This window comes from Lepus europaeus, chromosome 23 (assembly GCF_033115175.1).
Source record: "Lepus europaeus isolate LE1 chromosome 23, mLepTim1.pri, whole genome shotgun sequence".
NCBI classification, from domain to species: domain Eukaryota; kingdom Metazoa; phylum Chordata; class Mammalia; order Lagomorpha; family Leporidae; genus Lepus; species Lepus europaeus.
Window position 1 is genome coordinate 20,937,256 of NC_084849.1, and position 69,621 is coordinate 21,006,876.

Sequence of the window (69,621 nt, forward strand, 5' to 3'; positions counted from 1 at the left end):
CCATTTAGCTGGCAGCTTTTTTAAGGAAAAAAAAATGATTTCTGAGAAAATGCAAATGACACAGGAAAACAAGCTGTGGGTGGAGCCCGACTCCTGCCCAGGCCCCTCCCCTTCCCAGCCCCACATCTGCTCCCCTCTTGCCCGCCCCACCCTCAGCCAACCCCTTAGCATGGGGTCCCCCCAGTGTGGGGCTTGTCTGCTCTCTGGCTCCTGTCCCAGCACAAATGCTTCTCCCTTCTCCTGCTGCCCTGGCTGACTTTCACATGCATCGAGCTCTCCCCACCCCAGGGCCTTTGCACCTGACAGTTCCTCTGCCTCAAAGCAGATTGACTGTAAAAAACAGAGGAAGAGCTGCTTGAGCAGGGTTCTGAAGGCTGAGTAGGAGTTCACAGACCGGGAAAAGGCGATAGAGGCAGAAGGAGTGGGGAGTCTGTGGCCGTGTGGCCTGGCGGCTCAGGGACCACAGCTGAGCCTCACACGGCCCAGGCCTCAGCCCAGCTCGTCGGCTCATGGCGACCCTGAGATCGGTGACCTGGGAGCTACACGAGCAGGGGCGGGAAGGGAGTCGGTGGGCACAGGTTTCCACACACAGACTCGGGGAGTGAGGGGAACAGACAGAGCAAGCCAGCAGCCGGCTTGACACATTGAAGCCATGAGCTAGGGCTCAGCGGCAAGCCAGGAGCCAAGTTCCGGGAGAAAATCCAGGCTGAGAGCTGGGCCCGGACAAGGGGGGGGCTGGAGTCACCAGGCTGCTGGGCGTCTCCGCCGTGGGGCCCCGTCTTTGCCGTCCCCTCTCCCCGCTGAGGTCCTGAGCACGGGCAGCTTCTCCCGAAACCCCTGCCTATCGGCCAACCGCCACGCCTGTGCCCGCGCTGGGCTGCCCTCAGCCAGGCGGCTGCCTCCCAGCCAGACGCAGTCCTGGGGCCCTCGTGTGTGTCTTCAGGAAGTTCCTCCCGCCTGGCACACAGTAGGCGGTCGGCTGTCATTTGTGGAATGAATGAATGAATGAATGGGCAGGCACCTGGTCTGCAGGGCTCAGGGAGCCGACCCCACCCCCAGGACGTCTCTGACCTCCGATCCCAGGTTCAGGGTGGTCCTAGCGGGACCACCTCTGGTTTTGTCTGAGGCTCTGCCACTCTCTGGCCTCAGTGTCCCCCTGGGTAAGAGAAGCAGCACCCCAGGACCAGGACCAGCACCCTGAGCGAGCCATCTGCACTCCAGGTACCTTGACTTCCAGTGGGGACCATGTAGCACCACCAGAGCAGGATATCTGTTGAATATGGATCATTTTTGCACCATCGAAAGAACCCAGCACCCCTGCACGGTCGTGAGCAGTGCGATGCTGGGGTGGGGGCAGGGGGGCCCCAAGAGCTCCAACTCTCCACCCAGACCTCAAGGGCAGAGCTAAGGCCACGGTGGTCCAAGAAACACTAAGGACCCAAGGAACCCGGCCGCGCCCTTGCCCACTCGTGCGGACTTCCCCTGGAAAAGAGTGACACAGCAGGGGAGGGAGGGGCCGGCAGGGGAAGCTGCCACCTGCCATCCAGGCACTGGTTTGGGTTCAAGTCCCGGCTGCTCCTCTTCTGATCCAGCTCCCTGCTAATGCGCCTGAGAAAGCAGCGGAGGATGGCCCAAGTGCTTGTGCCCCTGCACTCACATGGGAGATCTGGATGGAGGTCCTGGCTCCTGGCCCAGCCCCGGCTGTTGTGGCCATTTGAGGAGTGAACCAGTGGATGGAAGATTCTCTGTCTCTCTCTCTCCCTCTCTCCCTCTCTCTCTGTAACTCTGCCTTTCAAACACATAAATTGATCTTTAAAGAAAATACGAAGAAGAAGAAGGAAGGCTGGACCACTCTAATTCCTTCCCCTTCCGGACTTTTCTTCGCCGCCCAGCAGGGCAGCACAGAGGGCAGTGACAGGAGCACACCTGTGAAGGGGCGACCCGCAGCCTCCATCCCGAGCCCGCCTCCGGCGCGAGGAGACCGGCAATGCGTGTGGAGGTGCCGGCCACACATGTAAGTGGCGTTGAGTCAACGGTTCTGCCCTTGATTTAAATGCTCCAATATTTGCTCTCGAAACTGACCTTGAAGCATACAGAGAGAGCGACGGAGCATGCGTAATTATTTATAAGTAAGAATTCACTTAGAAGGCGGGGGAACAACAAATTTAAAAACAGCACGAAAGGGAAGCCAGAGGCCGCAGGAGCAAGGGGAGAGCTTGACACTTTGGGGATCCTTCTCACGCCTCCTAAACACTGGTTTATTCGTTTATTTTCATTTTATTTGCAAGGCACAGAGGCAGAGAGTCTAACAGAGAGCTCTACTGTCTGCTGGGTCACCCCCCAGATGGCCACAGCAGCCAGGGCTGCACCACGTGGCTGCCAGGGACCCACGGACTCGAGCCGTCCCCGGCTGCTCGGCTCCGGATCCTGCTCCCTGCTAATGCACCTGGGAAAGCAGCAGAAGATGGCCCAAATGCTTGGGTCCCTGCACCCATGTGGGAGACCCAGATGAAGCTCCTGGCTCCTGGCTTTGGCCCAGCCCAGCCCTGCCTGTTGCAGCCATCTGGGGTGTGAACTAGCAGATGGAAAATCAATCAATCAATCAATCTCTCTCTCTCTCTCTCTCTCCCATCTTCCCCCTCCCCATATCTTTCAAATAAATAAAATTTTCCCCAAAAAGCAGCAGGATTTGAACTCAGTCCCCAAGGGCTCCTGCCTTGTCAATGCATATCGGCGGCTCTGCCAGAGCTCCAGGTCTCTCTCTGGAACAAAGACTTGGGCGGTGGGAGCTGCTTAGGGGGCTCAGCAGGGGCTGCAGGGCCCTGGGCAAAGAGAATGTGCCCCTGTGGCCAGGGGTCTCCCCTGGGGTCAGACCTCTAAATATTGATCCCCGTCACTGGTCCCCGGGGTCCCCAAGGCCCCTCCTGCCCCTACCCCACCAGCCAGAGCGGGAGGGCCCTGCCCCAGCCCCAGCACGAGGGTGCACCTCCCACGGGAGGGAGAGGAACACCAAAGGACCTCTTCATCCCCTCCTCCCCCAGCATGTGGCGACAGCAGAGGAGGGTCGTCCCTGAACAGGGAACGTGCATTTACCCATCGCCGATGGCATGTAAGGCAGAAAACGGGGCAGAGACAGACCCAGCCCCGGCCCCTGACAGATGGTCAGTGCAGTACCAATCGGGCCAAAGACTCTGTACCCGAGAAGACAGAACACAAACACACGCACAGAGGCTCCGGGCCCCTGGGAAGGCGCAGGCCAGGCCTGCGAGGAGCTGCCGTCCCACTCATCGCTGGGGTGGTGGAAGTAGAAAGGCAGACAGCTGCAGGTGTCACCGAGGATGAGAGCAGCAACTGGGCCTCTCCCGCGCGGCTCTTGGGCATGCCGAGTGCTAGAGCGACAGAGAGAGGGAGAGAGAGAGAGCGAGATCTTCCACCCCCGGTCCACCCCCCGGATGGCCAAAGCTGGGAGCCGGGAGCTTCATCCAGGTCTCCCACGAGGGTGGCACTTGGGCCATCTGCTGCTGCTTTCCCAGGTGCTTCAGCAGGGAGCTGGATGGGGAGTGGAGCAGGCAGAGCCACCAGAACGTGAACCGGTGCGCCGATATGGGGTATGGTGTCACACGTCGGGGCTTAACCCACTGCACCTCAACTAAGCCCCCTATACCTCTGTTTTTGAAACGTGCAAAAGAACCATGCCGGAATACTTAAACAAACACGACACTCCCTCCGAGACGTTAAATGGCATCGCACCTGTGGCGGTTCCTTGGAAAGCCAGATATAGAGTTATCCTAAAACTTGGGAATTCCAGGAAAATTGGAAACGCAGGATCATGCGAAGGGTTGCACAGGCGTACTCGTGGCCTGTTATCCGTGAGAGCCCAGACGCGTAAGCAAACCAAGTGTCCGCCGACTGGGGAACAGCGGGAGGCAGTGCCGTGCAGGCTGCGATGGAGTAGCACTTAGGAACAGGACGGAGGGCTGATACGGCTATGATGTGCACAACCTCGACAACCTCACACAAAACCAAAGTCGGGCACAAACAGCCGCCCGTCGCGTGACCCGTTACAGGGTGCGTCCGGGCGATCGACGGGCACAGAGGGGAAAGTGGTGGCCGAGGGGCGGGCGAGGGGAGGGCAGTGACTGTTGATGCGTCCAGGGCTGCTTGGTGGAGTGATGAGAATGTTCTGGAATTGGGCACCACGCCGTGAACTCGCAGGCTTCGCCATGGTTAGACGGACGGAGTCCATGTTCCGTAGGTGTGTATTTCGCGCCTTGCTGGCGTGAGCTTGCTGAGTCTGGCACACCCTCTCCTCTGCTCCCGCCATCGTGTGCCCTTGCACCTCCTAACGGTGAGCTCAAGACCCCTCTCGATATTTCATCACAATGAGCAAACCTGACCAAACGGCCCAGGGCCTCCCACGTCAGCTCAACCCAGTCCCAGGACATCCTCCGTCCCCTCCACAACGCAACTGTGGGGCCCCAGGGGCAGGTCCCCTCTGCCTTGCCTGGCCCTTGGCCAGTTTGGACAATCAAAGCTTCACTCATCTTGGGAGCCGTTCCTAATCACTCCAGAGAGAAAGCGTGGGCAGGCATTCGGCCAGGTGGTGTTTGCGAGACAGAGCAAGCTTCCTAGCCCACATTCCACATCCGGGTGCCTGGGTTTGAGTGCCGGCTCCGCTCCGGACACCGGCTTCCTGCTACGGCGCGCTCTGGGAGGCAGCAGTGATGGCTCAGGTACTGGGGGTCTCTGCCACTCACACGGAGACCCGGATGGAGCTCCTGGCTCCTGGCTTCCGCCTGGCCCAGCCCTAGCTGTTGTGGGCGTTTGGGGAGTGAACCTGCGGACAAGACATATCTCTCTCTCTCTCTCTCTCTTTCTCTCTCTCTCTCTGCCTCTCAAATAAATACATTTTTTAATTACAAAAAAAAAAAAATAGCACGCGAGCCATGTGGTTAATTCTGGAATTTGGATGTTAGCGGATCACCTGTGTGGGTGTGCACACCCCAGGACGCCCCCAGTGAGTCAGGACCTGGTGTAACCCCTCTCCCCCTTGCGTGTGGGTGGATCTGCTTTCTGGCTTCCAACAGGGAGAATATGTCTGAGGTAACGGATGTCACAGCCTTGGGTGTGCTATGTTATATAAGACTCCGTCTCCACAGGCTGGAGCCAAGCACTCGGTAGCCCTGGGCACCACCTATGCACCAGCTCGTAGGGGACCCCCGGGACCCCCTGGAAGCTCAGAGCAGACCCTGTCATCTGCTAGTGAGACACGGCAGGGCCTCAGTCATACAGCGCCCAGCACCCCCTGATCAAGCCTCCAGTTGGGACCACAACCCACCCCCACCTGGATCTCCCCCAGGAGCCCACGGGCGGAGAACCTGGCTGTGCAAAGGCCCGGTGGCTGCTTCCAGCGGCCGCCTGGGGTCCTTTGCTACAGACAGTGGTGCTTGAATGTGCTTTGGGTGCTGAGTGCAGGCCAACACCGGGGTGCCAGTCTTTAGGAAAAGGAAAGCTTTGGTCAGAGCGGGTAAGGAGGCAGGAGGCAGATCTGCCGCCCCAGTCTGAGGTCTGCGGCACGTTTTCTGTGTGTGGTGTTGTTTGTTTGCGAGACAGAGCAAGCGAAGGTTGCAGAGACAGACAGACAGACAGACAGACAGAACTTCCATTCACTGCTTCATTCCCCAAATGCCCAGGCCAGCAAGGGCTGGGCCAGGCCCAGAATTCAACCTGGGTCTCTCGCACTGGGGCACAGCCACCCAAGCCAGCACCTGCTGCCGCCCGGGGCACTCGTGAGTAGGAAGCTGGAGTCGGGAGCCAGAGCCAGGACTCGAACCCGAACACTCCAACGTGGGACTGGGGCATCGGAGCCTCTAGGCTGCAGGCCATGGGGCATTTTTATAAGCTGTAGCACTGGGTTTTCCTACTCAATGGCTGCTTGCATGTGGGAGTGTGGCCACGCCGGGGGGGCGTGGTTCTTCAGGGAGGGAACCTGCGTCCCTCTCCCCACCCCACCCCCGCCATGAGCTGGAAGCCACGTGCCCAGCTTCCCCAACTCGCAGCCGAAGGATGTGCAAGGGAGCTGACATCCTGTTACTGGCTCACTGTGGCTGGTTCCGCAGCCACCCGCAGCAGGTGAGGTCATGACACTCCCGTTTCTCCCCAGAGACCCAGTCAGTTCTTCCAGGGCCGGGCGGGGTCTCCCAGGTCGCTGTCAAGTGAGTTCGGCCCCCTAAGCTCTCTCCTCCCTCGCTCGCCCACACCCCCGCCATGAGATGCACCTGCCACGCTGTGCCGCTGAGAGCTGAGGGCTGACTGCAGGCGGCCTCCCCACCCGGGGCTCGTGGCCTCCAAATCCGCGAGCAACGTAAACCTCATTATGTAACAAAGCACCCGGCCCCATCACAGTTCTTAACAATCAAAGAAAAAGTGGGTGAAATGATTTCTTATTAGCCTAGTAAAGCACACCCAGGTTATTATCATCTCGCCACGTCATCCACTCACCAAATTCTAATTAACGAGAGATTGCATCCTTTTATTTTCCCCCAGACCGAATCTTTGAGCGCGATGTGTATCTCGCACTCACAAAACATCTCACTTGGGACCTGCCACAGTTGAAGCCCCTTGAGAGCCAGCCATGGCCGGTGGCGACCACGCTGGACGGCCCAGGCCTAGACACTTAGTTGGCTCTGACTGTATGCCTGTGTAGCTCCCACCACACGCGGCACACGCCCCAGTCCCAGGAAGCCGTCCTCCCCACGCCACCCTGCCCATGTCTCAGACGGGAACCCGAGACTCCGGCCCCCGGCCTGTGACCTGGCCGCCTGCCCACCCTGGGCTCCGAGACCCACCCGGCACCACGCAGTCTTCCTGGAACCCGCACAGCAGGTGCGACTTTCTGAGGCTCCCCCAGGGATTCCCAAGGAATGTCCCACCAGGCCCCAGGAGGCAGGCACTCCTCCACTCCCCACCCCCTGCTCCGTCCTTCTGTGCCGGTGGCACCCACCCCCACCACCTCCAAAAGCCTTCCCCACAACTCGAACATAGAACCAGGCTTCCAAGAACCTGCAGCCCACGAGCACGGCGGCCAACTGCAGCGGGGCCTCATCCCACCACACCATGCCCCACGCCCCCCACCCCCCAGGGTGCTGGTCTGCTCAGGAACTGTCACACGGTGCTGACCCAATTTACAGAGAGAAAAACTGAGGCCCAAAGCACTGGCTCTTTGCATGGCACCGCTGACACTGCTCACCATGCTCAGCCTGGAATCTTAGCCCAGATGGGAGGACCACGCTTGGCCTCTACCTCTCATCAGTCCATGATCAATGGTGCACCTGCCCGGCCATGGGCCCTCCACCCAGTGGCTCAGGCCCCAGCCCCTCGTTCCTCCTCCTCTCCTCCCTCCCTCAGGTCCCGACCACCATCACCTGCAGCCGTCACTCTCAGCAGGGGACTCAGAGGTCACAGAGATTTTTAAAGTTCTCTAAATTCAGGTGAACGTGGCAGCCTCATCCTAACACCTCCTGATCTGACCAACACGCCATTAGAGCAGAAAGGAGGGGCCGCCGCTGTGGCAGAGCAGGCAAAGCCTCCACCTGCAGTGCCGGGGGCACCGGTTCAAGTCCCAGCTGCTCCACTTCCGATCCAGCTCTCTGCTGTGGCCTGGGAAAGCAGTGGAAGATGGCCCAAGTCCATGGGTCCCTGCACCCACGTGGGAGACCCGGAAGAAGCTCCTGGCTTCCAATCAATCAATGCAGCCATTTGGGGAGTGAACCAGCAGATGGAAGACTCTCTCTCTCTCTCTCTCTCTCTCTCTCTGTAATTCTGACTTTCAAATAAATAAATACATATTTTAAGAAGAGAAGGGCCAGAATTTTTTAAAGAAAAATGAAGTATAAAGGAAACTGTGAAGGTTGAAAGAAATACAAACACCTGCAAAATGACAGCCAGTGTATCTGCTGGGATGAACAGGATGTGAGGATGAACTCCTATTCATCCTTCAAAGCCCTGTCCGACCACATCCCCACTGTCACAGAGACCTCCAATCCCTCTGATACCGAGGGTTGTTGGCATATTCCTCTCACTTCCAGCTGTCAATTCATGCATCCGTGTCCCCTGGGTCTCCTTCCTAGGCTGTGGATACCTTCAAGGCAGGTGACGTGTGATGCCAGTCACCCGAACTCTGCTGCTGCACCTGCAGAATGGGACGATTCAGCCCTGGCACCAAGATGCCTTGAGCATTCAACGAGACGGGGCGGCCGATTGGCGCCATGTTCAGGACACCACCTGGGACTCCCACACCGTGTACCAGAGTTCCTAGGTTCAAGTCCCACTCTGTCCGCTGGGAGACGGCAGAAGATGACCCAAGTCCTTAGGAGCTGGCTTAGGAGCCAGCTTGCCCACACTACGCGTGCCCTCGGGGTCCCAGAGGGGAGGCCAGCCCCCTCCCCAGCCACAGGAGGAGGCTGGGAGGCCCATCCTGCCAGGAGCCAGTGGGCAGTGTTGGAGGGAACTGGCACCACTGGCTGCTCTCTGTGCCAGGCTCCATGCCCCGGGGGTCCAGGGCAGCACAGCTCCGTGGAGTCAGGAGCATCCAGGGCCATGGAGGCGAGGCTCAGATGGAGAAGGCAGCCCGCCCTCTGGCCCGCGAGGGGCTCCGGGTGCACTTCCGTGTGGAATTCCAGAGCCGACAGCAAAGTGCCGAGAGTCAGGGAGGGCTGTGTGGGGGGAGGGGCGGGGATAATCTTCCTGAGTGTGTCCTTTGCTGTGAGATGGGGAATGTGCTGACGTCACTGAATGCCTACAGCATGATGCCGTGCCGCGGAGCTTCGGCAGGCTGCCGGCCCAGCGAGGGGCTCCCGGGCTGGAGCCACCACGGGGAGACAGGTGGGAGCGGGCGAGGTGTCTGCTCCCATGCGGAATGGCCACCCTGGAGGTCAAACTCCCATTGGGACCACCTAGAGCAGCCGCCCAGGCCCCTGGGCGCTGGAACAGAGTGGGCGGGCACTGCACCTGCTACTGGGATATGTGAAGGAAGAGTTCAAAGGTTCCGATTCAGAGACCAGAAATCCGGCAGCGCCGAGGTCCGGAGTTCCACACAGAGAGAGGCGAGGGGCCAAGGGAGGGCCCGTGACAGTTCTGCCATGTCCTTGAGGCTGGCGCTGCAGGTGCTGGGCTGCCCGCGCGGTGGCCTGTGGGGAAACCCGCCCATTGACAGGGCCTGGAAGAGGACTGGCAGTGGGCGGCACCTCCAAGGTCAGCAGCGTTTGTTCCATGTGAGAGACAAGGCACTGACAGATGCCTGCCCACCACATCACAGGGCCACGTTCAACACCAGCTCTGGCTCCTGCCTCCAGCGCCCTGGGAGGCAGCAGGTGCCACTGGAATGACAGTCCCTGCCACCCACGTGGGAGGCCCGGCCGGTGCTCCCAGCTCCTGGCTTCCGCCCTGTCCTGGCGGTGCAGAGCTGGCGAGGGAGCAGCAGATGGGAGCAGCTTTGTGTGGGTTTGTCTGTCTGTCTGTCTCCCTTTAGATAAATCCTACAATGCACTGGCCAGCTCTCCCCCTAGCACAGAATTACCAGACCCAAAATGTCAATGTTGGGAAACCTTGAAACATAAAACATACAATGGGCATCAGCATGTACACACGTGCACACACGTGCACACACACGCACATGCATACATCCACATGCACACACAGAATTTAAAGAGATTGATGGAGGCCGGCGCCGCGGCTCACTAGGCTAATCCTCCACCTGCGGCGCCGGCACCCTGGGTTCTAGTCCCGGTCGGGGCGCCGGATTCTGTCCCGGTTGCTCCTCTTCCTGTCCAACTCTCTGCTGTGGCCAGGGAGTGCAGTGGAGGATGGCCCAAGTGCTTGGGCCCTGCACCCGCATGGGAGACCAGGAGGAAGCACCTGGCTCCTGGCTTCGGATCAGCATAGCGGCCACTTGAGGGGTGAACAAACAGAAAAAGGAAGACCTTTCTCTCCCTCTCTCTCTCTCTCTCTCTCTCTGAACTCTGCCTAACTCAAAAAAAGAAAAAGAGAGATTGATGGAAAGGGGGAGGGGGCGGGGAAAACAGAAAGCAGGCCCCGCCCACAAACGTACCACAGTCACCGTTAAGGTCATATTTATTGTCCTTTAGCTGCTCAGGAAAACATATACAGGTATATACAATATGCGTGGATACAGAAGACCGCACTTTACATATTTTTTTAAAAAGAAAGAAAAAAATAACACTCAATTTCATGAGCTATTGTCACAGTCTTCCAACCAAGCATTTCAGAAATGAATTTCTTTTAAAAGTCAAAAAAGATTACAGGATTGCTTAACACACAGTAGAGTTAAGTTTTCATATTTTACATGTGCAATACCATTTTCGTGTTCTTTCCCGAAGAGTTTGCTACGCAGGGTGGATCTACGGGCGGCGGGTGTCTGTCCCATTTGCTGCTACTCCTTCCATTGAACCAAACCGACTGAAATGACATCCGTTTGCTTAAGGCGATTGTTAAAGCTGCTCCGATCCGGGGTGGCAAGGAGCAAGAACGTTGCAAAGTTGGGGGGCTTCCAGGATTGCCGAGCCCGGGGAACTGCCGGCCGACGCCTCCTCCACGTGGGCTGGGGAAGTCAAAGGCAGGAGACGCTCTGTTCCCCCCCTTAAGCAATCACGGGGAACTCAGTCCTGTTTGTCGAAGGGAAGTGAGGAAGCTCTCGCAGGAGGCGAGGTGGGGTTCTGCTCAAACGTGGCCAAGCGGCCGGGGAGAGACTCCCTCCCTGCTCTCCCCACGCGGGCGGTGCGTGCCACCTGCTCCTGGTGGCAGCCCGTGCCGCCCCCGTCAGACTGCCCAGGCGAGAACCGCACCCGGCCAAGAAACAGGAAGCAGGAGGGAGGGGAGAGAGACAGAGAGACAGAGAGAGGGGTGGGGGGAGAGGGGTTTTCTGGAAGCTTCTCTCTCTTTGCTGAAAGGTTCCGTGAACTGGACACTGTAGGAGCTGCACATCAGCCCAAAGCCCTCAGGTCAGCGCTGGAAGCAGGCAGGGCTACAGCCGCTGCGCCACGGGGCAGAGGGAGATGCAAGATGGAGCTTGCTCGGAACAAAACAGACAGAAACACCAAGGTCAAGGGCGGGGGGAGGCGCTGGGACCGGCTGCTCGTGGTCTCACCTTCCCTGGCAGCTCTGCTCCCCCCACCCCAGAGCCCCCACAAACGTCTGCAGGTGCCGACAGCACCCAAGGCGAAGCCGCATGGGGGCGTGGCTCTGACTTTTGCAACCAGGTGGGACTGACGCCACAGGCCAGGCCGGTGGGAGTTCCAGGGGTAAAAACTAAAAGCCAGGAAGCCATGTCCTTCCCGCTCCTCCAGCTCTGCAGACCACAGACTCAGGCAGGGAAGCCGGGCTCAGAGAAGGAGAACCCCGTGGGGTGGGGCTGCAGGGCCCTGCAGGCTGAGCCTGGAGGAGGGGACCCAGGGACAGAGGCTGCCCAGGGTGGGGGAGGCACACTTGGCCCCCTCCTTCTTCCCCAGGATGCCAGGCCAAGAAAGGGCGAGAGTGCAGACTCCATCTTCCCACAGCTCCAAGGATGAGCCAGCCCGGTGTTGCAGCAAGGGCCGGAGCCTGTAGCCCTTCCCACCCCCACCCCTGCCCAAAGTGTGCATAGGCAGGAAGGGCAGTCACCACCCCCACCATGCACACCCAAGGCTGCTTTGCATGGAGTGCACAAATGTGGAGCCTGGAAGCTTGCTAGGAGGCCCAGAAAGGGGGAGAAAAAACACCACTGTCAAACATTCCAGAACATTCCAGAACATTCCAACTCCTTCTCCCAGAGCAGGCTGGACGCATCATTGTGTCGGCTGCCGAGAGAGCCAGCTTCCAGCAGGAGAGAGTGTGGAAGGGAAGGAGGCTGAGGGCTGAGGGCTGTGTTTGTAGGAACAAAAATCCATCTATTCTCTCAGGGCACAGACAACACAAAACCCCAGGCGCAATACGTAAGGGGGCCATTAATTGTTGGGCTCCTGTCTGACTGATGACAGTTGGGTGTCAATATATAATATCATGATGACAATTTGACTTTCACCTGGCAATATTCCAGAAGCACTATCCTCCAAGATTTTCATTTTAACAAGCAGTGAACAAAGGAAAAAGAGAGAGAGAGAGAGCAAGAGAGAGGAGGAGGAGGAGGAGGAGGGGGAGGGGGCAGGGAGACGAGAGAGAGAAAGTAAAAGAGAATAAAAAGGGAGGCAGCTCGCGTCTGATTATGCAGTAGCGGTGGACACAGAGCATCGGGAGTAAAACGAGAAAGAAGGCGTGGAAAGAAGGAGCCTAGATTACGGAGAGCCGGCACAGAGGCTGAAGGAAAAGTTGCTAACTGCAGAAGGGTTAACACTGGTGACATTGTCGGTGGCCTTGACAGTTTCTTTAAAAAAAAAAAAAAAAGCTTTTGCAGGGGGTGGGGGGTTTCTATCTCCCCTTTAAATTAACCCCTTCCGGTCCAGACGCCACCAAGCAGGTACCAACCAAGGAAAACAAAAAATCGCCATCAGCCACTCGGGAGTGGCACTTTCAGATGGACAAGGGTGGAGGGGGGGGGCAGGGCCTGGCTGGGAAGGGGGTCTCTCTCGTCGTCGCTTCAAGTCAGGGCGGCCACAAACGTCCCAAATCTGTTGGAGATGTCGGAGTGCAGGGACCTCCAGGTGGGCACGGACGCGCGGGCCTTGGCGTCGCCCACGTCGTCCGTGCAGTGGACGGACAGGCACTGCAGATGGCTGCCGGGCTGCGAGGCTGACCCCTTGCTCGCGGGGAGGTCGTGGGCTGCAGAGAAAGAAGAGAGAGGGGGCGTCAGTGGACATCTGTGCCACCCTGCTTCCTGGCTGGGGACGCCACCCCGGGGTTTTGCTGTGACCGCTGTTGCTGGGAAAGAACAGAAGCGGGCAGGATAAACTCCGGGTTGCCAAAGGGTGAGCTAGACGTGAAGTCAAGTCAGGAGGGCTTCCTGGAAAGGAGACCAAAGGATGTGCAGCAGTTCGCCAGAGGGGGCGGGGGCTGAGGCTCAGAGAGGGCTTTGAGAGGACCCCCCACCCTCCTGGGCCTCCTGCCAGGGCCTCCCACCCCCACCCTCCCCGCCAGGCTCCGCCTCTGGGCCTCCACCCTACATGAAGCTTCTGCAGCCCAGAGAGCCCCAGAAGCTTGTCTGGGGTGGCACAGCCGGACGCCCTGGAGTCGGGTTCTGGCTGCATGAAGGGACCCAAGTAGAGTGCCCGCCTCTGACATGGGGGTGCCCGTGACTCCACCAAGCCAGTGACATGTAAACTGTAAAGTGCTGTTCTGGCTCTGGGGACCCTGACCAAGCCAGCCCAGTTTTTGCAGGAGAAGACTTCGGGTGCTGAGGCCAGGGGCATCATGGGAAATGGAACCCAAAGATGTTCACCTTAGTGCAAGGGGTCCCGGAACCCAAGCCTACGGGAGGCCCCGAGACCCTTGCGGACGCCGCGTATTATGCAATAGCGACACGATTTCCCAAGTTGCCTGCACCGAAAGAAATGCATCGCCCCATGCCATGTTTCCACGCCCTTGCCCACGAGCGCTCTCCTCCCCCTCTCCCTGCAGCCTGACTCAGAGAGAGCCGGTGAGTCAGCTGAGGCCGCACAGCCAGGCAGGGGTTTGCAGAGAGGCTGGGGGGCTGGAAGCCAGCAAAGCTGGAACGGGGGCCGAGGGAGCACACCCGGAGCCTGCCCCCCCCCTGCCGCCGGCCCGCCCTGCACGCTCCGTGCGAGCCCGGCCAGGGCCCCGTGCCAAGCAGGAGTCGCCCTGCCCACCACACCCTCCAGGAGTAAGCGGGAGCAGAGCGAAGCCACAGAGACAGCCCTCCCTTGCGGGTGGGGCCCGGGCAGTGGGGCCAGCCTGTGAGTAAGGGGACTGGGGGCCACTTTGCCACTGTGAACCTCAGTCCCCCCACCCTGGTAAAGCAGGGACAATGCCATCCCCCCTGGGGCACACAGGGAGCGCCCCCTCTCTCTGGCACAGGGACGGGTCAGCAGGTGAGGGGCCCCTGCAGCTCCCTAGGAGCCCCTAAGAGTCTCCCGCCCCCACCTTCCTGGGGAAATGGTCAGGCGCACAGGCTCCTGGTGATGAAACTGGAGTCTTTGCCCCATTTCACAGATGGGGAAGCTGAGATGCTGAGTGAAGGCTGCGGGGCTGCTGAGCCAGGATGCTGCCGACGCCGCACGCAGGCTGCCTGCCTGGGGGGCTGCGCAGGCTCCCCCGGCACCCAGGACGCCCTGACGCCCCTGCTCCTGGATCCACACTCACCCCAGCCACACCGCTGCCTTGTGCCCCCCCCCCCCACCAGAAGGAGCAGCATTCCCAGGACACAAGAGCTGGCCCCGGCCAGAGAGCACCCCATTCCTTCACTGTGCGCACGGGGCCCCTGGTGCCCACTCACAGAGGGGAAGACAGAGGCTGGAGGGGACAGCTCCCGCCCGCCCAGCTCCAGGAAGGTGGAAGGAAGTCCGCGTTTCCTGAGCCTCACACTGGAACAGCAGAGGCTGTCGAGCCATTGGGGGGCGGAGTCTGCTGGGCGAGGGGTACAGACCCACCCACCATTGCCAAGGCTCCCAGGATCTAGAAGCCGCCTGGCTGGGGTGGATTTAAGGAGGGCATGCCGGGCCCCCTGTGGTATCCAATCCCACCATCCCCCAGCAGCAGGATGAGCTGTCTCCCCACGCTCGGAGGGGGCCCGGGGCTGCCCCAGCCTCTGCCTGGGACGAGCCAGCCAGCCGCGCCAGCCCCGGGGAAGCTGATTTTTCAGACAGAATATTCTGCGTCAGTTCTTGACAAGCCGAGCATGACCAAACTGATCCTCTCTCCGCCGGATTCATTCCAGCTGGGGAGGTGGGGCGGGCGGGCGGGGGGGGGGGGGGGACCCAACATGCCCGAGGCCGGCGGCTCCCCTGGCTGCAGATTCATCAGGCCCCCGGAAGCCGCCTCAAGTCACAGCCTGCCCCAGCTGTGCCGAAGCCCTCTGACCCCAGGGCTGGGGGCGGGTGGGGGTGGGGGGCTCCCAGGGGCGGGAGGAGACCCTGTGATTACCCAGTGCCTGGCACCGCCAGCCACCGTGCAAGGTGTTGTCCCCATCTTCCCCGTCACCTTGGTCTGTCTGGGCAAGGGGCACTCAGTCTGGGCCTGTGTGCTGACTGTGAAGTGACCCCCATTCCCATTTGATGGATGGGATGACTGAGGCTGCACAGGGCAGGGAACCGTCCAGGGATCCCCTGGAGCTGGGTCACCAGGTCTTCTTTCAGCCCAGGATTCTCAGCCTCAATTTCCCCATCTAGAACTCAGAGATGGGCATTCCTAGTGGGGCCCGGCTCAGAGCAGCCTAGGAGGTCACACAGGAGAAAGAGCCAGCGACACTGCATGTGCGGGGACATGGAAGGGGTCAGCTGTGTCCTCATCTCCAAACTCCCCCCGCCCCTCCCATCATGTGGTCCTCAGCAGGTTCGGGCTGTGCAGGGCCTCACACTCCGCATGCAAGGTGGAACTTGGAGCCGGGATGACCCTGCCATTCCTCCTCCCCAAGACGTCTCCCCACCCTCTCTTCAGGTGCACAAATCCTTGCAGAGCCCCCCAGCCCCTCCTCCCACCCTGCCACCCCCTCCCTCAGCCCCGCATCCAATTTTGCAGGCAATGGACTTTTGTCTCCAGCGTTTCTCAGTCCACCACGGGGACGGTGGGTGCCGGGGAGGGGAGAGAGACCCGGGGGAGAGCAGGTGCATGAGTAGCTGTGTTTTCCCTGGCACGGCTCTGCAAGGAGCGTGGCGGCCATTCTCAGAGCAAGGGACTGGCGTGCACATCACTGCGGCTCTCAGAACCCGAGTTCTAAGGAACGGGGTGGGAAAAGAATGGGGCTGGCCGTCGGGGAGGCAGTTAGAGGGATTAAGTGAAATGATCCGTGGAAAGCACTTGGCACGCGGTGCGCTGCCGCCAGCGCTGGCCATGAGTGCCGCCTGCCCTTGTCGCTGGCCAGGCTGCGAGAGGGACCCGGCTGGGGCACTGATGGGGAGGGCCGGCGACCCTCCCGCTGGCCATGGCTGCCCGCGGTGGAGGCTGGAGGGGGATGCACAGGCGCTCCCCAGGGGGCTTTGCCTTGTTCACTTTGCTTCCGGAGCTGCTGCCCACGGGGGACCAGTGTCTTTGAAGTCAGCAAAACAGACCTTGGCATCAGCCTGCTCTGCACTAATCACCCTGGGACCGGGATCCTATCTGGGTGAGCCACGTGCGTGCACAGGTGTCCTGAGCCACGTGGGGAGCCACTGCCACCTCCCACGGCTGCCAAAGCGTGGCCAGCCGCTGATCTACCCAGGACCCCGTGGGAAAGGGACCTGTGGCCTCCTGCTCACCACCTCCCCAAGCCCTATCCACTGGGGCAGGGCCAAGGGTATGGGGCAGCAGTGCCCAGACCATGGGCTCCTGGGCGAGGTGCAAACCTGGCTGTACCAGGAAGTCACAGAACCTCCCTCTGAGGCTGCTAGGAGGATGCCTATGAACCCTCAAGCCTCAGATCTCGCTCCTCCTCAGTTCTCCAGCAGCCCTAGGCTTTGCCGGCAGCCGTGGTGGGCACTGCTGGCCCCCTGTGTCACACTGGAGGGGCCAGCTTCCTGTCCCTGCCTGCCGAGGCTGGAGGGGATGGGGGTGTGTCCAGGGCAGGCTCCACCCCAGGCAGAGCAGGGGAATTGGAATTCGGAGCGCATTTCTCATTTGGACCAGTGTGGGCCCCAGCACACAATAGTGAAGGCCCCTCACCCCACTCAACCTCTCCGGCTTCCTACAGAGGGAAATGCATTTTGCTTTCTCCTTTATCTGGACCTGGCTGTGGGGTGAGGGGGAGGGAAGAGGGGGTTGGGGACACTGGCTTTCCTTGACAGCTGTCACTCAATCAGGCCACCTCCTCTAGATGCCTTTGTCCCTTGCAGCCTGGGAGTCCCTTAAGTCCAACCCCAACCCCATCTGTGAGCCCAGACTGCCACGGCTCCTATTTCTCCATCTCCAACCAGGGCTGGGTGCGCACGCCAAAGCCAGCCCTGGCCCCAGAGACCAAGGGGCTGCCCCGCCAGGTCCCCACAAGCGGCCGTTCTCTGCTTCCATACTGTGAGCCGGGTGAGCTTTTCGAAGCACCTGCTACCACCTTCCATAGCTCCCCAGTGCTCCCAGCACAGAACCGCGGTGCCGCACGACCTGGCCTGCCGCCCTCTAGGGTCCCCCGCCTCACGTCCCAGCACTGTCCCCTGTGCTGTGAGCCGTCCCGCCCCAGCCATGGGAGAGCACACCCGCACAGGAACCTGGAATGGACAGCTCCGCTGGCCCTGGTGTGAACACCCTGGATGCCCACGCCCAATCTCTCCTGGGATGCTTCTCCTGAGCGCTTCGGGAAGCTCTTCACAGGCACGCATTTCAAAAGCAAATTTTTTTTTGCACTGAAATAAACGTTAATTATTTCCTTCCATTTTCCATGTGCTAGTTTTTTTTAATGTTTGTTTTTAGCTACTTGAAAGGCAGAGCAAGAGAGCGAGAGGGGGAGAGAGAGAGAGAGAGGGAGGGAGGGAGAGAGGGAGAGAGATGGAAAGAGAGGGGGAGAGAGAGAGGGGGAGAGGGGGAAAGGGGGAGAGAAGGAGAGAGGGAGAGGGAGAGAGGGAGAGGGAGGGGAGGGAAGGAGGGAGGGCGGGCTGTCCTTGTGCAGTGCTGGGTCCTGCCCCCTCCCCCTGGGGTCCTCGCTGACTCCTCAGAGAAGGAACAGCAAATCTCAGCCAGTGTGGACGGTAGCAAGCGAGAGACCACAGGACCACAGAGCAAGCCGAGAAGCAGAGCCTCGGCCCCCTCCCCACGACTGCCCCCCCCCACGCGCACACACACGTGGCAACTGGGGTTCCTCCAACTCCTGGCTCAGAGGCCTGGGTTCAACCCCCGCTGTGGTCTGCCCCTAAGCTCCGTGACCTGGGGCAGGTGAACCTGCTGAGCCTGAGCCTCCCACTCGAGCCTGAGCCTCCCACTCCGGCAGCAGGACGGGGGGGGGGGGGGGGGGGACAATCCTTCCAGGAAAGTCACAGGAGCTGGGCCCGGAGCCCCCCGGGGAAGCCACATCTCTGCGGCTCAGGCTCGCTCTCTGCTTCCCAGTATCTGATAAAGATTTCCTGTTCTCATCCCCGCTCTGTCACCTGCCTCCTGTGTGACCTTGGACAAGTCACTCCCCCTCTCTGGACCTGTTTGGTTTTCTCTAAAATGATGCACAATCCCCTGCCTGCTTCTGTCCCTTTGGGGCAATCAGATGTCACCCGAGGCTGAGGAGAGGCCCCTCCCGAAATGAGGCACATGGAAACAGCTCAACCTAAGCCCCGGGGACCAGGGAATCGAGGGCTGGTGGCCAGCAGCCTGGGCATCCCACAGGGGCCACACAGGCAAGCCCAGGGGACCGGTCAGCCCCTCAGCCCAGCCCTGCTGGTGTCCCTGCCCCTTCTCTGCTGGTCCATCCATGACAATGTCCGGCCACCGAGTCCTGTGACAGCCGGGAAGAGGACAGAACAAAGCCGAGCACGTCCCTGTGCCGTCAGCCCCAGGGACGCAATGGGGAACGTCGGCCACGCGCCGCTCAGCAGCCAGGGACAGGCTGGCCTGATGCGCCAGCCCACTCAACAGCAGAGGACGTGGAGGGTCAGGGAGGGAACGTCACAGACCCAGGGCCACGCAGCTGGCCAGCGGCACGGCCAGGGCTGTCTGATGTCAAAGCATGTGTTTTTGTTAACACCACAGAGGCCAGAGTGTCTGTCTGTCTGTCTCTCTGTCCTGTCTCTATTTTCTTTCTGTCTCTCTCCCTCTCTGAGATCCACGCTATGACTTTTGGGCACAGAACTCTAAGACTCCCAGCCCGGGACAAGCCCGCCCCTGTGCCACACTCCCCCCACCCACAGGGCAGGAGGCCTGACACCCCCCCCCCCAGCGCTCAGGAAGGACCCGGCCAGGCGCCCCTTGCAGGCTGAAGCCACTGGGGCGGCTGGGCCAGGCCGCTGGATGCCTGGGAATTAATCTGAGCTGACTTGGCTGAGGGCAGCTGTCACTTAGATTGAGAGGCTGCCGAGGGCTGGGGGCCGGCCCAGGCCGCGGTGGGGGGAGGGGGCTGGGCACTGGGGACCTCCCCCAGCTCTGAAGGAGGCGTGGGTTGGGCATGGGGCCCGAGGAGACGCAGCGCCCTGGGATGGACGGAGCGACCCACACCCACGGGCAGGTTGGCAGTGCAGGCTCTGCAGCCGGCCACAGCATCATCTCCAGTCTGGCTTCTTGTCCTGGTGCCTCCGGCCCTGCAGCCAGTGACCTGTGCCAAACACAGCCCTGCACACCCCCGGGCCGCTCTGGGCCCGTGCTGCTGAGATGTGACAGCTCTGGGGGAGGGGGAGGGAAAGGGGGAGGGGCACGGGCGCACCCCTCAGCCTGCACCTGCCCCCAGAGAACAGTGCAGGCAGGAGCTCCTGTAGCCAGGGCACTGCCCATCAGCTCTGGGGAAGTGAACTCTCTCCAGGGAAAGGGTGCTGGCGGGGGCACAGGCTGAAGGGGGCCTTTGGGGGGTTGGGAGGTTTGGGTGCCGTGATAACCCAAGCAGAGCCCCGCACACCCAGGGGACCCCAGTCCACAGGAGCTGCTCTTGGGGTGGCCATCCACCCCCTGGGCCATGTATCCCCTCTGGGAATGCCTGCTTCCGGCTTCTGACCCGGCTTCCTACTCAAGCGCACCCTGGGAGGCAGGGGGCGATGGCACAAGTTCTTAAAGTCCCTGCAAGGCACGTGGGAGACCCGGATGGAGTTCCACCTGGCCTAGCCCCGGCTCTGGTGGCCAACTCAGGGGTGAACCAGGGGAGGCAAGATGCCTCTGTGCCGCTCATATGAACTGAAAATAAAGACGAAAAACCCGGACATGGCAGCTGCTCTCGGTACTGCTACTATTGTTGCACTGGGTGCTTGGTATTGCTACTATTGTTGCACTGGGCAATCCGCAGCCTGTCTCTCCCTCTGCCCTCTCTACTCTCTTGCTTTCTTGCCCACAGTTCAGCCAAGCGGCATGGGACCCAATGCTCTGCAGCCCAGGGCAGGACGCTATACCTCTCCGACCCCCACATCCTCCCGGGCTGAGCCCCCAGCGTTCAGCCTGCTGCACCCTAAGCCCTTCTGCGGTAACTATTTTTATAAAATGAGACAATTCACGCAGAAGCAGAACCTCACAGCCTCCTGCCCATCACCGGGAAGACCAGATCCCAGGACACGTCTGAATTTTGGAAAATCCGTTCTCGGAGCGTGGATGTCTGGGCCGGAGGCACTTGGGGGCATCTGCCTCACCCTGCGATCCAGACCTCCACTAGCAGCTGAGGGGCTGACGAGTGCTCTGCCCACCCACGGAAGCCCCCTGAGCGCCGCTGTGCCCCAGAGAAAGGTTCTGCCTGGGAGTCCCTTGTGGGCGATGGCACGCTGGGCAGAAAGGGGCCGTGTCACTGCCAGCCTGTGTGGCCCTGCCTCAGACACCTGGGCTGCCTGAGTCTCTACTTACTAACCTGGAAAATGGGTTCAGGCACCCCCAGCACCCACATGGCGCTCAATGTCCCATGAGCATAATCAGTCTCCCAAACCCACACCTGGTGCTGGCTACAGCAGCGGCCTTGGGAGCCCAACAGCATTGCCTCCCAACCCCCTGTGTGTCCCTGGCCATGTGCTGGGCACAGGACTCAGAGAGGGGACCCTGAGGCAGGCCCTGTGCCCAGCCTGGGGGAAGGAAGTTCGGGTGAACGTGAACCCGCACATCAGAGCACAAGCCCTATGGGGAACAAAAGGCTGCCCTGTGTCATGGGCCCTGGCGGGAGAGCAGGACATCCAGGAGGGCTTCCCAGAGGAGGCGGCGAGCTAGAGGGGCTTCAGGGTGCAAATAAAGTCTGCAGGGAGAGAAACCGAGAGGGGCTCCAAGCCCTAGGGTGATCTTTATAGGACACCAAGGCAGAGGCACGAGGGACCCTGGTTTAGGGCCCTAGGGGCAAGCGAGGAAGAGGAAGACGCAAAGCCCCAGTGGACCCAGTCACAGAGACCCCAGGAAGGAGCTGGCCTTGTTCCTGCAAGCAATGGGGAGCCACGGAAAGCTCCGGGGGAGGGGAGGGGCCGCGGGACTCTGCTACAGTGAACAAGGGGCTCGCACCGCATCTGGTTCAGCCTTGCCACAGACGCCCAGCAGGGAGACCCAGGCCCTGGCGAGGGACCAGGGCCCTGGGGTGCTCTCACCCCACAGGGATGGAGTCCCAAGGGAGCCCTGGATCGGCAGGGGCACCTGATCCCAGCCCCACCAGGGACTCCGCCCACCCGGGCCGCCACCTGCCCTCCACTTAATGGATGACATCATCCTGCCCTGTGGGTGACATCAGCGAGGGCTCCCTGAGGCTGGGGGTGGGGACAGAGGCCCGAGGAGGCGTGGGGGTGCACCCAGGTCACCCAGCGGTGTCTGCGCCCCTGAGAGGAGAGACCAGAAACCCAGCAGGCAGGGCGGCCAGGAGAAGCACACGAGGCCATGTTCGCGCTGTCGGCTAACATCCGAGTTCCCGCCCGTCACACGTCCCTCCTGCTGAACTCACCAATCTGTCCCCAAGGCAACCTCCACCCCACGTCACGCATGGAGGAGTTGCTGGCGTCACCGAACCACAGCCCACGAGCCCCAGCCGGCCCTCAGCCTGGTTTTGTAAATAAAGTTTTATTGGAACGCAGCCACGCTCGTGCGCTGACCCCTCGCTGACGACTGTTTTCACGTAGATTCAAGGTTGGCTAACCCAATACCCGGTCAAGTGGCCACGCGGACACGAGCGGAAGCCGCAAACTGGAACCATTCACCCGCGGGCCCCGAGACCTGTGTATGTGTGTGAGGGGGATAGGGAGGGTGACAGCTCATGTCCCAGCTCACAGAGGCAGTCGCAGCATCAGGCAGGGGAGATGGGAGAGGCCACAACCCTCTAAAGAGCCCCTTTTCAGAGCCCCAGGACCGATCAGGTGAATAGCAGCTCGGCCTCAAGGCCGAGAGGAACAGGGCGGCAGGCCAGGCGGACGGGCGCCTGCGCAGACAGCAGCAGGCAGAGCCGGGACCCTGGGCCGGCCCAGGATCCTCCCACTGACTGCCCTCACTTCCCCTGTCCACAGCCCGGGGACAGAGCTGGATTCGAACTTGGGTCTTCAGGAGCCCCGAGCCTGAGTCTCTGTGCCCAGGCCCTCGTGTCTGGCCACAGGGACAACTCCGGTGGGATGGATGGCTCAGAAGGAGCTGCTCGGCTCCGCCCATGCCAGCAACAGGGGACAAGCTCCCCAGTGCCTGTGCCGGGGCACCCCTACCCCGTTCCCACCTCCCGAAGGAGCCTGCAGACTCAGCCGTGGCTCCCTCCTTGCCTTTCCCTAGAGGTGTTGGGGGCAGCTCCCCTACCCCCCACTCCAGGAGCCCAGGATCCTGCTCTGGCAGAGGCCAGCTGTGTGGCTGCAGGTACAGTGCCTGCCCTTTCTGGGCTATTTAAGGGGGACAGCCAGGGTTGTGACTGCAGCCTACAGATGAGCTGAGTGAGTAACCCCCAGTCCAAACACCCTGGGGCTGGGGGGGGGGGGGCTGGACCTTGGGGGGGGGGAAGGGCTGGCCTGGGCTCCAGGTGCACCTGCTGGGCCCTCAGCACCCATCTCTAGTGCTGGCCCTGGAAGCTAGGGGTGGCGGGGCAGAGGGGCAAATTCCTGCCAAGCAGAGAGTGTGGGAAGAGGCGGCCACAGGGGCGGGGGCTGAGTGACTAAGGTGACGGCAGCCTCACCTGCCGAGAGATCTTCCCCAGGCACAACTCGTTTGGCACCATCCACACCCCAGCCGTCAGGAGGATTTTCGGGATTTGGTTGGCGTCTTCTGCAGGGATTAAGCCCTAACTGTGGCCACTGCCCTAAGCCTAAGTGGGCTATTGGGTGTAGAAGGCTGAGGGGCGAGGCAGGGAGAGAGGTGTGCACAGGTCAGGGGGCCCAAGCCAGCACTGGGCCCCTGCCCCTCCAGCAGACGATGTCACCTGGCACCCCTCCCCCCAGGCCTGGCCAGGGGCTTTCCCGGATGTGCTGGGTGCCCGAGAATTGGAGACGACTCTGGGAGGTTCACCTAGTGCCCCTCCCCAAAATGCCCTGAGAAGTGGCGCCCCCCCTGGGAGCCCCACAAACTCCAGGGGATGACACAGGACCCCGCCCACGCCAGCAGCCTTCCTCCAAAATGCAGACAGCAAAATTCTCCCCCTTCAGTGTCACCCAGGTGCTGGATGCCAAATTCACAGCGGGACCAACATCCAGCCCCCTCCAGCCCCAAGACCGGACCCCCAGGGACAAGCTCTGGGGTTGGTTTAGGGAGGGAGCCCCCAGTGGGAGGGGTGGGCAGGGTGGGGGCGTGGCTTGGGCTCAGACCCCCTTCTAAGCAAGCACTTCGCGCAGATGACAATGACAGAGGGGTCTTCACAAAGCTCTCGGCACACGCACCTCAGGAAAAGCGAGGCATGGATTTCCAACTCACCTTGCACCAAGATTAACTCCTGTCCTGGCCCCAGTGCCCCCACCCCCAGCCTGTTTGAGGGACGCCGGGATTGCAGCATCAAGTCTGCAGGTCTCCCTAGGGCGACCGGCCGGGCCCCAGCGAGGTTGCGAAGCCGCTTCTCCTCTCACACCACGCCAGAAAGAGAGGCCAGGGACAGGGAGAGGAAGTGGGCAGAGAGAGAGGGAAGGAAAGAACGGAAAACTGTCTCCCGCTCCTCTAGGGGCCCCTCGCCCTGCTCTCCCTCCTGGCCCACCAAGAGACACCTGCCCATGTTTGGGTGTCACAGCGGGCGCCAGCCTGGCATGTGTGCCCTCGGTCGGGGGCTTCTGATCCCAGCCAGCCCCCACCCACCGGGAGGCAGAGAGATACTCTCACCCACCTGAGCCCAAGGCCTGCAGGAGTGGTTCTTGGGTGCTGGTGGGCGGAGCTACAGGAGTGCCTCATTGCTAAGCAACAGGCTTGCACCTCCCATGACCCACCCAGAGTTCTTGGCACACTTAGGGGTACCCAGTCGATGATCCTAGGAACACCTATAAGCTCAAGGACCCTGGGGGAGTCCAGAACCGGGCGGTCCAAATGGTAGCTGCTATCCACATGTGGCTTTTATATTTTTTTAATTAAATAAAATGCACAAATCCATCCCACCATCACAATGATATTCTGAGCGAGTTCTGTCCTGGACAGCACAGGTCTAGGATGCGTCCATCATCTAGAAAGTTCTGTGGGACAGTGCCAATCTAGAACCGTATCTACAGTCCCTCCCAATCCGCGGTTGCCATGACAATGTAGGTTTCCCTGCAAAAGGTGAGCCCTGTCCAGGAAAGTTTATGCATGGAGGCAGATCTGGGGCCACCGAGGAGGGCGACCACCTGGGACTCCCACCACAGTACATTTGCTCGTGAGCCCACGGCAGACTTTGTTAATCAACTGCAGCACCCCCTCCCATGGAACCCAGGCACAGCCTCCTCGGAGTCTCCACACAAGACTCCAGGCAGCCAGAACTAATCAATCCAGATTACCACTTGTCGCTGAATCTGTAATCCGACCTTGTTCCAACCACACAAGGGGAGAAACTGAAGCCCGCTTAAGTAAAGTGATTTGCCCAAGGTCAACCTACAGGCCAAGGTCAGACTGGGATTAAAACCCACATCTCCTGTGGCCAGGTTGTGACATAGCAGGTGGGGCTACCATCTGCTACGCCAGCATCCCAAATGGGCAGCGGTTGGAGACCTGGCTGCTCCGATTCCAACCCAGCTCCCTGCAGATGCACCTGGGAAGGCAGCAGAAGATGGCCCAAGTGCTTGAATCCCTGCACCTGCGTGGGAGACCCGGAAGAAGCTCCTGACTCCTGGCTTCGGTCTGGCCCACCCATCTCTCTCTCTCACTTGCTCGCTCGCTCTCTCTATATATATATCTGCCTTCAAATAAATAAACAAATCTTTAAAAAGCAAGAAAACAAAAAATGCATTGGCCCCTCCACTCCTTCACGGAACGGTCAGAATTAACCCCCATCTTTCAGATGAGCAAAACTGAGCCTCCGCGAGAGGAAGCCGTCTGCCCGAGGTCGCCCAGGACGGAAGTGGCGCCTCCACCGAGGAGAAAACACTGAGTCTTGGACTCTGCTGCTGGAAGATTCTCTCGGCCCTGCTAGAGAGACTGTGGGGTAAGACCCAGCGGCAGGACCATTTTCCCAGACCCTCGGATACAAGGTAAGGACAGGAGCCATCACATCCGCCTGCGGGCCCTCCACGCTCTCTCTGCCATGGGCAGAAATGGCAGCAATGGGTTCCGGGCTGACGAACGGGCACTCACAGGCAGGGCACAGCCAGCTGCCAACAAGCCCAGCACCTGGCCCAGCCCCTCAGCCCACGTCACCCCGCGCCTCGCCCCATCTCAGCAGAGAAATTGCACAGATAGTACTGAATTTTACCCAGGATAACAACGCGAGGTGAATCGGGATGCTCTGCCTTGCAAGGGAGCTGGGTGGAAATCGAGGCAGGCAGGAGAGGCTGCTGGCAACGGGAACAGCAAGCACTTAAGTAGCGCCGACTGAATGCCTGTGTGTAACACTGCACAGCTAGACGTCCTACCTAACCTCTGGACAAGCCCGCAGGTGCACACATGACTGCCACAGCAGCCAGGGGCTCCAGGCTGGCCACTGCCCGGCTGCCTGATCCTGCTCGAGCCAGCTCACTGCCTGGGTCTCAAATGGGCATAAGCCTCCAGGGAGTCCAAGGAGTGAAGGAGCTGGCACCGACAGCACAGTTAGCCCAGCGACTGTACTGTCACAGCACTGTCCCTATTACGGCTTGCAGGCTGGGCTGCTTCTTGCCCCAGCTGGGCCCAGCCAGAGGCTGGGGTGCCGGAGGATCCCGAGAAGAATCGAGAAGAGGTCCAGCTTTTTCAGCCTTGCCAAGAAGGCCTCACGCACAGACCCTCCGAGCCAAGAAGCACAGGCCGGGAAACCAGGGCCGCCCCTGCCCACACCCACCGGCCCTCCAGGAGCTCCACCTGGGGACGCAGCCTTCCCTGGGGGGACCTGGAAGAAAAGGGGGGGCCCTATCTCCCAGCTGCCGCTGCTGCCGCCCACCCTGCAGCCAAGGGGGCCAGCAGCAGCTCTGCATGGCGGCCGGGCACCGGGCTGCCTCAGCTGTGCGCCGGGGCCCCGATGAGTTCATCTGACCTCAGCAGAATATTAAACAGCTCCAGGCAGAGCAGACACCGAGCTCTGCCTCGGGGCCAGAGAGGAAAGGAGTCTGCGGGCGGCAGTTCACATTCTGGACTTGGCTGGGACAAGGGCATCTCGCACTCAGGTGAGGGCCTGGCACACCTCGCCGCAGTCCTTGCCACCACCCTAGGAGGCACCAGCCTCCACAATGCCCATTGTACAGAGGGGGAAGTGGAGGCACAAAGGAAGGAGCAGTGACTCACTCAAGGCTACACCGGAGACCCCCCCCCCATCATGGCACCCTCTTGGGGACCCCAGGACAGACCTGGAGCTGCCAGGGCTGTGCCTCCCAGACTCAGATCTCCCTGCACCCCGCAGAGACATGGTCTCACTTTTTGTGACAGCCCCCACGTCTGAACGGCTTTTTCGGAAGCTGTGATGCACACCCGGATGGACCACTTCCTGTTGGGGAAACTGAGGCCCAGCCAGCAGCACGAAGCACACGCCTCTCCCGTCCCCCTGCCGACTGACCCCACCGGCCCCCTGAGCAAGCAGGCACTTCCTCCCAACCAGCAGAGCACAGAGAGGTGGGGTGACTTCCCAGGGTCACACAGCCCATTCCCAGGCTGGGCAGCAGGAGGGGGGCCTCCCACTCCCAGCTCGCACTGATCCCCTGGGAACCCCAATGAGTCCTCAGGGGTACAGATCCTAACAGGGGACCTCTTCCCCTGGGGATTCTCGGGGTTTCTTCACCACCACTGGGGAAGAATATTAACCAGAATCACTGACATGCGACAGAGCCTGCTGGATACAAACCACGCACACGAGGCTTTTGTGCGTAGCTGTGGGTCTGGGGTTCACACGGCTCCAGGGAGCTGACACGGATCAGGAAACTGAGGCCCAGAGATACCAACAGTCACACAATCACAGAAGCCGCCCCCCCCCCCCCCACCATGGGCTGCCGGCACTAATCACAGGGAGACCAGACCCCGCGTCACCATGACAACATGCTGGCCACATCACACAGTGTCCATATGACTGGACAAGCTCCACAGGTGAGGGAGACCCAGTGCGCCCAGTGCCCAGGAGTGGCCTGGCTCTGTGGGCAGGGGCAGATGGGCGTTACCACCTGCAGGCCACGCCCACAGGCAGGTCCTTCCCCTCCTCACCTGGAAAATGGGAGCTGCTTGCAAGGAGCCGGCGCTGTGGCGCAGGGGTTAATGCTCTGGCTTAAAGCACCAGCATCCCTTATGGGTGCAGGTTCAAGACCCGGCTGCTCCACTTCCGATCCAGCTCTCTGTTGTGGCCTGGGAAAGCAGTAGAAGATGGCCCAAGTCCTTGGGCCCCTGCACCCGTGTGGGAGACCCAGAGGAAGCTCCTGGCTCCTGGCTCTGGATCGGCACAGCTCTGGCCGTTGTGGCCAATTGGGGAATGAACCAGTGGATGGAAGGCCTCTCTCTCTCTCTCTCTCTTTCTGCTTCTCCTCTCTCTGTGTAACTCTGACTTTCAAATAAATAAATAAAAATCACCATACCTGAGCCAGGCCTCTCCCCTCTTGTCCCCCCAGGGGCTCTGATGTGCAGAGTTCAGAGCTGGGAGGGTCAGGCCCCTGCCCGCTACCACCTGGGAGACCCAGCTCATCGCCGCGTCTCTGGGCCACAGTTACCCCATCTGTAAACCAGGACATCTCCGGGGAGGCTGATGGGGTGAATGTGGAAAAACCCTGGCCGGGAAGCTGGCGTCTCGACCCCAGTCCTGAACACACAGCCTGTGCTGGGACCCGCGGCTGGGACCCAAATCCAACTGGACACTGTCCTCCGCACCGCCGCTGGCCCCACCCCTGCCACAGAGCCGAGCTTGAAGAGTTCTAGTCGGAAACCTTACAACAGGAGTCCCCCAGACGAGGTCCCCGACCCCAGCGAGGAGAGGGGGAAGGAGGGGGCGGCGCCTGGGCAGGTGATCGGCACAGCATCGAAGACGCCCTTGACATGCCCTCCCGCCGCACAGGAGGGCCCGGGTTCAAGCCCCAGCTCCGCTTCTGAGTCCAGCTCCCTGCTCATGCACACCAGGATGGCAGTGGCAGGTGACAGCTCGAGTGCTTGGGCCCCCGCCACCCACGTGGGAGGCCAGGATGGAGTTCCAGGCACCTGGCTTCAGACTGGCCCAGCCCATCAGCAGATAGAAGATCAATTCTCTCTCTCTCCCTTTCAAATACCAGAGAGAAAGGCCCAGTGATCCTGAACCAGCAGGCATGAACCAGGCTCCAAAGGGTTAAGCATAGCTCTGATGTCTGGCAGGGCACAGGATCAGCCTCAGCTGCCCCCTGCTCCCCGCAGCCAGGAGCCTGACCCCCGCCATGGCCATGTCCACTCCCGGCTGCACTTGCATTTTTAAAAAGGGAAAAAAAGGTGCACCATCCACAGGGCGGGAGGGAGGGGGTGAGGCTGGAGATTCCCCTTAGCAGAGTTCAGTCCCCCACCCACCTAAAAAAACTGTTGTAAGAAAGGCCTAGGAGGGAGGCTCCGGAATCATCGGGCACCACTACATTTTCTGATTAATTACCCCTGAAAGGGGCCTCTCTCGCAGCCTTCCTGGGGCAGGCTCTGGCTGCAAGCGTGCCCGTTGGCGGAGCAGGGGGGCCTGGGAGCGGCGGGCGGGGGGCATCCACAGCGAGGTCCCGGGAGGGGGCGCAATCCCATCTCCAGGACCCGCTGTAGTTAAAGCCAAGGTTGATAAGGAATTTATCAAATGAGATTTACACAGAGAAACCCTAATTAAGAGGTTAGTCTCCGGTTTAATTGCCTTCAAACCCAGGCAGGCAGGCCGGGGCAGATGGAGCTTCGGTCTGACCTCATTAAAAAATAATAATAACCAAATAGAATAAAACCCCAAGTCCACCGAGGGGCTGACCAGGGGGAGGCGGCGGGGGGCCGGTGTGCATCTGATTAGCACCCCGGCTCACGGCCCCGCCCCCACGCCCTCACCCCTCTCCCCCACCCCCAGCCCCTGCTCCCCTTATGGAAGCCGTTGGCCTGCTGGGGTATAAATTGGAATCGCAGTGGCCCCTCCCCAGGCGGCGGTGGCGGCTGCGGGCCTGGCCATGAAGCGAGCATTAAGAGCAGGTTTTTGTTCTGGGCAGGGACTGTGAAGGAACCCAGGGGGACCTGCCCTGCTGATCCCTATGGGCCTGAAAGAGACAGAAGGGGAAAGCCGGCGTGGGGGAGGGGCTGCACACAGCCGGGTCGGGCACAGCCAGAGGGGTTAAGGGGAGGCTCTGGGTCCCCTCCTCCACCACCCTAGTCACCACCTGCCCTTTGTGGAAGTTAACCAGGAGTGGGGACCCGTTTCCTGCCCCAGCTGGCCCCTGGGACACCAGCCCGCTGTAGAGGTGCAGCTGCGGTGGCCTTGGCCGGGCCAGACCAGGTGACTGCGGCCCTGGAAGCCACCGCTGGAGGCCTGGGAGGGGACATCAGGGTGGATTTCCTCCCAAAGCCAAACCTGGAAGGAACGCCTCCCCCCACCCCTCCCCCAGGGGGCTCGATCCTTGGAGCACAGATTCCAGGAGGAGCACAGGACTCAGCTGCGGGCACCGGACGAAGAGCTGCAGCCCGAGCGGGTGGCCCAGGCCGTGCCAAAGCCGCAGCAGGCAGCTCCCGAGGTTGTCCCCCGGCCAGACGCCACCTGGTTTCCCTCCTCCCGCCCCAGGGAAGACCTCCGTCTATATACAGAGCAGAAGGGGCCATTAATATCCTTCTAAATATTATTAGCATTGTTGCTATGGTGTTTTTTTTTTAAGCTGCCTAACCCCAGCAGGGGACTGAGCGTGCAAAGCTGACCGAAGCCGGGGTGCAGGGGCCGGGGTGCCGAGCACCCTACCAGGTCGCACCTCCCGCTGCCAATCCCTTTGGTCACCCAGTTGCATCCCGAAAGTTCTCAGCCATCCTGCTTCTGCCCCGCACGGCCCCGCGAGACCCACCCCCTCCAAAACCCCGAAAGCAAACCTCCCCCTGCCCACCAGGGAATGAGGGGACCTGGGGCCCCACTCCTGTTCCCGCAGAGCGACTCCCCCTCCCCCGGGGAGCTCCCTGAGGCGGAGAGCGGGCATGTCGGTGCCAAGGGTTAGCGACGTCTGTGGCGTGCCAGACGCCAGCTGGGTGCGTCTCATCCTCTCCCTGAAGCCTCCCCATGACCTCGTTTAACTCCAAAGGCAGAGGAGGAAGCCAAGGCCGGTGGACGGCTGCAGCACCGGGTCCCCACGTGGACCCCCTGACGAGGCTCGGGCCGTCGGTGCCAGCTCCGGTGACCCTGGGGGAATTTCTGCCCACCACAGTCAGGCAGGACAGAGGCTGTGTCCCTGGCCACGGGGTCTCAAGCAAGCACAGCCCAGGGCAAGACAAGCTAGCAAGACGGAGGGGGCGGGGGGTAAGAGACGAGCCGCAGCAGAGACTGGGACAGACACCTGTGACCCTGAACCAGACCTGTCTCCCCCCCTTTAGGTCTCAAGGTACCTTGAGGGCACCAGGTGTGGGGGTGACCTCAATGTCGTAGTGAACGAAGCCACTCAGCCCCCAGCTCTGAGCCCCAAACACCCAGTGCACAGACAGCGCCACATATGTGGGCGGGTGCTGCCTGCTCCCTGAGCACCTAGGAGATACCAGAATGGACCCACTGGATAGGCAGACAGAGCTCATCCAGGCGGCACAGCCTGGATCACACCAAGTCACCCAATCACACCAAGTCACCAGGATCCCAGCGAACAAGCGGCCAAGACCCCCAACAGCCTGGGGGCAGCAAGACCTGGGGTTGCTTTCTCACTTGAGCACCTGTCCGTGGGAATGGGGGTGTCAGCTCCCGCCATGGTGCTCGGCGACCTTGGCCAGGTCCCTTTCCCTCTCTGAGCCTTGGGCTTCTCATTTGTCAAATGGGACTTGGCTTACTGGGCGCCCAAGAGCGATTCCTTGGCCACGCAGAGAGTCGGGGAGCAAAGCCAAAGAAAAGCTTTCAGAAGGTGCACACCAGGCCCAGGTCACCCAGAGGCCTAGGCCTCCACGCCTCTGCAGGCTGGCCCCAGCTGGGCCCGGCTTTCCTGTGGGGGTGACCTCTGGCAGGCGCAGGAAACAGAAGCTCCTGCCCACGGCCATAAATCGTGGCTTCCCCGAAGGGGCCAGGACAGCAGGGATGGGAAAGGCGACTTCCCAGGTCCCGTGGGGCGGGAGGCAGCCCTGGTCCCTGCACACCTGCTCTGTGCCGTCAGTCTGCCACTCTGACCGCACCCGCGGGCCCCTGCTGCCCTCCGCCCGCTCCCCTCCTTGTTCCTGGAACGGGCCAGCTCGGTCCTGCCCTCGCACTCGCTGTCCGCCCCCCCCCCCACTCCAGGCTACAGCACCGCGCCCTGCCTAATACCCTTCCTGTGGAGCTCCAGGGTGTAGGGGCCCATTGTCAAATCCCCAGGAATTTCGCAATTGGAGGCACGGCTGACATTGCGTCGGTGTGGTGGGGGCATTTGCACCAATGCCATCAGCAGGTGCCACAAACCCCAGGGCACCCATCCTGAGAGCTGGGAGTTCACCAGCAGCCAACAGCCCTCTGGCCTCCGCTGCATGGGCCCGGCTCACGGGGACCCCCTCCCCCCCGGCGGCCCCGCCCACCTGTCACCCTGTTCATGTCTGCTGTTTGTCCATCCGTCTGTCCCCTCCCCTAGAACACAAACCCCAGCAGGGTGGGGGAGGACGTTCATTTGCGTAGCGCCCCACCCGCGCCAGCCCCTACAATGGCTTCACCTTGGGGCAAGGGCTTGAAACAGGTTTGTTGCATGAGTAAACCAGGCCAGGGCGGGCACTGTGCACGGCGGTTCAGCGGCCGCCTGCGCGCCCACAGCCCATGTCACCGTGCCTGGGTTTGAGTCCCCGATCTGCTCCCTGCTGACATGCACCCTGGGAGGTAGCAGGTGATGGTGCCACCCACGCGGGAGACCGGGATGGAGCTCGGGGCTCCTGGCTGTGGTCTGGCGCAGCCCCAGCTGTTGCAGGCTCCCAGGGAGTGAACCAGCAGGTGGAAGATGTCTCTGTGTCTCTGTGTCTTTCTCTGTGTGTGTGTGTCTCTCCGCCTTGCAAGTGAAATCAGAAACGTTTACCTGATCAACACATACACACCCCAGCCCTTCTGCATCGACTCTCCCACCAAGGTTTTGAGTCTTAGAACTTGTTCCCTGTGGTTGTCCGCTCCAGGCCTGGAATCCTGATCCTCTGGGTAATTCCTTCCTGCAGGGGGGTGGGCAAGGAGGGGCCTGGGCACCGAGCATCCCCCGGGGGCATCCCCCAGGGTGAGGACCACAGGCACAGAGGCTGGCAGGGAAGCCGTGGCCTGGCCGAGGGTCCCACCTGCGAGCGAGCAGAGAATGGCTGACCTCGGAGCGCATGCGCACTCATCAGCCTACCAGCGGCTCCCCACACGCAGCCAAAGCCACGCGGACTGCACCTACGTTGCAGATGGAGAAGTGGAGGCCCAGAGAGGTGCAGCACATGCTCCAGGTCTCACACAGCACAGAAGAGCTGGGATGTGAACCGGGGCCTGCCTGCCTCTCACCCTGAGGCTGGGACCCTCACTCTCCCCCAGCCCAAGTCGGCCAGGGTCCCAAGGCCCCACCTATGATGCCCCACGCAGATGCTGCTGTCTCACCTGCCAGCTCCTGCACGGGTTTTGGCCAGCTCTGGGTCCCAGCAAAGTGCTCGGAGGCTGGGGACCGACTCGTCTCATGAATTCCTTTAGTGAGAAGCTGACCGTTACTCACACGTACTAGGGCACACGGGGAGAGCTGTCACAGGGAACAAAAATACCTCGGGGCTCCCAGGCTGCAGCCACCAGCGACCGGGGCCTGACAGCGCCAGGCTGTGGCTGGCCTAGCATCCGCAAGGGCCTCTTGCCCCCAATAAGCAGAGGACCTGTACCCAACCCGTTCTACCTGCCCTCCACCACGGACACACGCACCAGGCCCCGAGCGCAGGGACAAAGGGCTCTGCCCAGTCATGCTGTGACACTGAGCTGTCCCCAGGGCTGGCCCCATGCCGAGCGCCTGAAGCATGCCCTGGCACAGCTCCCTCTCAGCCTGCAACACACTCCAACCGCTCTGTGCCTCAGTTTCCCCACCCCTTACGGGGGGCTAACGACGCTCTGCACACACTCCCCCTGGTACACAGCAAGTGCTCAATAAAAGCTGGTGTTGTAGCACTTCCTGTGAATGGAGCAGGCCTCGGAGTGTCAATGCACTCTCTTCTCCTCACCCCCAGACATGAGGCACAGAGAGATCAGGCAACCTGCCTGAGGTCACACAGTTGTGTGATAAGCACATTCCTCTCCCTTTGTGCAACGCTATCAGGCTGGGAGTGGGGAAGTGGCTCAGAAGGGTCAAAGGCCAGAGGACAGAGCTACTGAATCTCCCACAAGGTCAAGATCTCATTCTACGCCAGGTCCGCCACCATGGAAGGAAGAGGACCAGGGGCTGCTGGCATTAGGTGCTTTCTAAAGAGATTTGCAAATGCCTGGTGTAAGAAGATCCAGGGGCCTGCGCTGTGGCATAGCAAGGTAAACCTCCGCCTGCAGTACCATCATCCCCTGTGGGTGCTGGTTCAAATCCTAGCTGCTCCACTTCTAATCCCACTCCCTGCTAATGCACCTGGGAAAGCAGCATAAGATGGCCCAAGTCCTTGGGCCCCTGAACCCATGTGAGAGACCTGGAAGAAGCTCCTGGCTCCTGGTTTCAGCCTGGCCCAGTCCTGGCTATTGCAGACACTTGGGGAGTGAATCCAGCAAATGGAAGTGCTCTGTGTGTGTGTGTGTGTGTGTCTCCTCTCTCCGTAACTCTGCCTTTCAAATAAATCTTTAAAAAAGAAGAAAAAGACCTAGCTCTGGTCTGCACAAGGCTTAGTCAGGCAAAACCAGAGCCCAGCTCCCAGGGCTGGGATCCAAGGGGCAGGAAGGGAGACTCAAGCCTCGCCATCCACGGTCTGCCATAGTCCAATCCCCACTCTGTGCCCGTGCCGTGTGACCTTGGCTGGGCTGCCTGCCCTCCCTGGACCTTAGATCTCTTAGCTAAAAAAATGTATGGAAGGAGCACAAAAATAGTAGAAAGGCAGACACACACACACAGAGAGAGAGAGAGAGAGAGAGAGAGAGAGAGAGAGAATCTTCCACCCACTGAGTCACTCTCCAAATGCCCACAACATCCAGGGCTGGGCCAGGCCAAAGCCAGGCTCCGGACCTCAGGATCTCAGTCTGGGTCTCCCGCCTGGGCGGCAGAGACGCCAGGACTGGAGCCACCCCACCGCCTGCTGCCTCCCAGGGTGCGCACCTGCAGGAAGCTGCATGGGAAGCGGAGCCAAGCCTGGAACCAGGCTCTCTGAGGGGGGATGTGAGCCAAGCACCTGCCCCTCCATGCTCGATTTTACCAGAACTTCCTCCATGGCGCTGCCATCACCGCGAACGCCGTATCCACTGCCACACTGGACCAGCAGAGGCAGGCCCACGGCGGCCGGCACCACTTTCCCTGCAAGGCAGCCACGGGCTTCGGCCGGTGTGCCTAAGGCTGGCCCTCTGGGAAGATGTGCACCTGCACTCTCCTGGAGATGGCCACGTGGGCAGCCTCCTGGAATCTGCCTCCCGTGGCTCCTGGGGGGGGGGGGGGGCTGAAAGCAATCTCCCCTGTCTGGCACACGAAGCAGGGCTGGACGAGGGCACCTGGGCCTTCCCCTGCTCCCCCCAGCCCCAGTCAGCGGGAGGAGGATGTACCCAGAGGATCATGGGGGATGCTCTGAGACAGGGCTCAGGTTTCAGGGCCAGCGTCTCTATTGGACAAAGCCACCAAACCCACCCTCTTCCCCGAAGCTGCCCCAGGCAGAGGGGAGGAAAAACCAAACTGTGGGCAAAGCACTCCCTGCTTTTGAGCTTCACGCAAGCCATCGGGAGACAGAGCCAGCATCCCCACCCTGCCAACGTCCAAAACCCCAGAGGCCGGGCAGACACGGCCGGGGGCCAGCTCCAGCCGGGACCCCGGTTCTTGCAGGCTTCCACACGGATCAATTTCACGCAAAAGTTTAAAATGAAACATGCTCCTGTTTGGGAAAAGAATTTCATTAGGGGGAAAATATAATATAAAAATACCCATTTAGAAAGAATGTGCTATTAATTCTTAGTACTCTATACAGAAGAGGAAATTGCATTTTTATCTAAATGGTTTCTCTGCATAAGCCATTTACAATCCCCTCTGCCACCGTTAGTGCCGGCACCAGCAGGCTGCGGGTGGCACTGGCCCCCCAACCTCGAAGATGAACCCCTCGAAATCCTGTTCCAACAGGGACCCCAGCAAACAGACCCCAGTTCCCTTTGTGTTTTTGCTTTGTTTTTGTTTTGGGTTTTTTTTTTTTTTTTCAGGAAGAAATCAATATTGTTGGGGCAGGGGGCTGGGCAGGGGGTGCTCACGAGACAGGAAGCGACAAAACAGCTCAGGCTAAAAGCAAATTTTCCCCAGTACTTGAAGCCACCTACAACACTGCCCCTACTTTTTGGTCGTGCGATTATAAGCATTCAACCGCCTACGTGGACAGAGGGTGCTTCCCAAAGCTGGGAAAATGGGATGGAAAGATCAGCTTATGTGGGTGCAAAAAGATTCTGAAATCCACGCGTACTGCTTTCCATCAGACGTAGTTTGCAAGACTCTGTGTGTGTGTATGTGTGTGTGTGTACAGATATAGGTGTCTCGTGAAAAAACTCACGCGTGGATTTCAAAGTTGTCTGCAGCAACATAAACTGAGCTGTGAACTCCACCTTCCTCAGTTCCAGCAGCGCGGCCCCGTTTCAATGTGGGTGCCGGAGCTGCCTCGCAGACGCCAGCAGGCACACGCGTGGACACACACGCGCGCACACACACACACGGGTCTCCACCAAACCAGCACACAAGGAAAGGATGAAATCAGGGCTCTGAAAACAAGCTATTTTTAAATGCTAACGCAAACACACCCAGAGAGTCCTATGCTATTTTCCCATTAAACCAAGTTTCTCTCCATCTGAAAAGCAAGCGAAATCTAAACAACACTGGCAAACAGTCGTCACAGAAACGGAGTGTCGCGGCCCACACTGCTGCCCACAGTGGAAAAACCCTCACAGTGAGAAGCCGATGCAGAGGCGCGGATGGCGCGGGCCACTTGGCCAGACCGAACCCAGGGCGTCTGAGCTCACAACGTCGTGTGCCTGGCTGCCGAGGTGGCTCCAAGTTCACAATGCAAAACTTTTTCTTTTCACCGAAAAGTTACAGAAAGAAGAAAAAAAAAGCCTTACAGCCTTTTCTCTCTGGGATTCTCAAAATAACTACTTACTTAATACCAAATGTCGGCAGCTAAATTAATTCATTAAGGAAACGCAGGGGCTGTGACAAGCCCGGAGCGTGGGGGCTCCCACGAATGCACTCACTGCCGGGAGCAGGAACGCTTCGGGCCGCTCTCTTCCGGCGATGCCTGCCCCATAAATTCTTCCTTTTTGAGCAGAAGTCCCCGTGGCTGAGCCAGGTAACAGGTGTGCTGCTCTCTGGCCTCTCCGGCCCCTCCCGCCCAGGGCGAGCACCTGAGAGACTTAGGGGCCCGGCCCCGGGGTGGGGTGGGGTGGGGGTGGGGGTCGTGATGACCGGAAAGGACTCTGGCTTTAAGGGTTAGATAAAGACTCTCTCTAAATTGCAGTCCAGCCACCAATGCCCATTAGATTTTAATGGGCCCACATAAAAAAGAAATCGGGCCCTCATTTCTGTACACGCCTGCTTCCTCCACGCCTCGGCTTCCCTTCAGGCTGGCCTGGGGCGGAAAAGCTGCCCGTCCCAGCCCTGGGTGTATAAAGACGAGGTCCCAGTGGCCGGCCGGGGGCAGTGCGGGACTGGGGGTGCTCGGGAGACTGCTCCCTGCACAGGTACTGCCGCCCAACCCCGGCTGCTGGGAGTTGTTTTCAGAACAGGATTTTAACTCGGCATCTGGAAGCAGACAGATGGGAAGGCTGTGGGGGAGCCCACCGAGGAACAGGGGGTACCCCGAGGAGCCCAGAGCGGCCTAGTGCCACCTGCTGCCCCTGTGAGAGTCGCTGCTAGGCGAGGCCCAAGCTCTGCGCTGTTTCTCCTTTTCCAACTTTCAAGACTTGAGAGCACTTTGTCTTCCTTCTTTGGAAGTCAAACTGTGCGCTTCTGAGAAAGTTCCGTGCGCACGCACACCTCACACTCGGCAGCTCTGCTAACCAAGGTAGTAGATGCTCTAAAAAAGGGAGACGCCGCCTGTGCACGTCGGCGCTGGGCTCCCAGGCCGCTGAGAACGAACCTCCCTGGGGCTTACGGCCGGACAGCTGAAGGCTCCCATTACCTGGGCCGGGGGCAGGGGTGGGACCCCGGCCTGGGAGCCATTATTCTGCCCAAGCTCACACACCCCCCAACACACACCCCCCACACCCAGTTAACCCTAGCAAAACGTTTCCCGCACGCTACGCACGCCGTAAATGCTTATTAACTAAACCGACCCCAAATAGCGAAATGTACAAGTAAATTAATTATGCCTTTCCCCAGGGCTAACAGGATTACAAATTCGGCAAAAAACTGACCACATTGAGATCAATAAGAGCCTGCCTCCCTCCCGGCTGCAGGGGCCCAGAACTGTGTCTGAGCGGCCGCTCGCCCGGGGCGGGGCGGGGGGTGGTCTTCCTAGCTGGTGGCAAGACTTCACGGGCCCCTGTGCGTGAAGATGCGTGGCTGCCCACTCACACATACGTGTGTGTGTGTGTGTGCGTGCGCGCGTGCACGAGGGGAGACCGACCAAAGACGTTCAAAACCCAATGCCCAAACAATGATGGAAATAGTCATGGCATAAAAATCGTGAAATTGCACCCATTAAAAAAAAAAAAAAAGCCCAATCTTGGTCCGCAGCCTCCCTTCCCTTAAACACTAAATAACTACCAAAAACTACGGTGCAGGGGATGCGAGCGGTCCATTTGTTTTTAGCCAGTTAGGCCTGGAGACAAAAGCATGAAGGGCTTCGCAGGGCCAGCCCCCAGCCAGCCCCCAGCCCATGGGTCCCCTGGAGAGGGGGCGGGGACACCCCGGCTCCTCCGTGAGCCCAGCCGGGGAATCCTCCTCTCGGGAGTTCCTCGCTGACTGTGGGTCCTCCTTTGCCTGCCACGCGGACTGCGTAGCAGGGAGGAGGGTGCAGGCCATGGCTGGGTTCTAAGGCAGTGGGATGTGCCTGAGTCGTCCGTGACTTTAGCAGCAAAGGGGCTCGGGGCCTGGGGTCACGGGGGGCTGGCCATGCGCAAAGCCCCTCATGATGTATCTGCAGCAGGGCCACGAGAGGCCGGTCCCTCTGCAGACGGTCACAGATGCATCCCTGGGGCTCGGCTCAGTCAGCACCCGCCCTTCCACGGGCCTGCCTTGGGTCACGAACTGCATGGAAATGAACAGACCCAGAGGGCGATCATTTGGTCGCCGGCTGGAGCCCCCATGCCCGTTCCCCACCCACCACCTGTGGTCCTGGGGGAGCACCAAGCCAGGCAGCTGGGGGAGTCTTAGCCAAGAACTTTTTGTCCTCTGATGGCCGACAAGGGACGCGCCCCCCCCACCCCCCGCTGCCGCCATCCCCCGCCCAGCCTTGCCCAGGAGGCAGCGGTACCATGACTTCATAGTTAGAAATTACATTCCACTCTTGAACCCCAACAGTCAGCAAACAACATTTCAGCTCTCACAGACTCACATCCCCGGGCCCCGTCCATCCATCTGCTATGCCCTGTGCACCCCAATTGCCATTCTGACCCCTAACTGGGGGCCTCTCTCTCCCTCTCTCCCTCTCTCTCTCTCTCTCCTTCTCTCTCTCCCTCTCTCTGTCTCTCTCACTCTCGCTCTCTGCCTTCTGGCTCCTGGCTAGGGGCAGAGAGTCCACATCAGGCCGCGGGAGCTGACATTTCCAAGGGCTTTTCCCCAAGAGCCCACAGGGATGCGGCGAACCCACGACCTTCTCGGCGACTTCTCAGCCAGCCCCCGCGGGAAGCAGCAGCTCTGACTCCCGCACACACCCCCTCCCCGATCAAAGACGACCCCTCAGAGGTGTCTGACTCCTGGTGGTTGCAGCCTTTCATTCCACCACGCCACGGGTGTCAGAAAACACCACCTCCCGGTGAAGGGAAAGGGTTGTGCATTTGTTGGACACCGCACCCTGCCCTGAATGGACGAGCAGGGAGCAGGGAGCCGTGCGCGTGCATGGAGGGGTTCACTCATGAACGAGCACCCCACGTTCCAGGAACTCCCAAACACAACCAGAAAAACCAGACGAGGCACCCCCGGGGCCTCAGCATGGGGATGGCCAGATTTCCCCGTGACGCTCTGCGATGCCAGGGGCGCCCCACGAGTGCAAGAGTCCCGTGAAATCTTTGTCCTGAGTTTTAAGAGCAAACGAAACCCAAAGACGCTTTGAAGTCCTCATGAACACGCAGAGGAGGAAGCCGATTTTGAACCCACACACACAAACCCACCCCCAGCCCGTTTCGGAGTTCACCGTGGTGGTTCTGAGACTCACAGGAGAAAAAGGAGACCCAGCTCTTTCTCGGGGTGTCCTCCGAGCACCCAGCTTTCCAGAGCCCTGCTGTGACAATGGGTCCCCACCATGCCAAGGGCCTGCCTGCTTCCCTAAACCAGCTCCCGGCACAGCCTACAGCACCCAAACCAGACAACAGCCCAGGAAGCCAGAGTCCGAGGGAACGGCCAGAATCCCAGCACTTTGTGAGGAGTCCAGAATGTTCCACAGCGAGGCCAAAGGTGGGACATCAGCCCGGGAGGCTCGGGTCGCACGGTGCATCTCACGGGCTCTAAGGGAAGTCAGGTGACCCGAGTCCCTAGGCCCTCCGCACTGCAGGGGTCAGAACGCAAACCCTCCTCGCCCACCACGAGAAATCTGAGCGTGCAGGGAGAAGTTGGCTGCGAGATTTTTTTGGACTTCTCTCTTCCGGGTGTGAGGCTCCTTCCGGAACATTCAGAGATGGTGCTAAGCCCTCCAGACCGCTCCCCTCCATTGCCTTATGTTTCAAGGCCATCAGGGCCCCCACGGCGGCGGCGGCAACCGCCGATGTCTGCATTGTGAAAAGTGACACGGGCCAGCGCAACAAAGTTTCCTGCCTGATCCCAGCTTGGAAAGCAAGCGGCGGTGAGGGTAGCCCACTCCGGCTTCCCCAGCTGAGTGAGAGTGGGGAGCTGGGACCTCACTCAGCGGGGTGCCCAGGGGGAGGGCTCCCCCCCCCCCCAACCCAGCCTGGTCAGCTCCACACTGGAAACCGCTCAGGTTGTCAAGACTCAGGGATGGGGAGACCTGCGGCAGCTTCGCCGCTTCTGGGTGGGGGGCACCGCCGTGGGGGTGTGGAAATCCTAATTGCCTCCCGCTGAGCAAAATGTTAAGCCGGCAAGCACAGCAGGCTTGGGTCTCCCGCAACCCCTGACACCCGAGGCCTTGGGAGCGTCCCTCCCCACTGCTGCAAGTGACACTTAAGTCCACTGTTCAATCTGGTCGCAAAGTTAACGTTTAGGGTCACAGCCTCCCCAGAGGCACGCACCTGATCACCTACTCCCTATGCAATGACCAATAGTGCAGGTGAGGCTGCGGGTTGCAGTGTCTGGGCAGAGTAGCCAAAAAACGACCAGGGGCCACCTTGGCGCTGGGGGGCCCAGTGAGCATCTTGAGCCAGAATCCCACTGCCACCTCCTCCTCGGAGGCCTGTGCCCACCCAGTCTCCCGGGGTCCTGCATAGGGTTTGCGGGCTGAGCTGACACAGAAGGTCCCGACCGAATTGAAAACCCAGCATCGCCCCAGCTATTGCTGTTGGCACCCAAAGATTACAGTACAGGAAAGGAATTTCTACCATGGGGAAGCAGCGTTGCTGGGGCGGGGGCAGGAAACTGGTGTCAGCAGAACCCAGCCCGAGAGATGACACCACACACGCGTGTTCAATGCGTGGAACTCAGCAAGGGGCGACGTGCGTCCAAAATCAACCGCGGCCCAAGAGGCCCGGGAGGCTGAGATTTCGTAATTAGGATCTCCCAAATCCTCCCTCTATGTTTTAGGACTGGTGCTCACTCTCAGTCTTTTACAGCCTCAGAACCTGCCGGGGAAGACCACTGAGCCAGAAGCCTGAAGCCCTTGGCTTGCCCACGGCTCAGAAAGCAGATTGGGGGTACACTGGGGAGGGAAGTCCCGACTGGATAGAAATCCACTTGGCCGTGCACGTGTGCATGCCAGGTGGGACACGAGGCGGGGCTCCTCCGCACGCACGCTGAATGGCACGGGGTCCTGCCTCCCGCTCCCAGGACGCAGCCCGCAGGCTGCACGTAGACCCGGGCCGCCCTTTTACAAGCTGTCCCCACCCCCACCGCTACCCCTGACCGCTTCATTGGGCTCCAGGGTTCCTGAGAAGGAAACTGGAAAAATCAGCACGCATCTCCCTTCACAGTCAGACACAGGAGTCCACGTCCACTTCCCCGCCACAGGCCCTCCAATCCCACAGTCTGTCCAGCCGACAGGCGCCGAAATGTGGGTGACTCTCCGGAAACAAACACTGCACCCCCAGGTCTGCGCCGACGGCTGGGGCTGGCACACACACAGCGGAGCGGCGGCCGGGAAGGGTCCCCCCGACGGCCCCGAGGACCCCGCTGGCGTGGGAAGATTCGGTGCCTTCCTGCTATGCTGGGATGAGGGGGCCCCCCTGCTCTGACACACTCGCCAGACATTTGATCCTATTATACAAAGCTACGGCCTTTTCATCTCGAAAATGAACCAGAGGTAAATACAGTATTCCTTACTAAGAAGATTGATCTCCGCAACACTCCCGGGACCAAGAACACGCGCCCACGTCGCTGTCACTCAGACAGAGAGAAACAGGTCACTGGCGGTTTGGCGAAATGCGCCAGCTCCCGCGGAGTGGGCTTAGGGGACCCTGCGTGATCCCAACGACACACCGCAGCTCACCCTTCCACCCCGGGAGGATTTGTCTTCCTCTGTTTTCACCTGGTCCCCCACCTCCCACCCCAGCAACCTGTTTATGAAAGGTGTCTATTTTATATCAAAGGAAAGTTTCGAGTCACTTCGCGGCCAGGGTAGCTGTATTTTCAGGCCCTATTAGGGTTCTTTGTGGAAATTTAAATACCTCTGTCAGGCAAACAAAATCCTATCAGGAATCACAGAATTTCATTGCTAGAAAGAGGAATTAGGTTAGGCAAACCCTGGTCCTTCCCCCAGAAGTCGCAATAAAATACAAGTACATTTTAATAGTCCCTGACTTCCGGTCTGAAGAGGCCTCACAAGAAATCTAAATGAATTTCTATGAAAGAAAGCTCTCCGTGAGGAAGACGTAGGAGTCGGACGTATTTATAGATCTAGGAAGAGAAAAAATATATCTTTCAGATGGGAAGGCAATGGCTATTTAAAATCAAAACAGCTAGGAAAATCCAATGACAGGAACCATGACAAGTTCACCAGCGCTGAGCTTCCAGCCCCTGAAAACATCCTTGTCGTTTATTAATATTTAGTAGAAATGTATAATTGCAGATGTGGGCTAGGCTGGGGTTTTATGTTAGGAGTCGAGCAAAGAAGACAGGTTTATTACAGCCATGAAATATTAAACAAGCACCAAAGAACAGTAGTTGTATGTCCTGGGCTAGCCAGGGAGCAGGCAGGCTCCCTGCACAAAGAGGTCCTCTCTGATTAACACCTGCGAAGGCTTAGGTTACCTCTCCCTGAGTCGCGAGGAGGCATGCGACCGTGCTGGAGGGCTTCGAAGGGAAGTGAGATTGCAAGCTCTCTTGCTCTCTCCAAACAAGTTGAAGTGAGCCTTCGAAATTCTGCGCACGGTGCGGGGAGGAGGGAAAACAACTCGGAAAAACAGCGTTCTCTGCTCCCCAGGCTGGGCGGGAGACCCAACCTTCCCACCACCGGCCCGCCATCCACATCTGCCCCAGGTCTACAGAAATGCAATGGCTGAGTATCGCTTCACTCTGCTCCGGCTGCAACATAGATGGACGCACAAAATTCCAAAAATTCCCTCCCGCCGCCTCCCCACATCACTGTAAAAAAAAATATACCATTCTCGCAAAAAAAAAGGCAGGGAGGAGTAGGGGGCAAGATTGTGTGCAGCCCTGACGCCCAGACCACGACAGCACCTTGGGTCTGCCCGGCGTACAGAGACGCAGGGCTACCAACGGGAAGGAAGTTTGGATCAACCCGAGAGACAGAACACGGCGGATTCAAGTCCAGAAGATCAACAGGGGCTGGGGAGTGGGGAGAGAAACACACTTTTTCCAACTTAATATCTGTTATCGATCATCTATCATTCTCCCCACTCTCTCTGCTTTTCGATTTCTCCATAGCTTCTCCCCACACGTACGCACGTGCCTGTTGCAAAGAGGAGTGGACGCTTCTGCAAACTATTTTGAAACACACCATCCGCGCTGACCCAATGGATGTAGGCCCAATACTGAGGCTGTTTTTTTTTTTTTTTCTTTTCCTTGCTTCAACTTCACCCTTCCCCCCACCTAAGTTGGTACAGACATGGGCTCAGAGCAGACCTAGAGTTTTATTATATAAAAGTGGCTGGGGGCATGGCGGGTGCGGGGTGGGGGGGGAGTATGAAGAAGACAAGGTTCCCCAGGGTTAAAAACGTCTCATCACATGCAACCCTGGCCTGGGCTTTAGGGAGGTGACAACCTGCCCATCAACAGCCTCTCCTCCTAAGGACATGGCCAACCTATAAGACAATCTGGGCACGTCCTGGCGGCTGCACAACTCGTGTAGTTCTGAGGACTTACTCCTCGCCTCCAATCTGAGCATGGATCGTTTTGTTAAATACCGACCAGTATTTTGTCATCGGAGCGGAGAAGTTCAGAAACGGTGTTAATATTTAATCACATTAGTCCTGGTGTGTTTTACGGCGTGACAAAATAAAATATCATCACCAAAATGGGCTTCGTCTGAAAAGAGGCCGGGGAGGGGGGGAAGTGCAGTGACAAAAGTGTTTGCTGAGAACGGACGCTGAGAACCACCGGTCACAAAGCTCTCCAGCTCAGGGGACCATGGGCACTATTTAAGGAAAAGTAGAACATTTTGCTTTTCGTGTTTTTTTTTTTTCCCCCCAGACTCTGCTGTGATTTTCAGCCAGGGAGCTTCGGGGTCTGGAGCAAGCTCTGTGTACCTATGTATACAGCGTGTGCAGATGGAACCGCAGGGTGTTATCAAAATGAAAAGTTTAACCGTCCTTATTTACTGCCCGTGAGGGAGCGGGAGTGGGAGGCAGACACCTTATAAAGCCGCAAGCAGCAGCGCCAAGACTGGCCGAGCCTCCCCTGACCTCGATTCGCGGCTTCCTCTCAGAAACTGTCCCTTCTCGCATCACAGGGCGGAAGACAAAGGAGGTCCAGGGGGTGTCCCTGCCCGATGCTCCCAGCTCCGCCAGTCCCCAAAGGACGTCCCTGTCCCCTGCTCTGCCACGCACAGGGGACATCAACCCCAAAGTGCCAAAGTGCCCGGCAACTGTTACCCAAAAATTACGTGTGCGCACCCAACTCTGAGGATGAAACAAACAAAACAAAACAGTGCCACGGTGACATTGGCTGCATCCTGGCCTCCCAGCTGTGAAAACGAACCACCAGGAAGGGACAGGCTGGACCCCTAAAAAACAGTCTCATCAAGACCACCCTCGCTTCCCCCCCCCCCCCCCGCCAACCTACAGCAAGACTTGGAAGTGATGCGCTACTGGGTTGTTTTGGTTTCTTCTTGATTAATTCTCTAAATTGGGTTTGTGGTTTATTTTGTGTGTGTGCGTGTGGGTTTTTTGTAACTTTGCTCACCCCATCTTGGCCAATATGTTCTTAATTACCAAGGGGGGGGGGAGTGGGAGGAGAAGGGGGTGGGGGAGGGGCGGCAGGCCAGACCAGGTAGAAGTGACAGGGGCTGAGATCTGTGCTAACCAGCTATCGATCGATCGAGGCCAGATCGAGATGTTGTGTACAAGAAAATAAAGGAGAAGGGAGGTGGGGGCGCGGGCCGGCAGGATGCTGTGTCCAACTCCATTTTCCAAAGAAAAAAAAGAGGGGGGGGAGAAACTGAGGGTCCCAAACTAACTAATTTATGGGCTTGCCTGAAAGCAGCCTACAGAATGCTGATGCCGGCCCAGTGGCTGTCATGCATGCTAAATACCCAGCTTCAAATGAGAGCCCGTCCGGGCGTCCCGGGCTGGGCAGTGAGGCAGACAAAGAGAAAAGCAGCGAGGCCCGCGTCCACGAAGAGAAAACCCAAGCGGGAAGGCGTCTCGGGCTGGGTGCCCTGAAACCCCCTCCCCCGAGTTAGGAGCCACCTAACTCCCTTCCCAGTCTCTCTCCTTCTCCTTCCTCCCCCCCCCCCAGCCCCATCTCCTTAAGTCTCCCCTCACCCTAAACCCAGGGTCAAGAGATGTGAGACCACATGGGGAGGGTGCAGGGAAAGGAGGCAGAGGAGGGGGAACAAAATGTCCAGGATCAAGGGACACGTTGGAGAAAGACGGGGTCACACCGCCAGCCCCTGGCTCCACGGCAGCAGGCAGCGCGGTGAAACCAAGGGGGTCCCACCAAGTGGGTGGGGCGGGGGGGGAATGACGGTACCTAGTTTGTAAGACTCCACTAGCTATATTTTTTTAAAGCCCCATTAAAATAACACAGGCATCTGCTACAGCTGCAGTTAACTGTAGGTTAAAAAGAAGCGCTCCACCTTCAGCTGGAGAGGTGGTCTGTCTCCCTAGCCCCACACCTCCCACCTTAAAGACTTCGGGGTCTGCAGAGGAGGGGGTGACTCGAATGCAAACAAGAGCTGGGACCGGACATCTGTCACCAAAGCTAAGCAAGATATTGACAAATGCAAGTCCTTTGTGTCTTAGGCATATACATCCCTATCCCCCCCTCCACAAGTGATGCCTGGTCGGAGCGGGCTGCTCCCTGCCAAACAGACCCCAGCCCAGTCCCGGGGCCCCTCCCACACCACATGTCAAGGAGATGCACCCTGAAAAGGTTACCTGCCTCCTACAACCCGACAGCTCTCCAGTTTTTCAATGAAACTCTAAGAGCTAAGAGGACACAAAACAGCTATTCATTAAGGAACAAATGTCAAATTAGGCATCACCTCCGAGTGATGCTACAGATGCCGGGGCTGGGAACTTTTTTTTTTTTCTCCCCAAAGATGCAGCTAAATAAGAGGACTCAAGCTAACTGGGAAAAGGTTCAAGCAACTTCCTCGGAAAGGGGACACCCAACTCCCACAGAGCAAAAGCTGCCTGGATGTTGGGGTGCAGAGAGGTGTGCACCCCAAAAGGGCTAGGCACAGCACACCAGCTATCCAGCGAAAACTTGGAGAGGAGGGGATGCAATCTACAAGGATTCCCGAAAGGACGCTAAGTTTTTAATGGCCCCGTGGGACTAGCAACCGCTAGGCAGCACCTGGGCAAAGGGGGCGGAGCGTGTCTTCGCCCACAGCGTGCTCGATGGGCCCAAAGCAAGGGGTCGGGGCTCTGAGCTGGGAGTGAAGGGGGCCTCTGCCCTGCAAACGCCCAGCGCGCCAAGGGGGCCTGAGACCAAGGCCCGCCCTGGGCGTCGGGCGGGAAAGGCAGGGGAGTGGGGACCGCGAGCGCATCTACCTTCTTTGCTGTTGGGGTTCTGGGGCTTGGCCTTCTCCCAAGGCGCCAGCGTCTTGTCGTCGTCCGCGCCGTCCACCAGGGCCTTGTCGGTGGGCATGTACCAGGTGGCGCTGTGCTCAGCCATCAGGGAGTCCAGGTCGATGGTGCTCATGGCGCTCTTGACGGCCTCGGAGCAGCAGCTGCCCAACTCGCTGTCTCCATTGCGCGCGCCGGACGCCTCGACGGCGCACTCGCCCTTCCGGCCACCCGTGAGCCCCAGCGGCTGGTCCTCGGAGATGCTGAACTGCTGCCTCTGTAGCTGGATCTGGGCCTGGAGGATCTCCAGCGGGTGGATCTCGTCGGGCGGCGGCGGCGCGCCGCTGCTGCTGGTCGGGGTCCGGACCTGCTCCAGGCCCGGCGTGCCAGGGTGGCCGGCGCCCCCGCCCGCGCCATAGCTGTCAGGCGTCGAGGTAGAGGTAGACAGGATGCCCAGGCCGAGCGCGGGCGGGGGCGCCTTAGGTCCGTGCTCCCCGGCGCCCACCCCACGGGGAGGCAGTTTGGGCGAGCCGGTCACCAGCGGGCTCCTACTCGCTTTGGCCAGGGCCGGAGGGTTGTCGGAGCTGGATGACACCTCGTCCTCGTTGGCGTAGCTCGTGCTCACCTCGTCCGAGGCAAACTCCCCCACGTGCGGCGAGCTCCCAGCCCCCTTGGCCCCGCCGTCCAGGGACGCCATGAGGTCGGGCTGGTCCCCTAGGAGCAAGTCGGCCCCCTTCCCCCACGACGGCGACGTGAGCGCCTTCTCGTGGGGCGTCGGCGCGCCGCGCGCCTCGCTCGCCGAGCCCGCCCCGACGACCACGACGGCCGCGCCGGGCGGTGGCGGCGGCGGCGGCGGCGGCGGCGGCGGCTGCCCCGGGCTCACCCCAGGCGCGCCCCCGCTGTCCGCAGCCGCGGAGAATTTGTCGAAGAAGGTCCCGGGGCTCACGTGGCCACTGTCCCTTTTTCTGCGCCCCCGGCCCCGGCCGCCGCCCCCGGGGACCGGCTTGCCGTCGTTCCCCGAGGTGGACTCCAGGGTGTAGTTGGGGGACAGGCTGGTGCCGTCCCCCTGCGCGGGCGGGTTGGGTGGCCCCGCGGCTTTGGAGCTGCCGCCTTGGCTGGTCCCCGACGGGCCTCCGGGCCCCGGGGCCCCGGGCGCAGTCCCTCCCGGGAAGTAATCCGAGCCGGGGTTACCCGCCCCGGCTGCGCTGCCGTCCGCCTCGTTCTGGCTCAGTTTCCTCTTGCCCTCCGGCGGGTTCTTTTTGTTGAAGGTCACATTCAGGTTAGGGGCCCCGAGGCTGGCGATCATGTTCTGACAGGCCGTGGAGAGCGCGGCCAGGCAGCTCTGGCCAAACAGGTTGTCCTTGGAGCTGGGCTTGTTAAAGGAGCCCAGCGAGAGCGCGCCCAGCTTGCTGGCCGAGGCGCGCTGGCTGGGCTGGAAGTCCGGCTGCGGCGGGTAAGCACCCCCGCCGCCCCCGCCGCTGCCCGCGCCCGAGCCGCCCCCGCCGCCGCCGCCGCCGCTGCCCCCGCCCGCGCTCGGGGGCGAGTTCACGCCCGGGCCGCTGTGCGGCGTGGCCTGCCGGCTTGCTGCGCCGAACGGGAAGCCCGGCTGGCCCCCGAGCGCCGGCGCGGCGAAGTCCGGCGGCGGTGGCGGTGGGGGCCGGCGCTCCGAAGCCGCGCTGGGCAGCCCCACCCCAGCCCCAGGCGACTGCAGCGGGCCCAGGCCGGCCAGGCCGCCCCCGAACTGCAGGCCCGGCGAGGACAGCGCGGACACGTGGCCTTCTCCGGGCATCCTCAGCGGCTCCTGCAGAGGGCCCCGGAACAGCACCCCCGGGCCTCCCGGAGCAGGGGGAGGCGCCAGGCTGGGGTCGTGCGGGCCGCAGTCAGCCGGCAGCCCGGAGCCGCCCATCCTGCGGGCCAGCAGGTCTCCCGGCGGCGGGTGCGGCCCTGGGAACCACGCGCTCTCCTGCGCCAAGTGCGGCGCCTGCTGCTCGTAGGCGCCCGGGCGCCCCGCGCCGGCGCTGCCGCCTTCGCGCTCAAAGTTCGGCTGAGCCAAGCTGCCCACCGGGCCGCCGTGCACCAGGCCGCCCTGGCCCACGTCCCCGGGGTGGCCTAGTTGGGCCAGGTTGGGCTGGCGAAGCCGCTGCTGCTGATTGCGCGACGCCATCTGTTTGATCATGAGGGCCGCGTTTTGGCGCTGCTGTTGCTGCTGCTGCTGTTGCTGCTGCTGCTGCTGCTGCTGCATGGATTGGTGGTCCGGTGCCGGGTGCTGCAAGGGAGGCCCCGAGGGGAAGCTGTCGGGCACGGGCGGCGTGAACTCGCCCGGCAGGCCCGGGTAGGCGGAGGGCGAGAGGTGGTTGTCCAGAGCCCCGTTGTGCACGCTCCCGTTCCACGATGCGCAGCGGTCCACTCCCGCGCTGCCCGGGAAGTCGAAGCGCGGCCTCTTGGCCACGTTCATGTACGGGGGCGCGTCGAAATGCTGCAGCCGCTGGTTGGGCGCCTGCTGCGGAGTGGGGTGCTGCATGTTGAAAACCGGCTCGGAGTAGGGGTGCATGCTCCGGTTCTCGAGCCGGTGGATGGGGTACTCGAACTGCGCGTGCTGGCTCGGCAGCATGGGGCCCCCGTCCTGCAGGCCGCCGCTGGGCGTGCCCGCCTCGCCCTGCGGGGGCCGCGGGAGCGCAGGCGGGCACGAATTTTGCCGGACGAGCAGCCCGGGTGGCGGCGGCGGCGGCTGCTGCGGCGGCTGCTGCGGGGGCTGCGGCTGCGGGGGCGGCGGGGCCTGCTGGGGAGGCTGCATCAGCGGGTGCCTGGAGGTCACTCCGGGCTCCAGTCCCACAGGCATCTTGCGGGCGCCGCCGAATCTCTCGAAGAACACCCCGTGCGGCTGCTGCGGGGGCTGCTGCGGGGGCTGCTGCTGCTGTTGCTGCGGCGGCGGCGGCGGCGGCGGCGGCGGGGGCTGGGCGTGCATTTTGGACAAACCCACCATGCCCGCGGCTCTGGGCATGGCCGAGGCGCCCGGGAAAGCGCCAGCAGGAACCTGGCGACCCGCTGTATAATGAGGCAGCTGACCCTCGGAGTCAGAGGGCGAGAACATGTCAAAATGTCCCGGGGGGCCCTCGCCCGCGTAATTGTATTCCAGCGAGTCGACGGCCCCTTGGCTGGTCACCCTCCGGGGCTCCAGGCTGTGCGAGTCCGAGCCGCTGGAAGCGGGCAGGCCGTGGAAAGAGGCGGCCCGGTTAGGGCTCTGGTCCAGCGGCAGGCAGGGGGCAGGCACAGCGTGGCCGGAGGCGCCCGAACTGTGGAAATCCGGGAGGTTTCCCGGCCGCTGCGGACCGAAGCTCTCTGGCCCCTGGCTGTCGGCCATGTGCTCGTAACCCTCCGCGAAGGGCGGCTGGCTGCCCAGGCCGCCGGCTGCGCCACCGTAGCCGAGCAGGCGACCCCCGTGCAGGCACGAGGCGCCCGGGTCCGGGCCCCCGAAGTTGCCCCCGAAGTGGGGGTGGTGCTGGTGGGGGTGGTGGCCTCCCGGGTGGCCGTGGTGAGGCTGCTGGCCGCCGAAGAAGCCGTGCACAGGCTGCGCCTGCAACCCCGCTGCGTGCAGCTCTGAGTGGCCGCGCGCGTGGAAGCCGTACGGCTCCATGCTCATGCCCAGGAGCGGGGGCTCGCCCAGCGCGCTCATGGCAGGGTCCACGGGGCCAGGGGCCCCCCCGGTGTGGAAAGCCGGGGCCTTAAAGTGGGCGTTCATGCTCAGTCCGGTCTCGTGAAAGTTCCTTTCGCCCTGGCCAGGGTTCCTGCTGTTGATCTGGGGCTCGAATTGGTCCAGCCCAAACATACTTGGCGGGGGGGCAAGAGGCGATCAATACAGCATGACAGCCTGCTGTCCGCCGCGCGCCTCCGGCCAGCCACTCGTACCGGCCCCGGACTGGGCGCTCCGGGACGCTCAGCGCCGCAGGGGCGCAGCGCGCACCGCCAGCCCGCCTGGCGTGTGGAGGCCGGGGGCGATCCGCTCCTCTGCTGAAGATCTGGTTCTGCCCCGAGCGGGCCTCTCACATCTTGCGAGGCCGAGGAGCCTCCAGGAGCCCTGTTGGGGGGCCCATGCCCCGGGCGGTTGGCACAGCAGCGGGTGGGTTTGTAGCGGGGGACGAGACGCAACCGCGAGGAGAACGGAGAAAAAAAAAAAAGTTAAGTGGGGGGAAGGGGGTGGAGAGGGGATTAGGGGAGCAAAGCTATCACCTTCTTAAGTCCGATCGGGCCGGCTGGGGAGCCCCCGGGACGCCGCCCGCAGCCTGCGGGAGTCCGTGGTGGAGCTGCTGACGGCCGGGGAGGGAGGTCTTTCGCGGCCGCCGCCGGCGCCGGGGCAGCAGCGGCAGAGCGGTCCCTCCCCCGTGCCAGCGGAGTCGCAGCTGTCCACAGCCCGAGCCTCCGCCGAGCACGATCCCCGTCGGCCCCCGGCGAGAGAGCGGGCGGGTGGCGGCGGCGGCGGCCTCTTCAGCGAGCGGGAGGACTGGCGGCTGCCCTCGGCATCGCTGGGACCGGCCCCGGAGCCCGAGAAAGCAGCGCGGCTGGAGAGGCGGCGGGCGCCCGGGGTCCGGGCCGAAGGTCCGGGGAAAGGCGCGGCTCACGAGCTCCGCGGCGGGTGCGCTGCGCCCGGGCGCGCCGCTTCGCGGCCACGGCCGCCGCCTGCCGCTTCTCTTCTCCGCCGTTCGGTGTCTGAGTTCGCGGGCGTCTCGGCGCCCGGGTGCAGGCGCGGGCGCGCAGAGAGGCGCGGGCTTGGGTCGCTCCGAAGCTCCGGCTCCCTGCCTCCGCGCCGAGGTGCCGCGCGAGTCCCCGTTGGACCCGGGGGAGGGGGCCGTCCGCGGGCTGGGGGCCGCGCCGGGCGAGCCAGCGAAGGCGTTCCGGCTGCCCGGAGTGGGGGGCGGGGGCAGCTCTGGGGGGTCCGCGCACCCCTCTCCAGGCTGGCGGGGCGTGGGGGGGGGTTGCTCTGCGTGGGGCGTCGCGAGGGTCTCGGCTCCCCTCTCTGTGTCTGCCTCTCTAGCCCCGAGCCGGGAGAAGCAGCAACAAGTTTTGCATTTCAGCAATCAATTTCAGCCATTACATTTGCACCAATCAGCGCCGCCCGAGCTCAGGTCCCGGGGCGGGGCTCGCTCTTAAGGTGGTCCCGGGTCCTGGCTGCCGAGGCCCCCGCCACGAACCCGCACTACCCCTGGCTCTGGGGTCCCCCGCGCCCGCCTCGCCTCGGGGTCCGGCGCCAGTGCGCTGGGGGCGCGCCCTGGCGTCCGGGCGCTTGGGGCTGGAGAGGGCGCAGGCGGAGGAGAATGGCGGGAGCCTGGCTTTGTTCGCCCCCCCTCCCATTCACACAGTTTCCAACTCCCCACCCCCAACCGAAGCGAGACCCGCCGGGTGGGCAGGGGGCGGGGAGGTGGGCGGCGAGCGGTGCGGGGCGCTCAGACAATGGGGTCGCCAGGCAAAGCCCCTGGACTCGCCGCCCAAAGTCGCCAAGCTCTCCAGCGCCTCAGCCTAGGGCGAACGCTCGGCTCTCCGCCAGCGGCGCGCGCGAGAGCCGGCCCCGGGATTTTCCTGGAGGTTCGAGCAGACCGTGAGCCCCAAAGTTCGGGTTCTCCTCGAAAGACTCCGGCGCTAACTCGCTCCTCTTTCAGCTGGGTGCGCACAATCCTTCCTTGTCCCACCCTGGCTGGGGCTCCTGGTCCTCAGCCGCCTGCTTGGGCCCGGAGGAGCCGAGACCACTCGGCCACTTGGTGGGGGACACATCGGGTGAGCCCAGCGCCGGAGTGGGGAGGCGCGGCCGCTGCGCGCCCAGGGCGCACCGGCCCGACCCGGCGCGGGCACCTGGCTCCAGCCCCCCCCCCCGGGTCAAGGCCCGGGCCCTCTGCGGGCGCGAGGTTGGCCTCCTTAAGAGATCAATTAAACTGAAGAGGCCAAGGCATGGAATGGGGTTGTGATACTAAAATCAATAGGAGTAATTTAATATCGGCCCTGTTCTTTATGAAATATTTATCCCAATAATCTTAGTTAAAATGTTTAGTTCGTCTGATCCCCCCACGGAAGCTGAAATCTATCTGGCAATTAGAAGTTAAGGGAATTAGAGGTGTTGATTCTGGGCGTGCGTGTGTGCAGGTGTGCGTGTGTGTGTGCACGCGTGCGTGTGTGCGTTTTCCTCCTTGTGGAGTGTGTACAGATGGAGGAGGGAGAGGCTCTTTAATTTTCCTTACCATAAAAACAGCACCAGGCAATTTTGGTAGCAGACCAGTGTTCTTAGAAGGGAGAAGAAGAAAAAAAAAACAACAACTTTCTTTGAAGTGCTCCAGATATCGCTATTAAATCTAAATAAAATTAAGCATGGTGTATAAAAATGCCTTTTCCCCCCACAAAAGAAAGTGTTTATCGCCCAAGTCTGTCTAGCATTTGCTAAATTGCGCATGAAATCTGAAATGAAATAAACGTTATAATAAAACCAACCCCTGAGCCCTTTTTATTTAAAAACCTCAGATTAAGCATTGCACGGTGGCCCGGCGCGAGTTACAAAGTTACCAAGTCCCATTGGCGGCTTTATCGCTCCCTGGAGTGGCTGTCAGGGAGGCCCCCCGGGCAAATGGGCTTAATTTAGGGCTAGGTGGGGACAGGAAGTGGAGAGTCCAAGGGCTTCCCATGTCCCCCCCAGCACACACACACACACACAAATACAAACAAACAATAAAAATCAAAGAGTTTAAAGCTCAGAAGGGGACAGCTCAGGTCCAAGGCCTGTCCACAGGACTCCCCCGGTGTGGATGTCTCCCAGATATGTGTATATATATATATATATATATATCTCCTTTTTGAAATTAAAAATGAAAATTCCCCCCACCAAACATGAGCTCCATAAATAAGCATTGGGAAGAAGTATTTGTACAGGGCGGTGGAGTTTTAAAAGGATTTTTCTGCAGGATCAGGTTGTTGGTCTGTGATTAAATATTGATTTTGTGTAATTAGTTTTCATGTGCACTATCCTCTTGCTGATAGCTTGAGCTTTCAGAACTAGAAAAGAAATGGAATTGGACATGGAAATTATTACTTAGCAAAGTGACAAGGAAGTGAGCAGCAAAGACCGAGCCTTGCTTGATTTAGGGACAAAGAAATAAAGGGCCAGGCCAGGCCTCCTGTGACCCCCCCCACCCCACCCCCACCCCAGGGCTTCAGGCCTCCCCTGGGGGCACCTGGGCTGGAGCAGGCAGCACCTTGAACCTGCAAGCGACCGACCAGGGCAGAGTCCAGGGTCACACACTCAGTGGGCTGTTCGAGGGACACCTAGGTTAGGAGGCTGCCGGGGCCATAGGAGTGGGAAGAAGGGGGCGCAAGCCCTTGGCCTCAGGGTCCCTGGTTGGGGGTGCACCAGGCCGAGCAGGGTGGGGGCTGCCCTGCACACCTGGGCACGCTTCCCGTGCATTAATCCCGTGTGCCCCGGGAAGGAGGATGGGGTCGGTGTGGGGGTGGAAATATTTTTCTGGGGCTGTTTCCAAGAGTTGGCTGTAGGAGGGACGTGTGCGCCCGCAAGGAGCGGACGTGAGGTCCGGTTGTGCGTCCGTCCAGGCTGTGTGTCTGGGTCCGCGGTCTGGAGCGGCGTGCGGCGGGGGCTGCCGTGGGTGTCTCACCCTGCGCGGGCGCAGCAGGGCACCTGCGTGCGTGTCTGTACCTGCGCGTGTGCGTGCGTGCCGCCTGGCTGCCCCTCTCCGCGCGTGCGGCTGTCTCAGCCCTCGTGTGTGCGCCCTGGGTCTGTTTTTCCTGTGGGTGTGAGGGCGTGCGCCTCGGCCCGCGCCCGTGTGCGCCTGTGTGTGCGCCGGCGGGAGCGCCTCCACGGTGTGGGCGCCCTGGCCGGCGGCTTCCCCGCTCCCCGCCGGCGTCTTTGGAACGAGCACATTGCCCCCTAGCGCTCAGACGCATTCAAAGTCCCCGCCGGCGCGGAGCCAGGGACCGCGGGAGCCTCAGGGGCCTCCTCTTGCTTGCACCCTGCTCTGCAGGGCCGCCCAGCGTGCTGACCTCCAGGGCACCGCTGGACGGGGTCCCAGGGATGAAGAGGGACCCTCCAGGCTGGTGACAAACGGAGAACCGCCTGGAGTGACCCCAATCAGCGGCCCAGAGGGGCCCCACTGGGGCTGGGAGCAGCTGGCTGGAGCTGGGGTAGCCCAGCTGCTCCGGCTCCCCTCCTGTTAGGGGCTAGGGCCCCGGAGCTTCAGTGAGCTCCCCACTCAGCAGCAGCGCAAAGCAAGCCCCACCCGACACCCTTCCCCAGGCCACGCGGCCACCTCGCCCGCCCACTGGGTCCACGCGCATGCTGCCCTCTGCAGAGGAAGTCAGTGCACACACACGCACATGCCACTGTGGATGGGCGTGTCCACACACACACTCACACACACACACAGCGGAGGGGCCTGCGTGCCAGACCCCTGCAGGCTTCTTGGATGTTAGGCTTGGCCATTTATACCCACGGTCCCACTCATGGCCATGGTGCTGGCCTGAGGCCCAGACTCCGCCCCCATGTCACAGGGTCGGATGTGGAGCCTCCGCCCCAGCCAGTGACTTTGCCAGAGCCAGGCAGTGGCACAGCTGGGGTTCCCATCCATGTGACACCAAGGCCTGCTCTATCCAAAAGCAACCATTGAGGCAGAACCCTGAGCACTCGTAGGGAACATGGAGAGTCCCGCGCGCACCCCTGTGAGCACCACCAGCGCTGGCGGGCTGATGCTGCGGCACACTGGGCTTAGCTGCTGCCTGCAGCATGGGCGTCCCATATGAACACTGGTTCGAGTCCCGGCAGCTCCACTCCTGCTCCAGCTCCCTGCTAATGCACCCGGGAAAGCCACAGAGGATGGCAGAAGTCCCTGGGGCCCTGCACCCCTGTGGGAGACCTCCTGGATAGAGTTCCAGGCTCCTAGCTTCAGTCTAGCTCAGCCTCAGCCATTGCAGCCATCTGGGGAGTGAACCGGTGGATGAAAAGTCTCTCTCTCTCTCTCTCTCTCTCTCTCTGTTTCTCTCTCTCTCTCTCTGCCTCTCTCTCTCTTTCTAACTCTGCCTTTCAAATAAAAGTAAATAAATAAATCTCTTTTCAAAAATCTTAAAATGATCAGCCTTGGTCTGTGTCTTTCCCATGCAAACATGAGAAATGAACAGAAATACATACACACATACACATGTTCATATACACACACAGGCACACACATACGTATTCATTCAGCACACACATTAACACACATACACACAGGCACACCCGCACACATAACCACACTCACATTCACACACGCATGCACACAGACTCCCCTATCCTCAGCCCTCCTCCCCATCCCCCTCCTCTGTAGCTTGGCAGCTCACGGCAGTCACAGCACCCAGATCCTTCCTGCAGGCAGAGACCGCCCCCCAGGAGGCCTGGAGAGGCTGCTGCTGCCCCTGACAGCTGCAGTGCGTCCGACGACGTGAGCAGGGTGTGACAGACCCAGATTCCAACCTTGTGCCCCCCTCCCCAACTTGTAAGCTGTGTGGCCCTGGGCAAAATACTTCCGTCACAGCCGGTGCACACAGAGCACAGGGACCGGTGGCAGCATCCGGGGAGTGGCATAGCTTGGGGCATGGGCAGGCATCCCACTGGTGGCTCCTCTTAGGCCCGTCGTGTGTTCACCATGGTCTTCTGTGTGTGGATACAGAGGGGCAGACAGCAGGTGGGCCCAGGGACATCCCTACTGTGGCCAGGACAGAGGAGCAAGTAGGTGGCCAGAGGTCAGAGGGGGGAGACCCTGGTGTCGCCAGGGGCTGCTGGTTGCTAAGCAACAGCATCCCCACTTTTTCTCCATGCATCTTTCGGGGTCTCCCTTTCAATTGTGCATTGAATGAATGCCTGCTGCGGCCCAGAACCGCATCTGGGAATGCAGAAGACAGTAGAAGACACACTTGCAGCCCCCAAGGTTTCTTAGGATTCTAGAAGAATGTGTGATGTGGAAGGGAAACTGTGCACAGGTGGACTGGGTGAGGTAGCTATGCTTCGAGGGAGGCAGGAAAATAGCGGACATTCCCAGAGGTGGGTTTTGAAGGTAGAATAGGAGTTTGACGAGCAGACAAGGTCAAAGGAGTTCCTAGCCGTGGAATTGGGCTACACGGAGTGTGGGAAAATACAGGCAGCAATGCGTGAGATGAGGAAGGAGCAGGATCTGAAACTCCAGGGATCAGTAAGACCCAGACCAGGAGAACCTCAAGGGCAAGCGAGAAAGTCTGGACCTTGTTGTGGGAGCCAGAGAGGGGCTCTCGGTGAGAGCGCCAGGGGTAAGTATAAAATGGTTCAGCCGGGTACTCTGCTGGTGACAACGTCCCGTGTCAGAGCGATGATTCGGGTCCAGGCTGCTCCACTTCCCATCCAGCTCCCTGCTGATGCGCCTGGGAAGGCAGCAGAGGACGGCCCAATGCTTGAGCCCCTGCACCCACCTGGGAGACCCGGATGGAGCTCCAGGCTCCTGGCTTTGGTCTGGCCCAGCCCTTGGGTGTTGTGGCCATTTGGGCAGTGAACCAGTGGATGGAAGCGCTCTCTCTCTCTCTCTCTCTCTCTCTCTCTCTCTCTCTCTCTCTCTCCCTTTACTGTAGCTCTACCTTTCAAATAAATAAATATTAAAAACAAACGGCCCCTGGAGGTGGGTGTTCAGCCTAGTGGTTAAGACGTCGGTTAAGATGCCCATACCTGAGAGCCTGGGTTCATTTCCTGAGTCCAGCTCCCTGCTAATGAGCACCCTGGGGGCAGCTGTGTCGGCTCAAGCAGTTTGAGTCCCTGCTGCATACGCGGGAGACCTAGATCGGGCTCCTGGCTTCTGACTTTGACCTTTCTTAGCCTTTCAAGATGGTCCCGGAAGTCATCTTCGCCTGGTTTCCTTGGGAACGGGGCATGGGAGATGGGAGGCCCTCAGCTGGTGCCCGGGCAGCCAGAACAGAGCAGGCGTCCCCTCCTGACCCATGGGCTACAGCTGCTGCCCCCAGTTGAGCAGGACTTCCTGCCCCAGGTAGGGGGCAGTCACAAGAGAGCCGCCTGTGTGGGGTTCAGAGTTCACTCCCACCAGGACCAGGTGTAACGAGTCCGGTCTCCGAGGACAGAAGCGTGAGGAAGCCCCCAGTCCCTGCTCTGCTGTGCTGTGCTGTTTGTGTCCATTCTACACGTGTGCGCTGTAGCCTGTCCGTCTGTTCTAGAACTGCCCCCGGAAGCAGGTTCTGCTACATTTTTTCCCCTTGTTTGCAGCAAGAAAGGGATACACAGAGAAGTGAAGCGACACAGCAAGTATGAGACAGAGCAAGGACTCACGCCCCAGCCGCAAAGGCCCTCCCCCCCTCTTGGACCCAAGGACGACACCCCACCATGGGGCATCTTGGGCCTGAATCCCTGGGGACGCTTCCTCTCCACCCCTTCCTTCCCTGCCCCCCACCCTGGGCTACCCACAGGCCTCTGGGGCCTGACCGTGGGGTTTCCCCTGGGACAGGGAGTGACCGCCTCCCAGCGCACCTGGCCTGGCACTGCTTTTGCCACCAAAGAGCGTCGCCGACTTGTGAGCTGCGAGCTTTGCCCCCGCACACACTCCCTCTGCAAGGCTCCCCTGCAGAGCCCGTGTCTCGTGTGCACAGCCGCAAGGCTCCCCTGCAGAGCCCGTGTCTCGTGTGCACAGCCGCGTGCTGGGTGCCCAGTGGAAGGCGGGAAACGGGACTGCAGCTCAGAGGCCGGAAGAGAGGAGCACAGGAACCCCCAAACCTCACTGGGTCTCGAAAGTGCCCCTCGCTGGCCGACGCCCTCGTGACCCCCTGAGGACCGACAGCTCCGAGAAGCGCAGTCTTGCTCAAAGCCAAGGCCACACAGCTGGCACCTCACCGGGCTCACTTTCAAGTTCAAGTCTGTAGGACTCCAGAGCCGTGGTACCCGTGTCTCCATCTGTAAGGAGCTCTCTTCCCCCAGACGGCATCCAACTATGAGCTTCTATTTTCCATTCGCTAAGTGGCTTATGCTGAACCCAGGCCTTGGTCCCAAAATAACTCAAACCAGCCCCACAGGCTGGAACTGAAGCCCCGGCAGCTCCAGGGCCCAGGCCAACCTCCTCTTGGAAATGTTCCCATTCTGCAAAAGCTCAAAGCCAGGCATCACACAGAAAGCATCGGGCGGGTATCGTGCAACGAGCCCGGAAACGCAGAAGTTGGGCAGGGTTCAGGACTACTCCGCGGGCTGCTGGGCGTGGTCCTGACCCCAGCTCGCCTTGCACCCACCTCTTGGGTTGGTTTTTTGTTTTTAGTTTTCCTCCTCCCTGGCAGCAATCAGCAGAATGGGCTCAGAGTCCCGCTGGGAACAGCTTCATCAACAGAAGCGCAATGGGTGGGGCACCTCTGAAAGACCCTGCAGCCCCCTCCCCCCAGACCCTGCTGCAGCTGGAGGGGGGCTCGGGAAATCCACCTCCCCCAACCAAGGCTGAGCAAGATGGAGCCATGCGGCACCCGGGCCCGGGGCTGCCTCCCAGGAAGGACCCCAGGCAACAGCATCCACACCCAACCTGTGGCAAGTTGGGCCCTGTGGGTTCACCACTGTCCCCTCTCTCTCTGCTCTGCACCTGGAACCAGAGACTTCTTGGAGACCTAGGTGTCCTGGGACCAGGTAGGGGAGAGGCGGTCCCCTGGGGCTCTGGGTGGAATCCCTTCTGAGTCTCTCGGCAACCCTACAACAGAGACACGCGCGCGCCCATTTTATGGGAGGGAACTTGGAGGAGGGCACACCACTTTGGGAAGGCGTTCCTTCCAAATCAGAGCCTGCACCTGTTGCCAAAGGGCCCCAGCAGGCAGGAAAGACAAGAGCCCAGGGAAGCCTTGGGCACCGCCCTGCTCCTGTGGTCACGGTCACCGGCCAAGCTATCTAAGGGATTGCAGCATGGATGATGGGACCGGAGGGGGAGGAGCCTTCACGCCCCATGAGGAGCTCAGAAAGCATCCTTGGAAAAGTCCGCACATCGTCACGTCCCACCTGTTTCCGTGTGGCCAGCTCTGCCCCTGAATCTTCTACCGCACACAGTCCTTTTGCCTCTCTGGGCCTCGGTCTCCCTATCTGTCCAATGGGGAGAATAATATTTCCTCTGGTTGTCAGGAGGCTGAACTGGCTCAGAGCACTTAGCACATAGTTAACACTCAATAAACGCAGCTACTGCATGGAGGGGAGGGGGGCCCTGCAGGGCGGCGGGCTCCCTGGGGGCAGCCCCGGGGAGGATTAACGAGGTGCCTGCTCCAGTGCTCCAGTGAGCGCTCCCCCCAGCCCCCTGGCGAGGCCGGCCTGGGAGGCCTTGCACGCCAAGTCGCTGGCTGCAGCCAGGAGGAGCCCTGCTTGGAGGCCCCACCCCGGGAGCCTCTGGGCCAGGCCCCAGCTGTGCAGGGCCCACCCTTTCCTGGCCACCTCAACCCCAGCTGAGGCCCAGCCGCCTCCGACGTTTGCCACTGGGCCACCTGGTGAGCTCCAAGCCGGCTCCAGGCGCCAGCGCTCTCTCCACCCCCCCTCCTTCTCCTCCCTCCCCGCCCCGGCTCCAATGAGCTCATCTGGGTTTGGTAACCTCCAAAGCGGCCAGGAATGTTTGCTCAAACGTTCCAGGCGCAGGGAGCAGACGGAGCAGGCCGGTGCCCTCGGCCTCTCGCGCACGCACAGAGCAGTCCGCCACTGCCAGGCCGGGAGACGGACGCGGCGTTCTGGAATCTCTATCAGCCGAAAGGAAAATGCTTCTTCAATCACAGAGGCAGGGCCCACGGGGACCAGCACGACACCCTGAAGTTGGAATTCGGGGGCGGGGACAGCGGCCCAGGCCACCTCCTGCTGTCTCCAGGGAGTCACAGGCAAAGGGAGGCGGCTGGGGGGGGGGGCTTCCTCACTGGGCACGCACACAAGCACGCGTAGGCACATGCACACGTGTGTCAACACACGCGCAGGCGCGTTCACACGCACACACACACGGACAGCCACACAGGTTCTGTCTGCTCTCAGGTCGCGTTGAAACCTCTGCCCCTCCCCCCTCCCTCCCCGCCTGGATTGCAGCCAGAATCTAAATCTGATCCAATGGGGTCACAGGAAGCCCCTCCCCCCAGCCCGACCCCAGCACCCCTACCCACGCCCTCCGATAATAAAGATGGCATTCCTTACTCCAGCCTCTGAGATCTTGGGGGCCCACCCCTGCAGACCGCACCTCCTCAGCCCCGCCCACCCAGGCTGCTGGTGCAGTAGGGAGCCCCGCCCACTCCCCCACCCCACCACCCCTCCCTACTCCACCCCCGCCGCCACCAGCAGCTCCCTAGCCTTAGACAGGCTCTGGGGTGCTCGCCCAGCCAGCCAGCTCGAGGTCTGGGTAGTACAACCTCAACCACAGCTTCCTGTAGGACCTCTGCCCCCAGGGAGGCCGGAGCAGGCTGGGGCTCTTCGCATTTCACTCGGTTGCTGAATGAATGAGTGGAGACCGGGCCAGCCAGGGAAAGAGGCGAGTTCTGGGGTCCAGAGCGATGTTTCTAGGACCTCCCAGGCCAAGCCTGACGGTTTGGCCAACAGTAGAGCCCTTGTGGCCAGTCTGGCTCTGTCCAGTCCTGGCCTTTCTCCTCTGCTCTCATAATCCCTCTGGGTCCGGTGAACTCCTACTTATCCTGCAAGACCCTACTGGGTTTTTCATGTCGCTGATGATGCCCGAGGAGCAGGTGGAAAACCCATCCAGGGAGTGTGGGATGTTCGGACCGCAGACCACGGACACCGGACAGCCTTAAGAAGAGAAGGGATTCTGACTCATATTAAAAGACAGATGAGGCTGGCGCCGTGGCTCACTAGGCTAATCCTCCGCCTGCGGCGCCAGCACCCCGGCTTCTAGTCCCAGTTGGGGCGCCGGATTCTGTCCCGGTTGCTCCTCTTCCAGGCCAGCTCTCTGCTGTGGCCCGGGAGGGCAGTGGAGGATGGCCCAAGTGCATGGGCCCTGTACCTGCATGGGAGACCAGGAGGAAGCACCCGGCTCCTGGCTTCAGATCAGCGCAGTGCCGGCCATGGCGGCCATTGTGGGGTGAACCAACAGAGGGAAGACCTTTCTCTCTGTCTCTCTCTCTCACTGTCTAACTCTGCCTGTCAAAAAAAAAAAAAAAAAAGACGGATGAACCTGGAAGGCGGGATGCGAGGTGAGATAAGGCAGGCAGGAGGTCTGGTCAGTGTGACTGCACCTGCCCGAGGTCACCGAGAGACAGGAAGTAGAGTACGGGTGCCTTAGGCTGGGCTGAGAAGGGGACGAGCAATCGGGGCTTCCTGGGTGCCGAGCCGCTGTTCAGGAAGATGAGAAAGTTCTGGAGATGGGTGGTGGCGATCATCGCGCAACGTCAATGCCGCCAAACTGGGAGCCTACAAGGGTTAGCAAGGTGAGCCTCTTGTGTTATTGGTGAGGATGTTTAACCACAGGAAACATGACGCTCGGGGCCGGGGTTGGGCACAGGCTAAGACGCTGCTTGGGAAGCCTGCGTCCCCTGTGGGAGGGCCTAGGTTCCAGTCACAACCCAGCTTTTTTTTTTTTTTTTAAGATTTATTTATTTGAAAGTTAGAGTCAGAGAGAGGAGAGAGAGAGAGAGAGAGAGAGAGAGAGAGAGAGTCTTCCATCCCATGGTTCACTCCCCAATTGGCCACAACAGCCGGAGCTGCACCAATCAGAAGCCAGGAGCCAGGAGCTTCTTCCAAGTCTCCCACATGGGTGCAGGGGCCCAAGGACTTGGGCCATCTTCTACTGCTTTCCCAGGCCATAGCAGAGAGCTGGATGGGAAGTGGAGCAGCCGGGTCTCGAATCGGTACCCATACGGGATGCCAGCACTTCAAGCCAGGGTGTTAACCCACTGCGCCACAGCGCTGGCCCCACAACCTAGCTTCTAACCCAGGGCTCCTGGCTTCAACCCAGCCCAGCCCCAGCTGGTGCAGGCCTTTGGGGAGTGAATCAGTAGACCTCTCTCTCTCTCTCTCTCTCTCTCTCTGCCTTTCAAATAATTTACAATCAATTTCTAAATTCTTACAATTTTAGCTTTTAATTTATTTGGAAGGCAGAGCGAGCGAGCGACAGGGACGGGGAGGGGAGAGGGTCTCCATCCTTTGATTCTTCCCCCAAATGCCCACAGCAGCTGGGGCTGGGCCAGTCTGGAGCCAGGAGCACAGAACTCGATCTGGGTCTCCCATGTGGGTGACAGGGACCCAAGTACTTGAGCCACCGCCTGCTGCCTCCCAAGGTGCACATTAGCAAGAAGCTGGGTCAGAGGCAGAGGCAGGACTCGAACCCAGGCCTCTGACTGGGGATGTGGCTATGCCCAGCAGCAGCCTAACCTCTGAGCCACAACACCAGGCCCAATTTTTTAAAAAGATTTATTTATTATTTTTGAAAGTCAGAGTTAGATGGAGAGGAAGAGAGAGAGAGAGAGAGATTTTCCATCCCTCGTTCACCCCCCAGATGGCCACAGGAGCTTCTTCTGGGTCTCCCACGTGGGTGCAGGGGCCCAGGCACTTGGGCCATCTTCTGCTACTTTCCCAGGTGGACATCCAGGGAGCTGGATCAAAAGTAGAGCAGCCGGGTCTCGAACCGGCACCCATATGGAATGCCGGCGTCACAGGCAGCAGCTTCACCTGCTGCACCCCAACACCAGCCCTGCAGTTCTTTAATTTAAAAAAAATTCATGATTTAGTATGAAGATTTTGAAAAACAGATGAAAAGCGACTTCAGGTGTACAGATTCCTTCCGAGTAAGAACTGTCTACTTTTTGCTTCATCCCGTATGTGTTCGCATAATCGTGGAAAATACACTTCCAACCTGGTGCCATGTAATTTTGGAAAGCACTGCTCTCAGGGCTCACGGACCGGCAGGAGCCAGACTGGCCCCAGGCAGGGCGGCTGCTCCCCTAGCACGCTCCCAGGCCCCTTCACCCCGACTCACAGCACGTGCCATCTTCCCCTTGTCGCCTAATCCCGTGGCCACCTGTCGGGCAGCAGAATTGGGTCATCTGCCCAAGAGGGCTGCGTCTCACCTGTCTTTGTGGTTCCAAGGCACCAGGCTGAGTGCCCGACACGCAGTAGATGTGCAGGCTTAGTGCCTGACACACAGAAGGTACTCAGACTTAGTGCCTGACACACATTAGGTACTCAGACTTAGTGCCCGACACGCAGTAAATACTCAGACTTAGCGCTCGACATTCAGTAGGTGTGCAGGCTGAATGCCCGACACGCAGCAGGTGCACAGTGTTGTTCTGGAGATGACCGGCACATGGATTCGCCTGGGGTTTCGAGCCCCAGGTGTGTGGGCTCAGACAGGCCCTCCCGCTCTCGGGGGTCCCACTTCCAGGGGTAACGCAGGTTAAGTCTTTCTCCAGAGTCCTTGCGTCCCAAGTGTCTGGGGCTTCAGACTTTGTTGGAGTTTGGAGTATCCGTCTGGATATCACAAGATGTCTAAGGAATTAGACCCAGGTCCAAGGGAACTCACGTACGCTTCAGACGCAGGGCCTGAAGGCCGTTAGCATGCTGGGAGCGCACCTGTGTGCTAACTGCGGCCCCGAGACACCAGGCCACACGTGGATCCGGGCTGGGGTCGGGTCAGGGCTCAGGGACGTTCTGAGGGGCAGGTGTTGGTGCACAGTGGGTTCGGCTGCTGCTTGCCATGCTTACACCCCCCGTCCAAGTGCTGCTGCAAGCCCTGGCTACCCCAGCTTCCTGCTAATGTACCAGAGAGGCACAGGATAATGGCCCATGGGCTGGGTCCCTGCACCCATGTGGGAGACCTGGATGGAGTCCCTGGCTCCTGGCTTCAGCCTGGCCCAGTCCTGGCTGTCACAGGCATTTAGGGGGTGAACCAGCGGATCAAAGATCTCTCTCACCAGGTTCCGCTGCTTTTTAAATAAATAAATAAAGTTGTGCATCTTGGAGCATCTTGGATTTCAGGTTTACAGACCAGGGATGCTGTACCAGCCTCTGTCATTTGTTGGGCAGACTCTTTGTTAGTGCTTTATCAACACTGACTTGTTCATTCAACAAACGAGCACCCACCACATGCCAGGCGATTGCCTTTGTGCATAAAACTGTTAACCGACCGGGCGCGAGGCACAGCGCAGCCCCCGGAGAGTCAGAGTGTGCAGGACAGGCAGGTCCTGGGTTTTCTTCTCATCAAATCCTCACAGCACCCATTGTACAGATAAATAAATGGAGGCCAGGCCTTTCTGCTCCTCCCATCACTCTACAGGGGTTACGCAGCCAGAACTTGAGAGCAGTCTAGTTCCTTCTCTTCCCACAACAGCTTCACGAGCCCTACTATGTGCTGGAGCCATTGCCGAATGCCTGTGCCCAGGGCCTCCTGCCTCCGCACACGCACAGCCCACTCTGGCCTGACCCCGTGCACCTCCCAGGCAGCCAGAGAGAAGGCAGGACCAGGGGAGGCAGGCCTGCTGCCAAGGACGGTCCATCACAGCGGATCCCACTGGGCACCTCCTGTGCACCTGGCGCCCGGCGTGATTGTGACGTCATACTATTCACAGGAAACACTCTGTAATGATGGCACAGAAATAAACGGTTTTGTTGATGGTTGTCTGCCAATGACCACGGTCATCCCCCGAGCCAGAAAAAAAATCCTGCGACAGAGACCTACAGTCACAGAAAAGGAGGCACAGAGTAAGACTTTATTTATTTATTTTTTAAATGTATGTATTTATTTGAAAGGCAGAGTTACAGAGAGGCAGAGGCAGAGACAGAGAGAAAGAGGAGAGAGAGGTCTTCCATCCACTGGTTCACTCCCCATATGGCTACAATGGCCAGAGCGGGGCCAATCTGAAGCCAGGAGCCACGAGCTTCTTCCAGGTCTCCCACGTGGGTGCAGGGGCCCAAGAACTTGGGCCATCTTCCACTGCTTTCTCAGGCCATAGCAGAGAGCTAGATCAGAAGAGGAGCAACTGGGACTCGAACTGGCGCCCATATGGGATGCCGGCACCGCAGGCAGAGGCTTAGCCTACTGCACCACAGCGCTGGCTCAGAAAGTCTCTCTGTTTCATGTAAATGAAATGCACAGGGCATGAAATTGACTATTTTTTAAAAGTTATTTATTTACTTATTTACTTTTCATTTGTTTGAAAAGCAGAGAGAGAGGGAGAAGAGGGTGAAAGAGAGAGAGAGAGCTAGCAGGAGAGAGAGCAAGAGCGAGAGCGAGAGCGAGCGAGAGAGCTAGAGCGAGAGAGAGAGCGGCACCACTCTGCCTGCTGCTTCACTCTCCAAATGCCCACAACGCTGGGACCGCAGCAGGCAGAAGCCAGGAGTCAGGAATTCAGTCCAGTCCCCACGTGGGTGGCAGAGACTCCAGCACTTGAGCTGGTGCCTATTGTCTCCCAGGTACACTGGCAAGAAGCTGGCACCAGAAGTAGAAGAGCGACTGGGACTCAGGCCCCCTGCTGCATCGTCTTCGCCGCTGTGCCGAGCCCCCTCGGGACCGGGTAGCACACCCCCCCCCCCCCAGTGAAGTCCAGTCTCATGAGGCGACCTCTGGCCCCTGGCACAGCCACATCACCAATCCGCCTGCCGTCCACAGAGACGTGCCTCTTTGGGACCTTTCATAGCGACGCACGCTTCCTGGACCCTGGGCCTGTGTGACACAGCGAGCAATGACACACGTGGATCTCAGGGCCTGTTACCTGCGGCCCAGGTCCTCCTTGGGTTCCCCAGTTCGTGGCTCCACAAATATTGGAGGAACAGCCGAGCCTAGTTCGTTGCTGGATCTGCAGCGTCTGGGTAGCGGCGCTGTGGGTTGAAGGTTCCCTTGCCTCCAAAATGCACCTGCTGGGGACTTGAGCCCCAGCTCATCGGTGTTGGTGGGAGGGGGCTACTGGGAGGTCTTGAGACCCCTCGTGGTTAACGCTGTTATCCTGAGCGCTGGTCGGTGGTGGCAGGAAGGGGTTACCGAGAAAGAGGGTGTGTTCATGTGTTCCCTCCACACTCTTGCTCTCCGGCCCTGCTGTCTTCTGCCACGCGGCCCCTCCGCCACACGGCCCCTCCGCCTTGGGACGGCCCCACCTCCACAGGAGACGTACCTATTTGAGAATCGGACTTAAAATCCGGCAGCTGGCCCCAGCAGAGGGGCACGGGGTTTGAGTGCAAATCCCAGCTCACGTGTGTGCTAAGTGAGCACGGCCCAGGCCCTCTCCCCCTGCACATCTGGAATTCAGGGCCAGCGCAGGGGGAGGGGGCTGCGCTGGCTCCGGGGGGCCGGGCCGTGCAGGGTTAAGGCTCTGCCGAGTCACGTGGCCGGTGGCCTTTCTAACAGGACAAAAGGCCCTGATTTCATCCCGGGCTGCAGTAGTCACCGCCGCTACCGCGGGGGCACAATGGGGCGCCGTCTGCCGCTCAGGTTTCGGGTCATAGCCCCGCCAGCCGGCCCGGCCCCACGGACAAAAGCCTCTTTGTTGCAAACCTACTTTTTTTTAAATCCCTGAAGATATTAGCAGTGCAGGGGAGCTTATGCCGCAAGATGGTTCAGAAAGTGCGCTAGGAATGCCTTCCACGCGCAGGAGCGATCACGCAGACGGATTCTGCCCGGTGCTTTCTTACCGAGAACAAGAGGGGCTTGGGGCACGCTCAGGGCCTCCGTCCTGGGCTGGCAGTGACGTGTCCAGGGCCAAGCGATCCTCACTCTCACCACCACATCCTCGCTGGCCACGAGGCCCCGCCGGTGCCAGCCTGCCTCTGCGGGCGACTGCCAGACCTCAGCACTTAGCTTCCGCCCTGTGGTCCCATTCCACAGGTGGGAAAACTGAGGTGCAGGGAGGCGCTGGCCTAAGGGACGGAGCCTCAGAATGGCACGCTCAGCCCCACGTTGCCCCCGTGGGCAGCTGATGGCCACCCAGTCCCACATCAATCCTGTCCCTTCAACTGCCCCACAGAGCAGTTGAGCCTCCCGCCGCTCTCCTCGCCGTCAGCCCCAGACCACGCAAGAGCCCTGAGTTTGGAGGAAGTGACCGTGACAGAGACCCAGGGTCCCCCAGCTCGTGCAAGCGCTCACACCCCTGAGACGCCAGAGGCCCCTGCGGGGACAGCTCAGACTCGGAGCTGAAAGGCCAGCTCCCCGTTTGCCGTCCGTGTACCACGTGACCCATGGCCAAGGGCCGAGTTAACTCAGGGCCGGGCACTCGGCTCTGCATGGGACCAGGGAGCAGAGCTAGAGGCCAGCCTCGGCTGCTGGCCCCGCTTCCAGCTGCCATTCGCTTTGGGAAGCGGCAGGCGGGGGCAGGAATTCCTGCCACCCCCATGGGAGACCCAGACGGAGTTCTCCTGCTGGGCACAGCGCTGGCTGTTGCTAGTGTCTGGGGAGTGAACCAGCAGATGGAAGATTCTCCTTCTCTCTCTGTCTCTCTCTCTCTGTCTCTCTCTCTCTGTCTCTCTCCTCTCTCTCTCTCTCTCTCTCTCTCTCTCTCTCTCTCTCTGACTTTCAAATAAATCAGCAGAATGCGAGCCCTGGGTGGAGCAGGATGGTGCCGAGCCACGCAGAGCCAAGTGCACTTGCTATGCTGAGTGGCAAAGCTGGGTCACAGAGGCCCTGAGGGCTTCTGCATGCCTTGGTTCCTGGCTTTCTTCCTCTTTGGAGCCAGCGACACTGCATCTCGCAAAGTCCCCTCTCCCTGGGGAGACTGGGCCCACCCAGCCCCTCCGGGGTCAGGCCCCCACCCCCACCTCCTCTAACCCTAGCGGCACCGCCACCCCCTCCCACTCATTCGGTGATACAAGGCAGATATTGTGGGTGTGCGCAATGTTCCCGGCACTAACCAGGACAGGTGCAGCCTCTGTCATCATGGCAGACGGGCAGGTCTCAGAGTAGGCAGCCACCACCTCCGGGGAGCCCTCCCTGACTGCGCCTCTGGACTCCTGTGCCACCCGTATCTCGGCACCGTCCAGCTGGGAGGCCCCTGGCCTGTCTGCCCAGCCAGGCTCCATACACAGGGAGTGTGGCTCATTCACTTCCACGTCACCAAAGCCCCTGCCCAAGACACACTGGTGGAATGCAGGGACGTGGATGTGCAGAGGCTGTGCCAGCAGCCAGCCTCTCTCCAACCATGTTTCCGTTGCCACAGCTCCCTCGGAGCAGCCAGCAAAGACTCCCTGCATTTAGGGGCTTCGAGATGAGGCTGCGCCCACCTGGATAACCCAGAACACTCGTACCACTTTACGATGTGTGACTGTGTGGGGTTGGTACGGGGACACAATGGGTTAAGCCACTGTTTGTGGTGTCGGCTTGAGTCCTGGCTGCTCCACTTCCAATCCAGCTCCCTGCTAATGCACCTGGGAAAGCAGCAGGTGACGGCCACCCACATGGGAGACCTGCAGGGAGTTCCGGGTTCCCGGCTTTGGCCTGGCCCAGCCCTGGCTGTCACAGCCATTTGGGGAGTGAATCAATGGATGTAGGCCCTCTCTGTCTCTCCCTCTCTGTCACTCTGCCTTTCAAATAAGTAAAACGAACCTTAAAAAAAGTATACCAAAATAAATGTATCATATATGTGATATTTATAAATTATCATGTATGTTCTATATGTAAATGTATTATATTTTTTAAAAGAGGCAGAGAGAGACACACAGATGGAAA

General features: G+C 60.4%; 1 protein-coding gene across 1 annotated transcript; it reads right to left on the bottom strand.

Annotated features, from left to right (window-relative positions):
* Positions 1 to 10,119: 10,119 nt before the first annotated feature.
* Positions 10,120 to 51,441, bottom strand: MN1 (MN1 proto-oncogene, transcriptional regulator). Its single transcript, XM_062182463.1, has 2 exons — positions 46,979 to 51,441; positions 10,120 to 12,810 (listed from the first exon to the last, which is right to left on the bottom strand). The coding sequence occupies exons 1-2, from the start codon at positions 50,817 to 50,819 to the stop codon at positions 12,629 to 12,631; spliced, it is 4,023 nt and encodes a 1,340-aa protein (XP_062038447.1). The 5' UTR covers positions 50,820 to 51,441; the 3' UTR covers positions 10,120 to 12,628.
* Between the last annotated feature and the right edge of the window lie 18,180 nt (positions 51,442 to 69,621).

Coding starts and splice junctions, on each gene's coding strand:
- MN1 (XM_062182463.1), bottom strand. CDS start 50,819: ATGTTTGGGCTGGACCAATTCGAGCCCCAGATCAACAGCAGGAACCCT. Junction 12,811..46,978: donor GAACCCCAACAGCAAAGAAG/GTAGATGCGCTC, acceptor CTTTCTCTGCAG/CCCACGACCTCCCCGCGAGC.